The sequence below is a fragment of the Catharus ustulatus genome, chromosome Z, assembly GCF_009819885.2.
Source record: "Catharus ustulatus isolate bCatUst1 chromosome Z, bCatUst1.pri.v2, whole genome shotgun sequence".
In the NCBI taxonomy this organism is placed as follows: Eukaryota; Metazoa; Chordata; class Aves; order Passeriformes; family Turdidae; genus Catharus; species Catharus ustulatus.
Window position 1 is genome coordinate 47,596,921 of NC_046262.2, and position 72,089 is coordinate 47,669,009.

The 72,089-nt window shown below is 40.7% G+C and overlaps 1 protein-coding gene across 1 annotated transcript; it reads right to left on the minus strand.

Annotated features, from left to right (window-relative positions):
- Nucleotides 1-1,115: 1,115 nt before the first annotated feature.
- On the minus strand, nucleotides 1,116-44,055 carry RORB (RAR related orphan receptor B). The gene is made up of 9 exons (XM_033084611.1): nucleotides 43,974-44,055; nucleotides 37,856-37,997; nucleotides 34,482-34,877; nucleotides 11,887-12,008; nucleotides 10,432-10,564; nucleotides 8,095-8,202; nucleotides 6,039-6,149; nucleotides 3,797-3,909; nucleotides 1,116-3,323 (listed from the first exon to the last, which is right to left on the minus strand). The coding sequence occupies exons 2-9, from the start codon at nucleotides 37,866-37,868 to the stop codon at nucleotides 3,168-3,170; spliced, it is 1,152 nt and encodes a 383-aa protein (XP_032940502.1). The 5' UTR covers nucleotides 37,869-37,997; nucleotides 43,974-44,055; the 3' UTR covers nucleotides 1,116-3,167.
- Between the last annotated feature and the right edge of the window lie 28,034 nt (nucleotides 44,056-72,089).

Genomic DNA, 72,089 nt, shown 5'->3' on the forward strand with positions numbered 1-72,089 from the left:
TAAGTTTTGATGTACACATATTTGGAATTTGGGATCAAGAAGGGCTGCAAACAGGTAAATCACCTTATAAAGGAATGTCAGTCTAACAGTTAGATTGCTATAAAGAAGTATCAAGACCAATGCTTTATTATGCTGAAGACATTTTAAGGTAATCACTACAGAAATGTGCTCTGAATTTGGAGTAAAAAAAGGTAACTTTAGTAACTGCTGTTCTATAGGATTAAAGCAATTTTGAAGAGATGTCACATTTGCAAAAAAATTCTCACAACTAAATGTGCTGGACAGGTTTTTTTCTTTTTTTCTAAGTTGTAATGGACCTGCACAGGAACATTTATTAACTGAGAGTTTGTAACTACTTTTGCACCTGTTCTGCACTGTTAAAACAGAATAAAGAAATTGTGATATTCTCTAGACTTGATTCTGCCACAAAATACATATGCAAACTTGCAAACTGACTGATGGAAGGCAAGGGAGAGCTCCATAAAGTACAGTAATTTCACGATTATAAGCTGCACCATTTTGACTAAAATTTTGCTCCCACCCTGGAAATGCGGCTTACACTCAGAGGCGGCTAATATGAGAGAAATTTTCTGAAATTTCCAACCCCGGAAGTGCAGCCGAGGTGCTGAGCTGAGCACCTGCCAGTAAAACCCAGGATTGCGCGATTGTTACAAATTGGTTACTCTGTTGCATGGCAGGTGGAGGTGGGCTCCGTGCTGGCAGCGCGGGGTGGGGCAGGCGGGGGGCACCCTCCTTCAGGCAGCGCAGCCCAGGGCAGGGGGCGGGGGGGGGGGGGGAGGCGGGGGGCTCCAGCCCCCGTCTGCCGCCGCCACCACAGGAGCAGGCAGGCTCTGTCCCCGCCTGCTGCCACCGTTGTGGGTGTCAGCAGGCTCTGTCTCTGCCTGCCACCACGGGGCAGCGCCAGGCTGCGGCGAGTGAGCCTGGTGGCAGCAGCGGCCAGCCCCAAGCGGCCCCACCCAGCGGCAGCACCCAGCTGGGCCACCTGGCCCCTTCGGCAGCCCCAAGCAGGTCGAGCCCGCACGGCCCGAGCCGAGCCAGTAAACCCCGCCATCCCGCGATTCTGTTACTAATTGGCAACTTTGTTGCATGCGGGTCCTTGCTGCAAACAACAGAGAGGCTTATAATCAGGTGCAGCTTATGTATGGACAAAGAACAAAATGTTGCCGACATCCGGAGACGTGGCTTACAGTCAGTATGGCTTGGAATCATGAAATTACTGTACTTGAAATAGCCTATGAATTATCTTCTCATGCAGAAAAGAGAAGTTTGAGACCAGAGCTGCACAAAGCATTATCACTACAACAGACCGATTTTCTTCACCCACCCTAGAGCCCTGTGGGTTCCCTGTGAAGCTGACCCTCCAAGAGCCTGGACAATGGGCAGCTCCTTTGTGCTCCCCCCTTGCCTTGCCTCAGATTGCACTGGCTTCTGCACGGTTTGAAATAAACTGCATCTGCTTGTGATCCTGCCTTCACTTCCTTTCTTCTTCCCTGCCTGCTCCTTCTTACTTCTGCTCTATGCCCTCTGCTGGCATCCCAGGAGGAGACCGCTCTGAAAAGGTTCACAATGGGTAAAAGTGGGGGTAAAGAGAGATGCAGTAGAAACTGAATCTCTCTTTCATAGCTAAAACATCTCTGTTTAGTACTACTGGTAGAATGTAGATACATTAATAATGACTGGTGATTAAAATTAATTAATCCACAAGATTAGGTCCATGGCAGCCTTCCACTCCCCTCTGTGTTTGCCTTTGGTTTGCAAGCAAATGCACATAACAGTCAATTCAGAGACAGACAAAAAGAAAGCTCCAATCCTGTGCTCCATTCCTGAAATGCATCCAAAAAAAATCCTATATATGCATATATATATACACAGTTATATACATACATATGTGCATGTGTTTGAAACATACACAGATGTATGAGTGTAATGGAAACCATCAGTCCCATCTAGATGATGACAATTATCCTGTCCTTTGTAACCATGGACTTCACTCACTTTTGACTTTCCTCTTCCTTTTCTCCTTTCCTTCCTCTTCAGAGATAACATTTTACCCTTGCTATGGTTTTCACTGAGCCTGCTACCTATCTTTCTAATGAGTTCAGCAAAAAACAAATCAAGACTTGAAGCTACTTTTCAAAGAAGTATATATAAAACAAAATCATGTGTGAAATCAGAAAAATGTACATATGAGATTGTCTACATTTTTACTCCATGTTTCAGATACTTTACTGAGATCAGGTCCTACTATGTTCAATTTTATATGTTCTATCCCTGTAACAGTGAGAAAATAAAGAAACACCCCAATCCTATTTCTGTCTTCACTAAAACCATCCAGACAAGGCTTTTGCACCATTGGTACATTCCTGATGTTTGATTTACACACAGCACACATGCACTACATTACAGACATCTCAGAAGTGATCCTGTCGTTACACATTGGCAGCTGACAATTTAATGCTGGCAAAGCAAATCTTGATTGCCCAAAATAAATCTAATACATTACTTGGAGAGTAAGAAATACATGACAGCTGGGTTGAGTATCCTTTAAATGTAGGCATGTGATCTTAAGTTACAGCATGTATGCATATAATGCATATATACATATATACATACATACATATATATGTACATACATATGTGTGTGTGTCTTCCATATATGCACCATAATTTCCAAGAAAGCTACAAATTTCCACGTGCATTAAACTATCTAAAAACATAGAACTAGACAGTTTAATAAGTGGAATTTTCTTAAATTATATTTGAACAATGAATAGCAAGAGTAATACTGCAAAGTACTGCTCTATTATCATGTATATCTACAATAAAATTCTAGGAACAGTTGTCTCCCAAAACACATCCCCCAACAAAAGTAAATTAAAAAAAAGGTAACACCTAGTGTCCTATATTTGTATATTCATTGTCAGTTAAAAAAAAAAAAAAAAGTAAACAAAGGAGAAAAACGACATCCCCACTCAGAGTTGCATATTTACATTCTTCAAACTGTAGCGGTGAAAAATAATTCTATTAAGTGCAGGACATTCCTAGTGTTGCAGTAGTGACATTTTTAATAATTTTTTCATTAAAACATTTCTTTTTGTCTTACTGGTGATGCATTCCATGACTACATGAAAATTCTATTATCCCCTTCATTTGCAGCCAGTGGTTGAGTCTGGATTGAAAAGCTCCTTGTACAATGGAGGAAACAGTGTGTTCACTATGTCTGGATGAGATTGCTTAAATACCTGCAGTTTCTCTCCGTGCAAGTTGCAAAGTGCAGTAATTGTTGGTATCTTGGCTATTAACTGTAAGACATTGAAACAAAAAAAACAAGGAAGAAGGTGGAAGCATATTCTGTAATAAATTACACTTTCCAAAATTAACTATGATAGTGTCTTGCTGACTAACTGAAAGTGATAGTCTATGCTCCATCAAAACCCATCCAAAGATCTAGACATTGTTCTTTCTATAAGAGCCTAGAAACAACTGGCTCCAAAGTTTTAGCCAAGGGCCCAAAATGCACAGAACAGCCTCAACAAGCACATTTTAAGGCAGTTGCATTCTTTACAGGGTATGAATTTAAATTATTAAAAATTGAACAAAAAAAGGGAGTAAGAGGCAACAGGAACAAGAGTCAAACAAGTCTATCCTCTACTCATGGCAAGCACATAGTGCATTTCTTTTAGTTCACATTAATGTGGCAGCACATACAGGAATGGCTGTGGAAAGAGAAGAGTCATGCTTGAGGATTGCTTGGTATTTTGTTTAAAGAACTCACCTTTGTCAATGTCTCCTCATCGAGGTGGTTCTTCTGAATAACATGTTGAAGAGCAAAGTAAATCTTTTCCTGAAGCTTCTGGACCTTCCTTGGCTCTATTAACCAGGCTCGATCTGAGAAAAAGGAAATCAGAAGTTAAAGAGCGCACAGATGTGGGGCATGCTCATGGTGCACACAGATTATTGTGCTGGCAAGTATCCACAGGAATCATAATTCTCACGAGGAAGGACTGTGTGGTAATTAGACATGGTTTCGGAGTCAAAGTGTCTTAATCCATTAAAGGATCACCTGAGCACTTAATTAACACATACAAAATATCCAGGAACACAGTATTGGCTCTGTATCTCTTTGTTTAAAACAGGATGCAAGGTATAAAGATGGCAACAGAAATGAAACACAGCTCAACATTTTATTATTCTCTGTTGGTATAATCAGTGTTCTAATTTCATACTGGTTAGGTGATAAACATGTCGTTATCTCAATGTCTTAATACATAAATAATAAACTTACTGATCAAAACAGTTCTGTGAAAGTAAGAGAATATAATATTCAAACATTAATATATCTCATTATTTACTAGACTAACATTTTGAGACAAAATATATTCTAAATTTTAAAAAAATGGTTTTCTTCAAGAGAATCTCTTCAATAATTCAAAAGAATTGCAAGTTTTTCATTATTTAAAAATGTTCTCTTTTCAAACAACACAAAATGCAAGACTATCTGGAAGATTAACAGCTACACAGTTGTTTTAAAACCTGTATAGCTTCTACTGGACTCAAACCCCAGATGCAGGAGGTTGCCCTTATGATCTATTTTCTCTCAAGTCATGGGTTCTGGAGACAAACACACAGAAAGATGAGTAGCATGCCCCAAGACAATCCAAATCCATTAATGCAGTGTGCCTGCAGCACCATTGAACCTTCTGTATTCCTATACTGCAAACTATTTTTTTTTCCTTTAATCCAGACCAATTCTTGAGTATAGATTTTAGCTTTCATATGGGAAATGAGAAAACTTCTTTTATCACAGGCATGAATCTTCATGTACAAATTGAAAAATTTGGGAAAAACCCCTTTCACTTTTCTTTCACCCATTCCCCATCTCTAAAATAAGTCCTGGAAATGAAGTTAACAAGTTCAATGAGCACACATGCCACACAGCCTGGAACTGAGCAATATTTCAGTAGCAGTAGCAGTAGCACAATTCTGCCATTTGTCTGACTGTCTCTGGAGAGGAGAGTATGAAAAGAGTTGATTGTCAAGTACTGTGAAAAGAGACAAAAACAAACCTCAGCTATTTAACAGATTATCAGGAAAACAGTACTTTGTAAATGCTAGAGAACTGTGTTCCCGGAAAGTAAGCCAATGGATCCTGTGCCATCAGTGGCAACAGAAATAGAATTAGCTGAGAACACAATTGGGAGGTGGAAATCACTGTTTGAAGGGTTGTATGTGCAATATTTTGGTGTAACCTCATGAGGAGTCACTGGCTCAAGTATTTCACTTCTGAGCAGACAATAACAAGAACTGCTCAAAGTGAAGAAAAAGGGAGCAGAGTCCTTTCAGTAGGTGCTGTTAACTAGGAGAATGAATGTGTTGACACTATCAGTGACAGTCTAATTCTGACTCACATGATCTCCAACACAGATATGTAAAAAGCATAAGGTGACCTAGAAGAAGTCTTCAGCAGAAAAGGTTGGAAAAATAATTAATAGTGTGTATTTTTTGTAAGGCTGTGTAGAGCTATGATATATGAATACATTAAAAAGAGCATGTTGCACTTCTAGTTGCTATCTCTCATCTGGAACGAAGTTCAGACAGGACTGCACAACAATTTTTACTGCTTATGTTCTCATTCCCAAGAAAAAAACTCATCACAGTTATGGACTATATAATCTAGTCAGGGTGGTGACCTCTATGTTCCCTGAAAAAGCTAGGAGGAACACAAACTTCTTGAATAACGTTTCTCTTCATGTGGCCTGAAGGAGCCTGAATTTCTTGTCTGCACAATCCTACTCCATATCTGTTGGATCTATCCCCAATATATGTAATTTTTGATGGTATGTTTGGGTAATTCAAGTATTTTTCCACTTCTTAAATTTAATTGCTTAATATTATTTATTTATTTAAATAACATTGCTTAACACTATTATTTATTATTTATTAACACCTATTTAAGTGTGTAGAAACAGATGTGGATAAAGAGGGAAAAAAAATCAGTGTTTGGAATGAAAATTTACCTGGTGATATCAAAACAGCAGATGAAAACAAGGCTATCTCCTCCTCAGTCAGCTGTAAGGAACATAAATTCTTTGCAAAGTCAAACGCTTCATTTACCAGATCGTCAGAACCTGCAGACCAAAGGGGACAAAACCAATACTAGAAATCAGCTCTTCAACCTGCAGGGATTGTTTTGGTGTCAGAAAAAGTTATTCCTGAATTTCTGTGCTGCTAAAGCAAGTGCTTTTTCCACCTAAGCTGAAAATGGCACTAAAATGTACGCTGAAGTGAAAAAATTATCAAGAATTAGGGTCAAGTACAAAAATTGCAGACATTTTGGAAGAGAGTACTCTTTTACCAATGAGACAAGAATTGACATTTCTGATCAGATATTAAATCTAAGGAAGAGGAATGACCAGCCCTAAATAACTTTCATATATAATTTTACTAATTAACAGTACAAATGTTTATGAAAATTTGCAAAAGCATCATAAAGATAATAAATTAACCAATACACATTCATAAATTCTTTAAACTTGTAATGAAGTAATATGCTTATGATAGACTAAGAAAAAAACTATATATATGACAAATATATACATTTGAATGCAATATCCCTCTTTGAGTTTGGTCCTGAATTAATTTCTGATAATACCAGTCTCATGGATGCACAAAACACAAACATTTCACTATTAACATTTCAGGTAGCGCTCAACATTATCAGTTGAGAGACTGATGAAAAATTACAGTAATTTCACAAATACAAGCCGCACGGACTATAAGCTGCATCTCTGGGTATTGGCAAACATTTTGTTCTTTGTCCATAAATAAGCCGCAACTGAATATAAGCCGCTCTGTCGTTTGCAGCGAGGACCTGTGTGCAACAAAGTTGCCAAATAGTAACAGAATCGCGGCACGTTGGAGGGTTTACTGGCTCAAAGTAAGGCTGTGCAGGCTCGGCCCGCTCGGGGCTGCCGATGGGGCCAGGTGACCCAACTCGGTGGGGCCGCTCGGCGGGGCCGCTTGGGGCTGGCTGCTGCCTCTGGGCTTGCTCGCTCTGGCCTGGCGCTGCCCCGCGGTGGCAGGGGGGGATGGAGCACCCCCACTCCCGCCGCGGCGGACAGGGACGGAGCACCACCCGCTCCCGCTGTGGCGGCGGAGAACAGGGGCAGAGCCTGCCTGCTCCTGCCGTGGCAGGTGGGGGCAGGAGCCCCCCGCTTAACCCACGGGCCGTGGGGATGGCAGCATGGAGCCCCCGCCTCCTCCTTGAGCCGTGGGGATGTCAGCACAGAGCCCCCTGCCTCTCCCCCGCCTGAAGCAGGGAACTCCTCTGCCTCCCTCCCTCCCTCCGTGCTGCCGGCGCTGAGCTGGCCCCACCCGCCGCGCAGCACAGTAACCAATTTGTAACAATTGCGAAATCCTGGGTTTTACTGGCAGGTGCTTGGCTCGGCACCCTGGCTGGAACTTCTGGGGTTGTAAATGTCAGAAAATTATTCACATATTAGCCACTCCTGGGTATAAGTCACATTTCTGGTGTGGGAGAAAAATTTCAGTCAAAATGGTGCAGCTTGTATTCGTGAAATTACTGTAATTTTTCAGGACATTAATCTAAATGAGCTCACTTTTAGGCAAAAGGGTATTATCAGCAAGTCCTTACCTATATTTTGTACCAGTACATTATTTTAGTATCCTCATTGCTGGGACTAAAATTGCGTTCTGCAGGACACAATTAGTGGGAGGGATTTGATACATCAAGTGTAATTAAACAGTAAAACAGTAAAGATAAACAGCTTGGCTCCTGCCATAAACTCATGGTTCATCAAAACTTCAGAAGGCAAGTAATCTATTTTAAAAAACTCTCTTGCTGCTCCTTTTTTATTAGATAAAAACACCTAACATTGTTAGCAGCTAATGAAGTCACCTTTTTTTTTCTTTTTCTGTTCCAGCCTAGTCATTTGGAGGCTTGGGGATTCAATATTTACTGGACATTTCCACTGCAGGTCACTATTCTCATAAAGACAAATTTCTTGCTATGTGCCTCGATGCAATTGGTTGGAAAAAAGAAGAGCAACATACCCAAAGCTTTAAACATTTGCATCCCTCCATACTTTCCTTCAAACAGAACAGTATTGTTAAGTGGGTTGAAGGCACGGCACATTCTCACCAAAACCACTTCCAAGCAGCCTAGCAGACAGAAAAAAGAGCAAAGGTACCAGGTATTATTGGCTAACAGCAGAGTACAGGAAACCTCAAGAAGGTATGTACAAAGCCATCAATCCTTAAAAACATCAGAAGGGACAGACACTCTTTGAAGACATCTAGATTATACACCTACGAATGTGAGAAAAAGTATTTCTGTCTGCTTTGAGTATAGAAACGGGTCATTTCTGGTCCAGTCTAACCATCTTTGCTATAGATTAACTTTTCCACCCTTTGCAGAAAATTGGCAGCCTGGACTGAATCTGAATTTAGATCTCGAGCAAATAATTTCAGTTTAAAATACTTTATCCTGAAAAATAGGCATTTATCGAAACCCCTTTTTAATAATAAAACTTTTTTTTTTAATAACAAAAAGCAGCTTAATTCAAGGCATATAAAAATCCCAACTTATTTTGGCTGGAGAGGAAGAACACCACAAAGCATTTTTAGACAGAAAGTACAGGCTGAAGCGCTGCCAAGAGCACCCCTAAAACAAATTTTACTTGTTGTTTGTTTTCCTTTTTCTTTTTTACTGGTTGTTAAATAGAGAAAGAAACACTTCTTTTTTACTCCTTGTCTTTGCATATTATTTCCTAACTGCAAAAATATGCAGTCAAAAAAGTGGAAGGAAAAATTTAAGATTTGTTTACTCAATTGAGATCTCCTGTAAGACGAACTTGAATCTGAAGATTCTTCCACAGACATGCTTTTGAAAGAAAAGTCCTCATTATCTAACTCCTGGTCAGCATTAATAGCAAAAGAGAAAATAAAACTTGACATATTTTTATATGCTATAGCTTAACAGTGTTTTCCAACAGTAGAATGAAATAAATCTTTTTCCTGAAGGTGCAGTGGTGTTGTTAGTTTTGCCAGTCAAATGAAGTTTCCTAGGGGTGCACTGGTACATGCAGAATTTTCAAAATCAGTATGAGATTAAAAGAATAGTTCTTGTGCTATAACTCCCTTTTTCTAGGAGACTGCCTGTGTGCTCCCTGTGTCTCTGTCTCACTTCCCTTTGCAGTTGTGGCCACCACCAGAGTCCAGTTCCTCACCAAGACAGTCATGGTGCTGTAATGCCAAAGTCATTAGCTTGATTCCCCTATGGGTTACTTCAGAGCTCCTTCGATGATCCTTGTTGGACCCTTTCCCCCTTAGAATAGTCTCTGATTCTGGTTTTGCAACAAGCTCAGTTGGTTCGAGTATGGTGCTAATAATACCAGGGTTGTGGGTTTGATCTCTGTTCAGGCCATTCACTGAAAAACTTGATGATCCTTGTGGGTCCCTTCCAACTCAGTTTGTGATTTTTGTGTATGGTATGCTGAATCACACAGGATTTCAGCCTTAGTGAAGAAATCTCGCTTCAAATAGACGCACTTCTTAAGTTTTAACAAGCTGCATCACACAGTATCCTACCTCTTACACATGGAGGGAGCAAGAAACTGATACAACAGGGTAAATGTAGTTAATTACCAGTCGTGGCTCTTGTGGTTCACTTAGTCATGCCATTTTGTCCTCCTGGGCTTGGCAGTGTTACTGCATAGTCATGATAAATCTTGTCAGGATTCTTTCAGAGGACAGAAATTACCGAGTCCCTCAATGAGAAAGGAAAGCCCTTTTCCCCTTGCCCTTACGCACACACATGCAAACCTGGCATGCAGAGAGAGCATGGCTTGAGCACACTGTCATAATCTGCTCTCATTTACTCTGAAACCAACTGGCACCAGCAGGAATTTTCCCTCCTGTGCATTGGCTGTAGAGTATTTCTGTAGTCTGATTAAAAAGATTAAACATGACCACAGAGGCAGACCCCAGTGAGCCTGCTTTCGTTTCATTAATGACAAGTGGTGATTTTACAGGGTGGCAGATGACTGATTTGACCCGCTCAATTTACAGGCTCCTTCCACCACATGTCAGGTTGGAGACTGCAGTTTTTGCAATAGTTGTTTGTGTTGTGTGTGTGTGTGTGTGTGCGTGTGTGTGTGCGGATGTGTGTGCGCGTGTGTACTTAATAACCACAACTGACTGTAGAGGGAAGGAGATCAGAAGGCAGTAACATTATTGATGTGGAAACACACAGCAAGGTTAACATACTTAAAACAAGAGACAGATATTAGAGCTCCTTCAAAATTAAGATGATTTGCAAGAAAAGACACAAGAGCACATTTCTAGGGTGCTGAGTGCTAAACCACTCTCAAACCTCTGGTGCTTACCCACCTGACTTAAGAAGGAGAATTTGGTCATTCTGGCAGAGCTCCATGAAGCCTGTTATGCGCTTTGCAAACTCCACCACATACTGGATAGCATGAGTGATCTGAATGGCACACTGCTGCCACAGAGCTTCTCTTGTCTTCCAGGAAAACACACAAGGAAAAGCAAAGCAGTGAGCAAGCAGGTATCAGTGCAATAAGTTCTTCAGGTGGCCTTGCAGACAGCAGCACTCCCCACACTCCACCCCCCCACACAGGCAGACCTAGCAGCATCTCTTTATCTCTAGGTACCCAACACTCTCACTAGAAGGCTGTTTTCACAAGCCATTGCCTTACTCATCTGAACTGTGGTGCTGCCTCTTCAAAGGAGCAGAATGCACTCATCGGTGTTAAAATGTGGTTCTAATGTTGGCTCTTATGCAGGGCTAATAGTAGCACAAAAAATGTACACATTTCACAGCACTCTTAGGCAAGAAGTGGCACAATGCTATTAATATATATAAAAATATATATTATATTAATATATATTAATATATTATATATATTAATATATAATATATATTAATATATATATTAATATATATTATATATATATTATATATATTTTTCCTAGTTTGAAACTTAAAATATATGATTGAAGTATCTGAACATAGATTACATTACATATTACTTCCTGGTAATAGTTTTCTTTGCACACACATGTGTGTAAATGTAAACAGATGTTCTTGGTTTCATGTCACAGCTCTGCAAGATGTGGTGTGTTTTTGTTCCTGCCAATTCAGATTTCAAAGAACAAGCCTGAGTCTCTCCTGTGTCTTACATGACCAGCTGATGTGCCAACTGAAGTTTGACACGAGACTCATTGCTAATGAAGCCAGCGCAAGAGGCACAGAGGTTTCTGTTGACTAGGCAACATCGGAAGAGCTTACAGTGGAAAACAGACTGAACTTGGCCCGAGAATCACAGAAGCCAAACAAAAATTTAGTGTAATGAGATAATTCTTCCATCCAATACTTAACAGCTTCAATTTAAGGACTACTTCCAGTTTGTTATTATCTACTGTTCTAAGTGCAGGTGTTTTTTATTCACATAAAAACCAGATGTGTTTTCAAAATTATAGGGAAACAAATTTATGTTGTGTTATATTCTTAAAATTTTTACAACGGAGGATCCAATAATTATCACATTGAACTTAACTGAATTTGTGCATGAGGTTTAGATCTGTAATAACAAGCAGAAAAAACTGAATTCTATGACCACACCTACACTTTAACAAACAAACAGCCCAATATGCTTCTGCTTCTTTTTACGACAGTATTGCTTTCAGTAACCAGTAACCAGTTCCTCAAAGATACTGAAAACTGTATTTTGACCTGTACAAAACTCATTAGTGCATTCTCGCCAAATAAATTACCCTGTTAACCATTTCAAGTAGAGGAAAAAGCATATTACAGGATTGTACCTTGCTCTGGTAAACCTTTATTTCTTCATATGTGTGGGTCTGCCATGCTAGCTGATGTAATTCCTCCATTGTATACTGACACGTCTCCAAATGAGATTTAATGATATTCTGTGCAATTTGATCTGTGAAAAGGAGAGTAAAATATTGCTTGCACGAAACAGTGAACAGGAACATCTGCAACAGTAAAATGTTGAAAACATTACACTTGCTGGAAAATGCACATTTAAGAAAATTAATATTTTCTTTTAAATGCTACCTTTTTCATTTGTTTTTAATTCTGAAGTTGATTATTGCAAAATGTATCAGTATTCAACCCAAAGTTAAATGATCTTGATAAACAGTGGATCTGCAGAGGAGAATAGCAATGATTTTTGTGAAACTATACAGAATCTTTATTCTGAAAGTGATTTAATATGTTTAAACAAGTATGATTTGGAGACCCTCTTTACCCAATTTCTTTTGTCTACCCCAAACCTAAGCAGTAATTGGTAGATTCTTCTAGCCTGGAGAAGAGAAGGAACACTGCTGTTGATTATCATCCCAGCAGGGCACTTCCTGCTGTGTGTAGGTGTTTGCTTTCTTTCCTCATTGTCCATTTTTTTCTAGTTCTGTTAAAATAACTAATTTATTGAACTCAGTGGTCGGCAGGTTTCAAAGCTGCCAGGTCTCTCAGAAATTGACTGCTTGAACTTGCCATGAACATTTGGATTACTTTGGCGTGACTCATAGAAGAAGAGGAAACAGCTCTCCTTTTTCTCAAGTTAGCTTTAAGCTGGATAATTTTCTGATTGAATTCGATGAGCAAGAACATGGAGACTGGTTTTAGCAAGGGGTGAAAGCTAAAAGTAATATCCTGGGGTTTAGAAGGAGAGACGGACGACATAAATCTCACCCACAGTACTAAACTACCTTAAAGTTGTCCTGAAATTGCAGTCTTAGAAACGACTTCACAACATGGAATGCAGGATGCAAAGCAGAAAAGGAAACATTCAATGTTGCCATGGAAACCCACTGAAACTATGAGTAAACTTCTTAGACAAGTATTTTAAAGCAGAACTTTTCCCTTAAAGTCACTTGAGCGGATTAAAAAAGTTTTCACAAAAACTTCCAACATGAATTCATTAGCATTAGGAGTTGAAATTTTGTGATTAGACATGCTAATGGTGAAAACCATAAATATGAAAATGGTGATTTCCTATTTTGCAGCTCTGGGACCTACATGTCTAATGAAGCTCACTGCTTCAGCCTGAAAACTTTGCTTAAGCCAAAGGAACAACGTTGAAGCCATGGAAGTGAACTGAGGATCTTGCAGCAGAACCAGCATAGTGCAGAAAGCATTTGTCAAAAAAGGGAAAAGGACATTGACAAAGCACTAGCAAACGTGAGCATGGGAAACGGAAAGAATTAGGTGTACCCAGTGAACACTTGTTCAGATCCTCAAGTTTGCATAGAGTGCAGGGATCTGGAGCCTGGAGTTCCAAAATAAGTCTGCTTCCTTGGCCAAATACTGACTGAACTTAGAAACATCAGCAAGAAGAGAAGCTAAAAAATGAATATAGAAGTATAATCTCCCTACAACTGCTAGAAGAGTGCTATTAGAAAAACAGATGCTCGCACTACTCTCAGAGCTGATAAACTGAGACTCCATAGAAAGGTGCTACTTTGTATAGAAAGGTGCAAGTTTGTATAGGAAAAAATAAAATACACCTAATTGAATTTGTGCAGCTATCCTTTTATAGGTCAACACTATCTTTAGGCTTCCTGATGGAAGAATTGACTCCAGCCCAAAGATAACTAAGAATCTGTCTTAATGGAGTGATCCACCCACTGTTCTTTTATGGGAGGTTAGAAGGAAGTCTTAACCTTTGATGGTAAGGTATTGCATTTTATAACAAAAATCTTGGAGATAAGTGGGCATCTTCCTCACAATAAATGTCTCGCATGATTTCATATTACTGCACAGATAGATTTCTAATCAGATAAAGTGACCTAATGTCAACAGTCTGAAAACAAGGTCTTTTGATTTCACGCACTTCAAAATACATTTGATTAGCAATTCTACACTACTGCAGAGCTTCTTAGCTCTCCTCCTTTTCCTAGCATTTATGTATTTATCTGAGGAATGAAGAGCTGAGAAACTCTCCAGGGCTTTCTAGGGATGGTATCCTGTGTTTTACCCCATGCGTCTTTTCCTTACATACTTATGCTTATGTTGAGCTGACATTAAAACCAATTTAGATGTAAAAAGGCCACGGGCAATGGCAGTAAGCAGTAGCTCTGAATGCCGACATCCAAAGAGGAATCAGGTGCAAGACAGACTTGAAACTCTGGTGCCGCAGGCTGGGCAAGGCTGAGTGTGTGACAGAAAGAGTACACTGGGTCTCTGAGGAGAAGGAAACTGCTCATTCAGCAGAGGAGCAGTGCTTACATTCCATGCTGGAGTTCCTGGAAGGAGCTTTATGCAAATACAGCCTACAACCGGGTGGCAGACCTGACAAGATGCAAAAAGTAAAAGAATTATACACCTGTCTTGGCTTCTCAGATGGTCCAGCAACAGAAGATACAACACAAACTGAGCAAAGAATGACACTCTTAAAAGAGTTTCACAGACTTTTGTTTCTTCCCTGGCATTTACAGATTTTAGCATCTTTTTGCTAATGAACTTGGAGTAGTACACACCTCGCCAAATCCTAAGGAAAATGACATTCCTAAACCACTGGCAACAATATAAATGACATCTGAATGTAAACCTGTCCTATCACAAGTGCCATCCTGGACCCAAAATATATGAATTTCTGTGAGAATTGGCAGCTCTGAAATACATGGACCACAAGTTCAACAGATTAGCTATTTTAATAAAACTAGAAAGAAACTGACAATGGGGAAATCAAGAGAATATCTACACACAACAGGAAGAGAGAAAATGCCTTGATGCTGAGGCCTAAAGCCTGTGGAGGTATCCTGCAGAGCTGAAAATCTAATGGATCTGTTCCTTCTCTTCTCCAGGCTAGACGAGTCCACTAAAATTACAGTAATTTCACGAATACAAGCCGCAGAAACTTGACAAAAATTTTGGTGGAAACCCGGAAGTGAGGCTAATACTCGGGGTCAGCTAACATGTGAATAATTTTCTGGCATTTACAAACCCAGATGTGCCAGCCAGGGCGCCGAGCCAAGCACCTGCCAGTAAAAGCCAGCATTTCGCGATTGTTACAAAGTGTTACTCTGTTGCCCTGGTTCCCTGCAGGCAGCACGGGGGGCAGGGAGAGAGGCCGGAGAGCTCTCTTCTTCCCTCCTCTGCCACAGCCTGGGGGAGAGACGGGGGGGCCCGCGCCACCATTGCCGCAGCTCGGGGAGCCGACGGGGGCCCAGCGCTGCCATTGCCACGGCTCGGGGAGGAGGAGGGGGGGCTCTGCCCCCACCCTCCGCCGCTGTGGCGGGAGCAGGGGGTGCTCCGTGCCCAGCCAGCGCCGCAGGTGGAGCGGGGTGCTCTCTCCGTGCCCGGCCGGCGCCGCGGCGGGAGCGGGGCCAGGGCGAGCGAACCCAGAGGCGGCGGCCAGCCCCGAGCAGCACCACCAAGCTGGGCCACCTGGCCCCGTCAGCAGCCCCTAGTGGGCTGAGCCTGCACAGCCTTAGTTGAACCAGTAAACCCCCTGCCATGCCGCGGTTCTGTTACTATTTGGCAATTTTGTTGCACGCGGGTCCTCGCTGCGAACGACAGAGTGGCTTATATTCAGGTGCGGCTTATTTATGGACAAAGAACGAAATATTTGCCAACACCCAGAGATGCGGCTTATACTCAGTGCGGCTTGTATTCGTGAATTTACTGCATTTCACATATCAAGTCTTGACTTTCAGTTGATTTTGTTTTCAAAAATCTTGGACAATGGATTTCAAGGGTCCCCTATCTGCTTGTAACTGCATGTGCACATCTAGAAATCCTGTTTGAATGGGCTCCATGGACCACAAAAGACAATTATGTCGTTGTGACTTCAAACTCAACTGCACTTCTACTTGAAATATTGTCAGCTCCCATTTTGCGTAAGTTACAGCAGGTTTGCTATATGAAAAGGAAAACAAAAGAGATGATTCTGGCCACATGGGGGTGAAAATCAAAGTCTGCAACATTTTATTTTCTAAGGAACAACTGCTTAAACTATTGAGTGAAAATTAGTAATTCTAACAGAAAGAATTCCTGAGCCTGGATGACAGTACACAACCAGCCTGTAAACTGCAGGATTTGTAAAGCTTGTCTATCTGCCACAGTACATAAACATAAATGTAGACTAGGGCTTTATTCCTCCCCTTTTGCCTACATAGGGGGTTTATTACATTGGGGCTAAATCTCCTGTCTTAATCACTTGATACATGAAAATCACAGCATATCCTGGCAGATGGACTCTGTCTGGGAAACATAGTCCACAGAAAATAATGTTCCTAGTGTCCAGACTCTGGTATACACTGGGATGTGGAAACACTTGAATTTGGCAGCTTAATTTAAATTTGAGGTTTTCTTGGTGTTGGTACGTTAAATTTTTTCTTGAAAAATGGACATTTTTTCTACAAATGCTCTGCTTCATTAAAAAAAAAATCTAGAAAGAAGTACAGTAATTTCACGAATACAAGCCGCAGCAATTTGACAAAAATTTTGGTGGAAACCCGGAAGTGCGGCTAATACTCAGGGGTGGCTAATATGTGAATAATTTTCTGACATTTACAACCCCAGACGTGCCAGCCAGGGCGCCGAGCCAAGCACCTACCAGTAAAAACCGGCATTTCATGATTGTTACAAATTGTTACTCTGTTGCCCTGGCTCCCTGCAGGCAGCACGGGGGGTGGGGAGAGAGGCAGGAGAGCTCTCTTCTTCCCTGCTCTGCCGCAGGCCGGGGGAGAGACGGAGGGAGCCTGTGCCGCCATTGCCGCGGCTCGGGGAGCCGATGGGGGCCCCGCGCCTCCATTACCGTGGCCCAGGGAGGAGGACAGGGGCCCCACGCCGACATTGCCGTGGCTCGGGGAGGAGGTGGGGGGGCTCTGCCCCCACCCTCCGCTGCTGTGGCGGGAGCAGGGGGTGCTCCGTTCCCGGCTGGCACTGCGGCGTGAGCGGGGTACGCTCTCTGTGCCCGGCCGGTGCCGCGGCGGGAGCGGGGCCGGGGTGAGCGAACCCAGAGGCGGTGGCCAGCCCCGGGCGGCAGGGCCAGGCTGGGCCACCTGGCCCCGTCAGCAGCCCCTAGCGAGCCGAGCCTGCACAGCCTTAGTTGAGCCAGTAAACCCCCTGCCATGCCGCGGTTCTGTTACTATTTGGCAATTTTGTTGCACGCGGGTCCTCACTGTGAACGACAGAGCGGCTTATATTCAGGTGTGGCTTATTTATGGACAAAGAACGAAATATTTGCCAACACCCAGAGATGCGGCTTATACTCAGTGCAGCTTATATTCGTGAATTTACTGTACTTGTTTCCAGAGAGAGAAGCCAGAAACAACATGCTCAGTCAAGGAAACTGAGCAACAAACAATAATTTTAACCAATGGGTTACGAAAAAACAGAAACACTTGAACAAAATGTGTCATGGAGTGTCCACTTACATTTCATTACTGTCCTACATGTCTCTGACTTGCTTCCTATAATGGCCCACTATTCTAGCTGTAGAGACTCATCTGTCCTTAGGTGACAAGGAAATCCGGATGGTGTTTGTTGGGCTGGCCAGAGAGAAGAATCCTGAGAGTTTGGCCTGATCCCAACTCCACGCAGCACAGGGTGTGCTGCCCTTCCAGTAGCAGGGCCTGGTGAGGCTTTGAGAGGTGTCAGACCAAGGGGTAGATCATTTAACTGGAATTTGCAATGCAGCAGTCAAAAAAAAAAAATTTAATGTATAGTAGGAAATGTCCAGAAGCTGAAAATTGTACATCAGGAAGCTGAACAGGACCATGAGAGATCAGTGCAGTTTCAGGAAAAGAAATGGCTTCTACATTTGTCCTGGCCTACCTAAAACTGAAGACAGAACCAAGACACTTGATTCTGTGAGGATTTCCCAGTGAAGTAAGCTATGCAGTGAAGTAGTGCAACAAACCAGGATCCCTACAGACACATCAAACTTCACTTGCCACTCCCCCTCTGACCTCCCATCCTCAGTGTCTAGGTGGGCATCATGCATGGGCACAAGGGACCAGCCTGCTCAGACTGGTCATCTGCCACTGCCTTAAGGGGAAAACACTGGACTGGGTTGTGGTTTCTGCCTTTCCCTAAAGTTGTCTGTCTCTTTTGCCTACTGAGTAGCCACTTCTCCAAAACTTGTAGGAATTCAAGTGCCTGAGAATGCTGCTTCATCTCCTTGAATCTGGAGAGTAGCTAAAGGGTCATTACACAGCCCTGACAGAAGGACTGGGGAGACAGAAAGGCTGTCTATTTCATCAACAAAACAGGCCAAGCATATATTGCAAGTGAAGAGCAACAGTACACAATCTTGGGACAACAGCTCACTGTTTCCAGAATGACCCTTTCTGTTTCCAGTTTTGTTTGCTCTGACAGGATCTTCCCTCCCTCCTCTCCTTCCCTCCCCTCCCTTTCTTTCTCTCCTACTGTACTTTCTAATTTTAGATTTCAAGAGTTACCTCACAAAAGGTACTCTCCAAAGACTACAATTGCTCAAACATTCATTGCATCAGTAGAGAAGAAATTACTTAAATACAAGTACATACAGAAAACTGAACACTGCAACCTAAATAGCAATCAAAATAAGCATACTGCAGACCCACAGGGGTCTACCATCAGCTGATAAATCAGTCCTGCCTTTTTTGGGCACTTCCTTGTAATATTCAGAGATCTCCAACTACAATAGTGAGGAAAAACTCCAGCTTGAGGTCAAGTAAAATGCTGGTGGGGATGGACGTAATCCATGGAGTGCACACAATACTCACGAACTGTGAATTTGGCCTGCTAAGTGGAAATTATCCACAGCAGCATTTGTTTCCTAGAGGCTCCTTAGTTCTTCCGGTTGTCTCTCTTTTCTCAGGAGAGACTCTAGTTTTTCTTAGCATCCCCTTCTTTTGTATAGGGAAATGAAAAACTTTGAAGTCTGTCTTCTAAAACACTGATAATCTTCTTCAATTAAAATGAATAATGAATCTTCAATTTGCCACTTACACTTAGGATCCAGCTGGGTAGCTAAGAGCTTATCTCAGCTTATTTCCTAAGTTGAGCTCTTGCAGGCATCCACTTTGAATTAATGCTACAGTAACATCACAGCTTTGGCTGGCTGCTATAAGCATAACAAAACTCCAGCCAGGCATTCTAAATAAATCTCTGTTCTAGGACCTAAAGACTTGGCAAGATAGCATTGGATCAGAACTTTTTTGTACACTAATTCAAGGGTATTATGATTACAAAATGAAGATTTTTGAAAACTGAATCACTGAATTTGTTGAATTGAGATTATTCTTAAATTCTTTGATATCTGTAGAGACAGTGACACAGTCAATTAAGAAAAAAATACCTCTGTAGCTGCTGTAAAATATGAATAAATAGGTCTGCATTTTTTACACGAACTAGATGATGAAAATACTTTTTTTTTTTTTTAAGAACAGGAACAATTTTTCCTGATAGTGGTTACAAAAAAGATCATTTCATTTTTCACCTCTGTGGCATTCTCAATGCCATAATGCAAAAAGTCTTTCCCTTTTACAAACATGCTAGTTTCATAATGCCCATTTATTTAATAAATTTGTAACACTACACATTATGCAGCCTAGGAAGGTATTATGCACGAAGATATTATGCACTCATATGCGACTAGAAGTGCTAGAATTTAGTTCAGGAATAACTTCTCCTTATGTTTAAGTTACTGAATGCTTAATATCATGAACAGAGTGCACAAAGGGCAAATATTACTTGTGTGAATTCTCTGTTTCCTCTCTCTCTCCTTCCAAAGAAATCAGTGCTAAAAATGCTAATAAATTAATAGAAATGAGAGTAAAATGGAATGAAGTACTTATCTTAAGGAACCTAGAGGATGGACCCAGAATTCTGTTAAATTCTAGAGGATTTTTATAAATGCTTAATGGTCTCTACTTAGAAATACTTCTCCTGGGACTCAGCCAATTTAGCAAAAACTAGAAATAATTTAACTGGCAGCAAAAGCACTAGCCAAGGAAATAGCTAGAGTTCAAATGGACTCTAAAGACACCATATAAAATTAACACAAATTTATTGAGATGAGCTGTTTCTTAGTTTCCTCTAGCATAGGTTGCACAAATAGAACTTTATATTAAAATGAGACTGTTCTGAAGCAAGAAAGTGGTTTCAGTTTCTATAATTAAGCATATGTTACCTAAAGTAGACATTGTTCTCTATTAAACTGATAAATATATATGGAATAATTAAAATATTACTGGTTTTAAACCATGTTTGTGAGAGTTTGCCCTGCCATAGCCCGCAAAAAGCTGGGAGAGGTTTAACATATTTTAGCATTTGTTTCACTGTCACAGTTTTCAAATTAGCTTTCTATAAAGATTTTAAGTAATCTATCTACAGAAACACGTTAAAAAGTAATGACAAAACATTCTACAATGGTTCTATTTTCCTGTAGGGTGGCAAATGAGTTGGATGAAAGTGATATTAGTGTATAGTGTCAGAAAGTGGAATAATTTGGTTATTATAAGCAATGACAGAATCTTCACTGATCAAAAGAAAAGCTATCCATGCAGTCACAGGAAAAAGGAGCACAAGACAGGGCTCCACGCCTTAATATCTCATATTAACTATTCCCATTTACATGTGACTTTCATTCCTTGAAGATTATTGCACTATAAAATCTGCGTTCTGATAATCAGTTTCAGCATTTGTCTCTGAGCCCTATGTCTCGTCACATAGAATCTTTCCACCGTGCACATTTATGTTCTTCTCTCGCGCATTTCACTTGAATTCTTTCTTATAACTTTTCGCTCTTGTACAAAAGGAATAGTTGCTGTTCTGTGAAATAAAACATCAAAAGCTGAATGGACTGAAGAAAAGCATCATTACCTATGAAAGCTGGAAATGGCATCAAAAACGTAAAACAAGCAGAATTACCTTATTCTCAGGAATGAAGTGGAAAGTAGTGAAAGGCAGGAAGTGAGTGATGAAAGCTAGCAGACAGAAAGTACACAGTGTGAAAAACTGGACTGTAACCTTGGAAAGTCAAACTTAGGATGCTGCATTTGTAACCCCAAACTTCCAATTCCTTCCTTGTGCATTAGGAATAAGGAATGATCATCCAGTGTAGTCCAGGATGACAAAGAAATATAACCAGGACCCCAGGTTAAACCCTCAGAAAATACAATTACCTTGTAATTTTTGGGGCTGACTGCCTAGAAACACCAGACAAAAACACTGATGGGAAAGTTAAGCTAAGTCCATGAAGGGGTTATGCAGATGAGGACAAAAGTAACAAGTAACCACTATTTCAACTCATAGCAATTTTAGCAGATAGTATGCCATTTCCATAAATCACAGTGATTCCTAAAGTATCACTGCCTTGACCTCATGATTCTTGTCTGCAATTTGCCTCTTTGCTGGCTGTGTGTGAGTCACGACCCTGGAAGACAACACACTTTTTTCACACATCACAAGCCCTCTGTGCTCTAGCACCTGCTTCAGTCTTTCTTTTTTGAGCATTACGTGCAGAGCAAGTTTTTTTACCATTTCTTCTGCTATTGACATTGCTGCTCCAAAGCACATGACAGGGAACCAGCCAAAAGTTAATTCTTACAACTGGCAGCAACACTGTGCCTCAGTACTTACCACACCATTGAATTTACATTAATCTTTCCATGTGATTTGTAATCTGACAATATTCACAGCACAGTGCTATTCCTGAAAAGATTGCCATGATATATGGTAATGTATGGGATATATGATATGGTATTTTACATATTTTGACTGCTGCAAATGGTTGACTTCTAACTGTTTTTATTTGGAATCTCAGTAGAATTAACGTATTTAGCCAAGTTTGATCATGGAAGAAAACATTCTCGTTTTTGGAGAAATTTTACATTCTTCAAGGGATTAGAAATTTGATCTCTTTAAATAACTATATTATGATCCTTTAAAAAAGTAGGCTATAGATAAGTTTTTAACACCATTCTCTGTGTATTTTTAGTTCATTTGTAAAACAAGCTGAAGTTCTAAGTTCTGTCACATGAACTGAAACGAGTACAGAACTGAAACAAGAACGTATTCTAATTGTCATTTTTAAACAGATAACAAAGATACAGTGCCCTGACGGCATGTGTGTAAAATGCACATGGCATATTTTAAACGCTCACTAGATGGCAACATTGGTTCTTTTAAATACAGGTGCCAGGGTGTAGACAGCAGCCCTGTAAAATTTTAACCGTCATGTAGGCAGAAGGAATATTAAACCATGGCCTAGGAAAAGAAGCAGAAGAACATTACACAGGACTACAAAAACATAATTTCTGTTTCACTGCGGGGTGGGTGGTGGCTTTGTAAAGGGAACATAAACACAGATGCTTTTGCCACCTTAGGTATGGGCTTTAATTAGTGAGCTCACTGCATTTTGAATGTGGTTTGGAGCGTCCCTTTAAATAGCATCTAATTGACCAATATATATTCAGTAAGCTGTCTGTTAACACTTGATCTGGCACAGGGAAAAAACCCTGGAGACAAAGAGAAGGGTGTTAAGGAATGAGAAATGCTTATCAGATGCTTATTGGAGAAGTGCTTTTGCAAAGAGAATTGCTTATCACATGGAGAAGTGCTTCCAAAACCAAAGGTCAGTGGACTTTTTCAGATATCGGTCTGATGCTGATATATATTTATATATCGCATATCCAACACTAAGTCTTGTGGACATCTATGAACAGTATAGACATAGAGGAGTAAACTAAATTCTTCTAAAGTTAATGAGAAGATTTCTGCTGAAAGAAGAAAGATGAGGGACTGGCTTTCAAACAGATCTTCAGCAGAGGAGTTCAGAATGTTTACAGGTGAAGATCTCTCTTCAAGATGAGAGAGAGAAATAATTCCTGCTTATACAATATTGCAGCAATGGAAATTACAGAACTTTGCAGAATATGAAGTTGTTCACTGTATGAACCCAGCTAAATTATGACTAAGTTACAAAGGCACAGAATGTCATTTGTGGTCACCAAGAGGACTTTTCTTTTACATACCTATCCTGAGTAAGTTTTAAAAAAAAGGTAGAGTTTTCTTTTCCCATCATTTTTCAGTCTATGTGTCCGGGTCATACAAATAAGGCAGGTGATGCCTCCAATCCATGATGGGTATCTGTCCTAGGGACTTAGTACCCATCCTAAGATATACATATCAGGGCAGGCTTAGAAGGACTGGGGAAAGGGAAGTTCTAAACCTAATCTCACCAACCTTACTTTAATTTTGGTATAAATATAGGCTCTCTTAGCCATTGAGTACCTTCATAGAGGCCTGATGTTGAAGAGATGCCATGTAAATATATGTAAGCAACACTTTCATCTGTAATTATAGAGGCTAGGTTATGTGATCTCCTGTACACTCTAGAGGCGTCTTACGGACAACAGCTACACAGCCACAGGACACCCTTTAGTCTGACTTGCAGTGAATGCTTAACCAATCTGTTTTCTCCACCACCATGTTGGCTAATAATTTCATCTTGTCCTTAAGAAATCACAGGCTGGCAATCTCAACTGCAGGTAAGGCAGGGAAGCTTTTCCCTGCCTTTAACTATTACTGACCAAGATTGGAGCCTCATATTTACTGAGGAAAATGCAATGTTCAGCTCAGTGGCAGATAATATTATGCACATATATTTAAACAAGATAGTATTTTAATTTCACCAAGTCTAAAAATAAGCCTTTAATGCCTACTAATTTAAAACCACTCTTGGGACCAAGCACTGCCATCAAGAACTGGAGCTTCTTTCTCACTTCAGAATTTCCCACTAGTAGAGGACCTCTGTGATTTGCTGTACAAGGAGAAAGCTATTCTGCAAATGACCAATTTCTTGCTTTTGACATGGTAAGCATCATCACACCATCATTTTTGCCTTCTCAGATATGCAGATGGCACAATGGTCATGGAGAAATAGGATCACTCTGCCAAGTTCCTGGGAGCATGAGTCCTCGGCATATGGGTGTCTCCCATGCCGGCAGCATCACTGGCTGATAGAACACATCTGGATCATGACAACCATGGACAGCAGGACAGGCAGTGACAGAGCCTACCTATCTCACCTGGTCACTGCACCTCACCTATTTTGTGTTCTGACCACCCAAATCCATATGGAGTGACCAACAAGATGCTTTGAGTTAAGAACAAAAATACATCTCTTTAAAGAAAAGGAATCTGGACTGGAAATGTACTTGATGCCAAGTTGAGATTCTGCTCCTGTATATGTATTTATGAGATATGGAGTGATGTCTTTATGCTTTGAGGTTTCTTTTGTAACAGGAAGTGGAATATCGATGAGGGCTGTGCCTAATGGGGAACTAACTGATTTTGTAGAACTTCTCTCCATCATAAGCTCTGACAGTTACATGAGAAATCTGTGACTGTATCTGAAAATGTATCTGTGAATGTATCTGAAATCTCTTCCATAGGAGGCATTTCCTACCCTGCTTCTCCTAGAGATCAGATAATGTGCAGTTGTGTCTTGGTATACTTAACTAATCTGGAGAAATATAATAATACTAAGTTTGTGCAACAGAGCCCTATAATAACTTCAATCTGTCAGCATTATTTTCACCTACACCTATTTGCTAGCACAGTATATAGATAATAGTAAGCATGCAATACAAGATAAGCTATATTTTCCTTGCCATTCCATTCTAATACTATGTGTCAAAACAGTTGCTGTGTAAAAAATATTTTGCATTTCAAAACTGTAAAGTTAGACAATTTCCATTTCCACTACAAAGTCTTCTGTAGATGAATGTATGTTTGTGAAAAAGAACATTTTCACATTCAAATGAAAGCATAGAACGGTAAAAGATCAAAGTAACTCTAACCATTTAGATTAGTTTTTGGTGAAACTAGAAAATTAACATGTGAAGAAGAGTATGTAAATTATGTTATAGAGTATCTTAGAAAATATAATTTTTATAACTGAATCAAACTGACAGGGAAAGGAAGACATTTTACTTGGATTTCACAGAGAACTTACTGCTGAATAGCAAGCCACATGTAAATACTATAGTAATATATGCAATTGCACCAAGTGTTTTAGTCAGGTGCAGCAGGGGCCATTATTACTACTTCTTTTACAAGCATTTAACATTTTCATAATAATCTGAAAGAGAAGGTTCACAGCATGCTAATTAAGAGAAGTCTAAACTAAAAGAAGTCACAAAACATCAATGAAGACTGAGACATAATGTCACAGAACTGCGAAGATTAGAAAAATAACAAAGAGAAAATGAGATTCAAACTTGGAAATGTACAGTCAACTATATCTTAATAAAAAATGCCCTACACAGGAGAGAAGCAAGTTTGAAACAAGCAAAAGCATTAACACCAAAGAAGTAAGTGAATTAGACTTTGGTTGACATGTAATGCAGAAACTGCATAGACTACTTTTGTTCTGAGTGTTTGTGAAGAAGTCTGCTCCTTGGAGAGCTTACACCAACTTCTAGGAAGTCAAGGATGAAAGATGTTCCCACACATTCATTCATGAGGGGAAAAAAAGATGGTTGCACTCAAGCTCAGCCAAGTGGCAGTTGAGGTTGTGCTTATATACATGTATTTATTTGAAGAATGTAAAGGCCAGAAGAAAGCTAAGACTCGAAATTTCTCTCTGGTAGAATGTTGTAACCCACTACCCTACTGTTTTAAGAATGGTATGTCCCTTTAACCCTGTAACTCCTGCAAGACCAATGGACTGACCCCTGCGATGGGATTGGCCTGAAGCCAAGGCTGATCCCTCCCCTTTCCTGACCCATAGAAAAACCTGTGCCCGGGTTTGAAACTCTCTCTCTTTATCCTGCTCTCCCGCTCTGACCACATGGAAGCCTAAGAATAAAACAGGATACCAACCCTGGGATAAAGAACCTCTAATATCTTTCTGTTCTACACGAAACAGCATCCCAGGCCAGCTCTGCAAGGTAATTGGGGAGCAGGCGAGGCACAGGGTGCTGTTTCAGTTGGCGCTCGGAACGTGGTGCTTTTTAAATTAAAACCCACGTGAGAGGCTGTGACCCTTAGAAGGGTTAGGAAGCCGACGGGAAGTCAACTGCCCTGTGGGCGAAACTTGCTTTCTAGCAGGTCTAGCTTACAGGGGGGGAATCTACAACTCATCCAGCCCAAGGGTGAGCAGATTTCGGAACAGATTACAAAGTACAGTTTTTCAGCTCCTCGGTACTTCGCAGAGAGTGGTAAGTATAAATTTTCCTCTGTGGGGAGGGGGATTTTGAGGTGCTTTCTCTGTAGCATCGAGGTGCTGGGAGCTGGGCTGCACAGCGTTCTCCCTGGGGGTTTTGGAGCTGTATGCAGCCGGAGACGCTGGTGGGGGTAGCAAGGTAGCCTTGAAACAGTTTCTGCCGTGTGTACAGTATCACGCCAGACACCTGATTTCAAAGAGAGGCGCCGTTTTTGCTGCAGCCAGACAGTCTCTGTGGGGGAGGTGCCAGCTTTGCCGGCAGCTAGCAGCCTTCTCTTACTGTGTTTTAACTGTGCATTGTAGTGAGATATTAGAGTAACTTGCTGTGGGAATATGGGCTCCCAGCATTCTAATTTGAAAAAGAGCGTGGCTTCACAAATTAGAGAACTTTTAAAGATTGCAAATGTGAATATTACTAACAGAAAACTAGAACACTTTGCTAAGTGGCTGTCTGTAGAAAGATCTGATCTTAATTTGGAAGATATGAATTCAGTTTTATTTTGGAATGAAATTGGAGATTTATTAACTTTAAAAGTCAAAAATGGAGATAAAAAAGCCTTAATGTTCATCCCAATATTTTTGCAAATTAGAAAACTTTTACTTCAAACAGAAAATAACAACCAGCCACAGCAAACTGCTTCAGAGGCAACCAGTTCTTGTATCTGTCCCTCTACATGTGTTATTCCCTCTTCACCTAAGAAATCTGACTCCTCTGTCTCTCTAACTCAGGCTATCAGCCACGTGTCTCCTGCTGAAAGCAGACCCCAAAATGGCTCCAGCCACATGGCTCTCAACTCTTCTTCTTCCCATAATACTCCTTCTCCCCTGCTAACACCCTTAAACCCCTCCCCAAACTCATCCTGGCCCCTGGGTATTCAGGGCAATTCTCACTCTATTCAGGTTTTGCCATCCCTTCCCCCAAGCTATCAGGCTAGCACAGAGGGGGGTGGGGATGGGGGTGGGTGTGGGTGTGGGAGAACTGGTTCTACAGGTTCTACGGGACCTCCCTCTGAGATAAGGGCCTCGGCTCCGCCCATTCCTCAGGACACTGTCTCTGTAGAGGCACGTAACCAACAGATAACACAGCCCAGAGCAGAGGGAGGAATAGAGCCCATCCCTAAAACCCTGGGTCTGGAAACCCAGATACTGTCTGTGGTTCCTGTCATTTATATGGGTAGGAGAAATGGCAGGAGAACATATCAGCCACTACCATACCAAGATAAAAAGGAAATTTGTAAGATTCAAAGAGAATTTGGTAGACACAGTGAAATGTTTAAAGGATTTTTAAGAGCAACATTTAGTTCTAATGAGATGGTACCCAATGATATTAAGGATTTATTCAGATGTTTGTTATCCCCTTCTGAATTTGATTTATGGGAAAGTATTTGGAAAAGATCTTTAAGAGTGCTTTTGCAGGAACTACAACAAAGCCCAGAAAGTGCAAAAGATGAGGATAATAATGATATTACACAGGAACTTCTCTTAGGTGAGGGAGAATTTGATAACCCTGATAAACAGGCACGTTTATTAACTAAATTTGTTTTGGATAAGATCTCTCTAGCAGCAGAAAAAGCTTTCCATCAATTACCTACTGCTGAAGTTACAGGTAGTTATGCTAATATTAAACAGTTTCCTTCAGAAAGTTTCTTGCAGTTTCTGGATCGCCTCCGTGCACAGGTGGAGAGACAAGTCTCGGACCCAAAGGTGCAGGCAGAGCTATTGAAGGAGATGGCTCAGAAAAACGCTAATGAATCATGTCGCAGGGTCATACTTAGTCTTCCCCTCGACCCACCACCTAGCTTACCACAGATGATAGAAGCCTGCACCAGAAAAGCAGAACTGTTCAGTGCACCAGAGAGAAATCCAGGACCAGCACAATCAAGGTCTGCAGCAGCTATGACACCAGGACCAAGGAAGCAACTGGTACCACCACAGCAGCTGCAGCACATCACCCGCTTCCAGTGCAAGAAAACAGGACACTATGCAAGGGACTGCCCACACACCCAGAAACAGAAGAAGACCAACAAACAAAAAAACTAGGTGTACAGCGCGTACCCGCCATAAATATCATCACGCGTGAAGATATAAATACTGCGGGTTCCACACGGGAAAAAACCTCTCTCTTTAAAACTAAGGGGGAGGACGGGACAAATGGTGTGGGGATTAATGATAGCATTAATGTTAAACATTCAATTGGCAAGGGTTGGACGCCTTTTGGTCGTCTCAATCTTAAGACCACTAAAGGTGTTTATTTTATGTCAACAGAGTGGACAGCGATTAGAGTGGACCTGTCTAGCACTTCCCTGGACCTGATGCTGTTGCATTTGGAACTGTGCTGTGAGTATTTAGTTATGGGGGACACAGCACACACACCCTTGGAGATGGAATTACTTCCATTATCCAAGAAGGAAAATGTCTCAGGTTTCGTTCTCTTAGCACGCTGCTCACAACCACCTTATTACCTGAACGAGGAGCAAATCCTCGCCCAGGCCATCCCTGTTCCAAAGGAAATCACAGCAGAAGGAAAATCACCTGAAGTCTATTGGGCAGAGGTGGTGGGTGAGGAAAAACCCTCTGTGGCATGCAATCTGACCCATGGTTCAGACCATCTCCATGTGGAGGGGGTGCTGGACACAGGGGCAGATGTGACGATCATACCTGAAAGGATGTGGCCGTCACAATGGGAATTACAACCCGTGGCAGGCAAAATCCAAGGTATAGGAGGAATCAAATTGGCTAAAATATCAAAAAGCATCGTGCAAATTGAGGGGCCAGATGGAAAAATAGCTAGTGTCCGTCCATTTGTTACAGACTATAAGTGCCTCCTGTGGGGAAGAGATACCATGTCTCAGTGGGGAATGAAAATGGTAATTCCCAAAAATTCTCAGGATTTTTAAAGACGGCCACTGAGGAGCGCCCTGCCCACAAATTGACATGGTTAGATGATTCTCCAATCTGGACAGCTCAGTGGTCGACGAGTAAAGAAAAACTTAAGGCGCTGGAGGAGCTTGTAGCAGAACAATTGGCAAAAGGACACATAGAAGAAACTACAAGTCCTTGGAATTCCCCAGTATTTGTAATTAAGAAACCAGGGAAGGACAAATGGAGATTGTTACATGATCCCTGGGAAATAAACAAAATTATAGCAGACATGGGATCACTTCAACCAGGGATGCCCTCTCCAACGATGCTCCCTCAAAATTGGAAATTGGCAGTTTTAGATATTAAGGACTGTTTCTTTCAAATCCCTTTACACCCAGCAGATGCTCCACGGTTTGCCTTCTCTGTTCCTACCATCAACAGAGAAGCCCCAAGGAAGCGCTACCACTGGAAAGTGCTCCCTCAAGGAATGAAGTGTAGTCCTTTCATATGCCAGTGGTATGTGGCCTCATTGCTGTCTCCAGTGCGTGCTCAGAGAAAGGAAGCTATCATCCTACATTATGTAGATGACTTGCTTGTGTGTGCCCCCGATGACTCTATACTCCAACACACGCTTGACCTAGTGGTTAAGGTTTTAACCTCTGCTGGATTTCAATTGCAGGAGGATAAAGTCCAAAGGATGCCACCTTGGAAGTACCTGGGCCTGGAAATCACTGCAAGGACCATTGTTCCTCAGAAATTGGACATTAATTGTAATCCAAAGACCTTAGCAGATCTCCATTCCTTGTGTGGGTCTTTGAATTGGGTTAGGCCCTGGCTAGGCCTCACTAATGAGGACCTAGAACCCCTTTTCAATTTATTGAAGGGGGAGAGAGAGCTGATTTCTCCCAGGGAATTGACCCCAGAGGCAAAAGCTGCAATCGAAAAGGTACAGAAAGCTCTAGCAGAGAGGCAGGCTCATCGCTACAACCCTGAACTGCCTTTCAAATTCATAATTCTGGGAAAACTACCACACTTACACGGTTTGATATTCCAGTGGATCGAGGGGCAGAGAGATTCGCTCTTAATCATAGAGTGGGTCTTCCTCTCCCACCAAAGATCCAAAACCATCACAAAGCCACAAGAACTCATAGCTCAGCTGATTCGTAAGGCAAGGATGAGACTGTATGAGCTGGCAGGTTGTGACTTCACATGTATTCACCTTCCACTCAAACTCTCTGAGGAGGGAAGGAACTCTTCTGAGAGACTGACAAAGGAGATGTTCAAGCACTTGCTCCAGAGCAATGCCAGTCTCCAGTTGTCTCTGGACAGCTACAGTGGACAAATATCAGTCCATGCCCCGTCTCACAAGCTGTTCAATGAGGAATTCCACCTCATTCCTCGTGAGAAGAGGAGTCGGAGACCACTCAAAGCTCTCACAGTGTTCACAGATGCTTCTGGGGCTTCCCACAAGTCGGTGATGACTTGGAGAAATCCTCAGACTCAGCATTGGGAAGCTTATGTTGAGTTTGTGGAGGGTTCGCCTCAGGTAGCTGAACTGGCTGCAGTGGTAAGAGCTTTTGAGAAGTTCTCAGAGCCAATCAACTTGGTAACAGACTCAGCTTATGTAGCGGGAGTAGTGTCCAGGGCGGAGCAGGCAGTGCTCAAAGAGGTTGACAATGAGCAGCTTTTCAGGTTGCTGTCAAAACTAATCTATCTGATTTCTCATAGAGAACATCCGTTCTATGTGATGCATGTGAGGTCACACACCGATTTGCCAGGTGAGATCGCAGAAGGGAATCGTCAGGCAGACTCCCTTGCCACCCCAGCAGAACAAGCACACCTCCCAGACATCTTCCAACAGGCAAAGCTGAGCCACCAGCAATACCATCAGAATGTGCCAGGTCTGATCTGTCAGTTCAAGCTAACACAGAGTCAGGCTCGAGCCATTGTGGCCACCTGTCCCAGCTGCCAGCTCCAGGCCATGCCATCGCTAGGTGCAGGGGTTAACCCCCGAGGCCTTGGCAGCTGTGAGGTGTGGCAGACAGACATAACACACATTCCCAGTTTTGGTCGCCTCAAATATGTTCATGTAAGCATTGACACATATTCAGGTGCGGTTTATGCCTCTGCCCACGCAGGAGAAAGAGCTGTGCATGCCAAACAACACCTAGTGCAAGCTTTTTCAGTATTGGGGATCCCTAAGGAAATCAAAACAGATAATGGCCCAGCGTATGTGTCCAAGGAGTTCCTGGAATTTGTCCAGCAGTGGGGAGAGGAACATAAGACTGGCATCCCCCACTCCCCCACAGGCCAAGCTGTGATTGAGCGCGCACATCAGACGCTCAAGCACATTCTGGCTAGACAGAGCAATTCAACTGTGTGGATGTCTCCACAGCAGAAGCTGTGTAAAGCCCTGTTCACTATCAATTTCTTGAACTGTTCATTTGAAAACATGAATCCTCCTGTGGTTCGTCATTTTAACAGTGGCAAACAGTTCAAGCTGTCTGAGCATCCACCAGTTTTGATTAGGGACCCAGAAACCTGGGAAACCAAAGGTCCCTATGAGCTTGTTACCTGGGGACGTGGTTATGCGTGCGTATCCACTCCCTCAGGCCCTCGGTGGATTCCCCAGAAATGGGTGAAGCCTTATGTCCCCAAACAGCCAGCTCCAGCTGAAGAGGAAGAGAAGCAAGTCGCAGTTGCTTCGAAAAGAAGATGCCGCCGGAGAGGAGAGAGAACTGACACAGAAGACGACCTTCCGGCAGACTCAGAGACTTTTAACATGTTTTAAAATGTTTGTTTTCCTTTTAACAACCTAATACCCTTCTCTCTTCTTTTAAACAAAAAAAAGGGTGAGATGTTGTAACCCACTACCCTACTGTTTTAAGAATGGTATGTCCCTTTAACCCTGTAACTCCTGCAAGACCAATGGACTGACCCCTGCGATGGGATTGGCCTGAAGCCAAGGCTGACCCCTCCCCTTTCCTGACCCATAGAAAAACCTGTGCCCGGGTTTGAAACTCTCTCTTTTTATCCTGCTCTCCCGCTCTGACCACATGGAAGCCTAAGAATAAAACAGGATACCAACCCTGGGATAAAGAGCCTCTAATATCTTTCTGTTCTACACGAAACAGCATCCCAGGCCAGCTCTGCAAGGTAATTGGGGAGCAGGCGAGGCACAGGGTGCTGTTTCAGTAGAAAATAATCAGTGGAGAAAAGAGCTATCATGATCTGGGATACTTAGTGGTTCACTAGATCACTAGACATGTTGGTACAAAGATATTTGTATCAGCCACAAGGATCAATGCAGTACAACTTTTCTATCTCCTATATATTCTGTATGACTTCATCTAACAGTTAAAATCAGTAACATCTATTTAGCATAAGTTGAGTTTATTCCTAAATGTCACTCGAGTGAGATGTAATTCTGCAATGAAATTTAAGCACACTATTATATGAAATCAGTAAATCCCAGGACTGCAAGACTGCAGCTCTACAGATGGTCCAACAATCCACTGCATCATTAAGAGGCATTTTTTACTTCTTTTTAAACACTGGAAACATAATTTGCCTGTGCACTAATCCAAGTATTTTATGGTGCATCTATTCCAGTTGTGTCAGCTGATTTGTTATACTACATTATCTCTCTCTATAACCCTTACTCCTCTGCTGTAGGTGCCACAAATGACAGATGGCAGTACTTGTTTAAAATAACAGCAATTTAGGAGCCCTAGTTTCCATTTCGAAAGGAAGAGAGGTAAATCCCAGAGCCTCTGAATTTTGCTCTCAGCTCAGAGACAGGCCATTTGCTATGTAGCACTCCCTCTGCTCTGGATATTTTCCTTCTTTGTGTCAGAAGAAGATGAAAAAACTTGAAATGTGGGGTGGATTTAGGGCTGGATGATTTAGAGTTGGGAGAGAAAAAAATGGGTGAAAAACTAAGAATGATGCATTATTTCTAAGGGAACTTGCAAGAGATAAAACTTAAGTTAAAAAGATAAAACTTTGATTCTCTGAAGTCAAAAATATTCCTATGGCCATGAGAGCCGTGAGGGAAGTTGGAGCAAATGTTCATCTCTAATCCTACACTGAGGGTGTGTAGTGTTACTGGACAGTGGCCTAGACCAAATGCGATAAATAAACAAGTCTTAATAAACAGAGTGCCAGGGAAGTTTGACTTTCTCCTGGACAATTTGCACCTAAAGCACACAATGTGTTACAGAGCCCCCTACACATGAGCATACACGGGCAGAAAACACGTTATCAATTTTAGCTGCAACTTCACTTTTAACCAGACAGTAACTACTACATATCCCATTGCTGCAATCTGTATTGAGTGGAGGCCACATCTCCAGGGTACTCAGTAGGTCTGAGCACACGCATACATTTACATATCTTAATGCACATGCATGTACATGAGAGACAGTAAAGTTAGGCCAGAACTATAGAGATGTTTTCATTATTTGAAATGAAGTAATTTGTTAGGAGTACTCTCGAACAAGCCTTATTTTCCTTCTTCTTTCTTTTAAATTAAATTCCATTAATGAAGTGTTATCCTTTGATTAAGTTCTCAACCACAACTAATTCAGCATATTTAACTTCTTCTGGTTTATCTAGTTAGGATGCCAATCTTTGTTCATGTAACTTCTTTCTAATAGAAGTAGTACTTCCAGTGGCTTTGGTGAAATACAACTAGAAGCACTAGATGAACAGAAATCCTCCTTAGACAGAAATCACTGCTTGTCACTGCATTTCTAACAGTCTCACCTCACAGATGTCTCTGTCACTTGTCAAACCTGAAAGCAAGGGACAGGCTCTCCAAGGCCTTCAGGCAGAGAAGCAGGGATATCCACAGAAATACATTCAGAGTTTGTGCACTTCATGAATTTAGTGAACTTGCTGTGCATTGACATCCAAGCAGCCGAAGTATGAACAGGTACTTTTTTACAGTAAGTACCCTAGAATTAGCAGCTATGGTGATTCTAGGTGTTGACAAGAATACAGATGGTTGGCTGAAGAGATCATTTAGCCCTGCCAGTATTGAGCTCATTTGAAACAAGCCCCTTCCTAATTATCACTTGGTTATGATTGATTCATCATCTGCTTTGATGCTCCTATTTAATAAACAGAAATGAACTGCTGGGTTTAAGAACTGCATAATTTTTAGTAAAAACAGAGCTGCCTTAATATTATGTCAATTAGTTCCAGACTAATTTTCTTTCCTTTACTCTCTGTATGTGTGTGCACATACACGTGTGAACATGTAACTATTGCATATGGAATGCCTGTATGACATTTCAATGAAGACAGTACTGGAGCTTAGCTTATATATACACATTGCACAACAGGAATAAGAATTTTCCTTACCAATTTCACTCATGGATATCCCTGGAGCTAATTGCCCGTTGTTGAAAGAACTATAGGTAAACAAGTTTGGTACAGAGGTGAGGTCATAGATAGGTTCCTGTTTTATCTGTTTGATTCCAGTCATGTCTAACCCAGACTGGTCTGGGGAGGGCTGGGCAGAATCCACGTTGTAAAAGCTCTCAGACTTCGGCAGATCGATGACATGCCCGTTTGAGTAGGTGCTGCCAGTTTCGTTATTCAGATTGTTCAAACCATTGCTAATGCTGTAAACCCTGGCGAGGGCTTCTGCCTCACCACTCTGCTGCTGCCGCTGTTCCTGCAGTCGCTGCTGGTGCTTCTGTACTTCAGCGTACAAGCTATCCCTCTGCTTTTTGGACATTCTTCCAAATTTCACAGCTGAAAAGCAAAGCACAATGAGAACCATTGTTGTCAGAATTTTTTTCGACTCCCCTCAACCCCACCACTCTTTTGATATTAACTTTCAGGATTCATTTTGCTGTGAAAACACCTTTTTCTGTGGAAATGAGAAAGGACGCAAAGCTTTACATCACATGCATCTCATAAAGGAAAAAAATACTGCATATTTGAACTTACCAGGTGACAACAGTGACTCCTATTTGACAGGAAGGCTTCAGTCAAGCAATTCGCTTCCCATTCTGAATGTTAAAAAGACCGTGCATCCTTTTATATCTCTATGTTCACTGAACAACAACCCAGAGCTGTATGAAATGTACAGTGTGTACATTCATATCCATTTACTGAATTATGAACCTTTACACAGATTAACAAGATTAGTATTCTGGGTGAAAACAAGCCCTAAAGACTTATTATCACATCCTTTCAATGGGGTGTTATCTTCCTACTTTAAAAAAATAATCTTACAGGTTAGAACCTAGAGGAAAATAACATTTGAAGGCAAACAGCACAGATGAATGCCATCTTTTCCACTGAGCAAAGTCTTAGGGATTTATGCAAACTCCATTTTAACAATCTCCATGCACAAATCCATGCACTCCTTCTGATGAGAAAGGGAGGAAAATATAAGAGGGCAAACCATTTTCCCCAGAAACGGGTTCATTACACCAAGATTGAAATTTTCAAAGGTGATGGGCTGATTGCCCGTGGAACTAGGTGGAGCAAATTCACAGCCTGCACATACACAGCTGATCACAGCTCATTATCACTCTCCACCCTCATCTCTATAAATTCTGGTCTTTTACTAGGCTAGATCTTGGGATCTTAGGGCAGAGGCAGTTGTTGATTGCACTGTAAAACAAATGAGAGATATATTCAGCAGAGTTCATCAGAACAGGTAAGGTGACATAGCTCCAGAAGTACAGACTTCTGTGTATTATGAGATGTATTTTTCATAATGCGTATTTATAGTCCATCTGAAATTTGGATCAATCCAGAATCATATATATTATCACAGGACTCTCATTTAGCCCTTGAGAAGAGTTTGAACCTATATGTGGATACATGTGAAAATCTTCAATCAGGAAAAAGAACAGAAAAGTAGAGCGTAATATGAAAATACAGTGCCAGAACAGCAAGGTGACAGTTGCTTTTATTTATTTTCCTTTTTTTTAACAAAAAGGTTTTTTTCTTATTGCCATCCTCAGTTTAGTTGCAGCTGTACACTCAGGCTAAAAACTCAGATTGTCCCTGGAATCAGTGCATGGTATGCTGCATACTCTTACGGACAATATGCAGTGTCTGTATTTTAAATAATTTTGAATCATGTAACTGTGTATTTTCTTCAAATTTAGGGCCTCAGTAATAAAACCAAATATCCACTGTTTATCCTCATTATATAGTCATTAATTGAATCCTCCAGCTGCTGTCAATTAGCATCCTGCCTCTGCATGATAAAAATGAATTTATTACATAGCTGAGAGGTAAAAATCAAATTAAAGTTTTCCTGTCAAAATTCAAACAGCCAAATTTGAATTTGCAAGAGCTCTTAATATTCTTAATCCTAAACAATAATAAAGACCCCTATATAAACTGTGAGAGAACAAAGTGATGCTGTTGGAAGAATCACTAATTTTGTGTCTTTGCAGTGGTCTCTGAATTACTGGTTGGGAAGATGGCACTGTCAGGCACGTGAAAATGCTCCTTTGATACCTTAAATCATTGGAAGATACTACTCTAAGGAGGAAAGCATGTACTGTTAAACTGCTGAAATGTTTCTTCTTTAATCACCATGAAGAATTAGGAGGTAGGGCGTCAAGTAAACTGGGCGCTACAACCAAAAAGAATTCATGGATTAAAGGCCAGATTGCAAGGCCCTTCCCAGATTGGTAAAACTGGTAAACAAATAAATTCAGTGAGACATAAGATACACTGAGGTAGAAGAAGACCTATTATGGCCCAAATTTTAAACAAATTTATAGTGTGGGGACCATCTAAATAAATAGCTCTTTAAGTAACTTCTCCATAAATAACTTAATTTCAAAATACACATTTTGTATAAACCTTTTAAGAGGGAAAAATGTTTCCAGGAAAATGAAATTATATAAAATGCTCTTAAAAATTGCAACATTTTCTTCTAATACTTTCTCACTATATAAAACAAGTTTTTGAGCTGGAAACGCCCTGCACAAGATGTGGCACTCAGGACATGTCAGCTGTGGGCAACTGTCCCCAAACCTCCCATTGTCTGCAGTTTGGTGTGATGCGTGAAGAATGTTCTCAGCCTGCTGATCTTGGCTGATCACACCACAGTTTGGAAGGTGGACCAGAGCTCTACCACAGGATCCTGAGATGGCATAGACTGTGGAGCCTTCCTCTGGCATAGGATCCATTTTCAGTGCTAAATTAGGAAATGGTTTTCTCTAGATCCAGACAGGGACAGGAGGCAATGTGCAAGTAAAAGAAACGGGGTTTCTCCCAGTGCAAAATATTTGGTCAAGTGCTCTGAATAAAACAAACAGAAATTCCTAATACTTTGAAGATGTAAGTTTGTGCAGGGTTGTGCCTGCTTACTACCAGACCTTTAGAGATCTCAGGGAAATGGATGCTTTCACACATCAATATTTAATGTTAAGATAAATACTGATACTTAATGTAATGCTTAATATAAACCCACCTCTCCGGAGGTGACCTCTATGCTTTTGATTAGAATAACGTACTTCACTTCTGACTCTTTCTGTTCTAAACTAATACTGCCCTCCATTTTGTGATTTTCCCAACCCCCTCTACAAAAATAGCCTTCTTTGTTAACCTGATGGCAAAGACCTTCTCACAGTGCACACAGGACAAAGCACCAAGCTTCTCCTCTTTGTGCAAAAATTTACAGGGAGTTTAGGTAAGTCGGTAGTGAAGAAAAGTTTCAAAGGGCTTAGACGTGAAGCACAAATGTGACTCCTTACCATCTCGAGACATTCCCAGGGCAAGACATTTCTGCAGTCGGCAGTGTTGGCAACGATTTCTGTTGGTTCTGTCAATTAAACAGTTTCTCTGTCTTGGACAGGAGTAGGATGCATTGTTCTGCTGACTCCTCCGAAAGAATCCCTTGGGGCAAGAGATCAGGAAAGACCAAGTATTACCACAAGCATATTTATATGCATGTGCACACATGAGGGGACACACACACACACACACACACACACACACGTGCATGCAAACAACTACAGTAAACCCTTATTTAGTGCACTGCTACTGTGACTCTGCAGATATGGTGGTGGTCTGTGAAAGAACATTTAATTATAATAAAGAGAACTGCATATTATTCTGTAAAGAATATAATTCTACTTTAAAACCTAAATAATGTTACAGAATGCATTTTTATTGTGCAGTAATGACTCTGTATCATCTAATACTTGCTCCTAATAGAGGAAAAACTCGTCAGCATTTGTAAGAGATGACTTCAAAGTACTTGTTTTGACATTTCTCCCTTTAATAAAGAGACTGGTAACTGTTACTGGGTACACACAGCACAAGAAGCTGAAGTCTGCTGTTCACTTTAACTTGGCAAATGTTGATCTGATCTGGAGAGGCATATGATTCAGGAGTGAAGTAATTAAAATTCAGTCTTCACAAAAGCACTAGGATATAATGACTGTATCAAGTAAAGCCAACACACAAAGGAGAAAGCAACACTTTTAGATACTGCCATGAGAATGTAATGACATTTTCCATGGGCTGTTTGTCTAGAGATCTGAAGACTGGAGGGGAAGTACATATACCTAAGTCCCTATGAGCTTCCAGCTGCTATGAGGTGGTGCCAAGACCGGCACCAAAAGGTACTGTTATGGTAGAAGTGACATGAAGCAGCTGAGGTGACAAGAGGAATGAAACCAGGGGATGAAGAGAAACAAAAATAAATACATCTATGCTAAATACAGTAATTTCACGATTACAAGCCGCATCGTTTTGACTAAAATTTTGCTCCCACACCAGAAATGAGGCTTACACTCAGAGGCGGCTAATATGTGAATAATTTTCTGACATTTCTAACCCCGGAAGTGAAAACCGAGGTGCCGAGTCGAGCAACCTGCTAGTAAAAGCTGGGACTGTGTGATTGTTACAAATTGGTTACTCTGTTGCACTGCGGGTGGAGCCGGGCTCTGTGTAGGCAGTGCGGGGAGTGGGGAGGTGGGGGCTCTCTCCTGCTGGCCCCGTGGACCGGGGGGAAGCAGGGAGCTCCTGTCCCTGCCTGCCACCGCTGCCGTAGGAGCCAGTGGGCTCCATCCTCTCCTGCCGCTGCCGCTGTGGGTGCCGGTGGGCTCTGTGCCAGCCTGCCACTGCGGGGCAGCTCCAGGCTGGGGCGAGCGAGCCCAGCGGCAGCGGCGGCCGGCTCCGAGCGGCCCCGCCGAGCGGCAGCACTGAGCTGGGCCACCTCACGCCGTCGGCTGCCCCAAGCCCTCACGGCCCGAGCTGAGCCAGTAAATCCCGCCATGCCGCAATTCTGTTACTATTTGGCAACTTTGTTGCATGCGGGTCCTTGCTGCGAACGACAGAGTGGCTTATAATTGGGTGCGGTTTGTGTATGGACAAAGAACGAAATGTTTGCCAACACCCAGAGATGCGGCTTATAGTCAGTGCGGCTTGTAATCATTAAATTACTGAAAATAATTTAAAAAAAAAATAAAAATTTAGGAGTATCTGGAGTATCTGCGTGTCCAGAGAGAAAAAAACAAAATTGAGAAGTTCCCTAACCAATTTGGTAGCTTTAAATGCAAGCAGTTGTAGGTTGCAGTGGGAAAGCTGAAGGATAGCCTGGCCACTGCAAGAGGCTATGAGTAGTAAAACAGCAGAAATATCTGCAGTTTTGCAGAAATTATGGCAGTTACACCAGTCACCAGCAGTGACACCAAAGTACTTGCGCTTTTCTGGGGTGGCTTGCAAACACCTTGGAAAGAAGCCAGAAAGCAACAGCTGACTTCATTTATCAGGAAAAAAATATCTGCACAGGGTGATGGATGTTAATACTGAGTGATGGATGAAGTCACAAGGTGACAGTGCTACAGGTCTCAACTCATTTGCTACAACTTACACATGAATTCTCACTCAGGTCATGGCCAGCTGAGTTAGGTGGTATGGGGTGTCAGTAACAGTGGCAGTCATGGTGCTCCACCACTGTCAGTGTTAGTTCTTGAAGTCAAGCATAGAGACCCACTTGAACTGGCTATAGCTTGCTCTATCAGTGATTAAAGTGTATCTAAAATATAAATTAAATTTTATGATTTGTACTTTTAAGAGTACAGATGTCATTTGGGGGAACTCTCAGAAAAATTCTGGTGGAAACTTAACTGATCTTAGCTGACCAAAACTTTCCTGATATGATAGAGGTGTCTTTAATTGAAGACTAAATGGTTGCCAATAAGAGATGGCTTTGCCAAACTTTATAGCCAATCTTGGTTTTGACTTCTGAAGGGTTTTCTGTTTTCAGTTTTAGATTTTAGCAGCATCTATGGATTTCAGAGAACAAATTAATTCAGCAATGTTAAAAAAACCACACACAACCATTTAGCACTGATAATGGCTTCTCCTGCAGTACTTTTTTGTTCACTTTAAGGTTGATCTCATCTCAGAGGAAATAATTTCATCTTTGCCCTCCTTAGGAAAAAAAAGAGCGTATTATGTATCATGGGTTACATAAGAAAATTAATTTACAGCAGGTAATTAATTTTTCTGAGGAGAATTTTATGTTCTCATTTTTCTGCATAAGATCTAAATGTTGTTTTATAAGTAGAGATAATTCTTTCATTTTATTTTTATGGTATCTTTACATAGATTTGGCTACATTATTCTACATGAGAATAATTTCATTTTGTGTGAAGAAAGATGTATTTCATTACTGAGGAGCTAAAGAGTTAAAGACAGATTTCCCAGTACTTCCAACATGGACAACAAGTCTTTCTGCACCTTGAACAAATCACTTCACCCACCACCAACAGCCAGTCTGAGAAAAGAAAATGTTGAATGAACTACTTTCTAATTCATGACAGAACAGTGGTAGACAGTACTTTGCTTTGGGGCAGGCACAAGAAATGATAAAAGGCTTAGTGAAGAAGCAGTCGCAGAGATAGATGTGACACAAATTCATCTTCAGGTTTCACTTTTTCTGTAAGAATGGTGTGAGAGCTGCAGACTTACTCAGAGGGTCCAGCAGGCCACTGCATAGGCACACTCAGCATTAGGTAGGCATGCATGCAAACTAGAAGTAGTGTTTCAGATGACCCTTAAGCACTTACAATATGGACTTGCAGCAGCATAGATAATGCAGGGACACTGAACTAAAGGATTTTCTGTTCCTTGAAGTTTGTAGCACTGCTGCTGGCACTGTAATTCTTGGATACTATATCCTAAAATGCTGTCACTGCCTGGTGCCTGGCTCAATATGTGTGCATGATGGTGGAGTGATTCTACCCTCTTTCTTCCACACATGGCCTCCATTCTTAATCATTTCAGGTTTCCAACAAACTTAGGAAAAAAGAGCCAGAAATGACCAGTGAAAAGCTATTTAAATACTGGGCACTTAAATGGATAGCAGAGCTACACTGCCAAAAACAGTGCTTACCTTAACAGGGAGCTCTGACAGATTGAGATGCCTCCCAGTGGAACTGATGTGAAAAACGGACACCTTTTTACCACACCGGCTCACAAAACAAGATTAGATTAATTGATCTGATACAGCAAAACTGGCACAAACCCAATAGGTTTAAAACTGTTGCAAGTGGAAGAGAATCTCTATCAATAAGCAGTCTACTCACAGAGCACAGTGGTATCATCTCTTGAGGCACAAGGGCCAGCATTAACCCTAATTACAGTAAATTCACGAATACAAGCCGCACTGAGTATAAGCCGCATCTCTGGGTGTTGGCAAATATTTCGGTTTTTGTCCATAAATAAGCCACACCTGAATATAAGCCGCTCTGTCGTTCGCAGCGAGGACCCGCATGCAACAAAGTTGCCAAATACTAACAGAACTGCGGCATGGCGGGGGGTTTACTGGCTCAACTAAGGCTGTACAGGCTCGGTCCGCTAGGGGCTGCTGACGGGGCCAGGTGGCCCAGCCCGGCGCTGCCACTCGGGGCTGGCCGCCGCCTCTGGGTTCGCTCGCCCCAGCCCCACTCCCACTGCGGCACCGGCCGGGCACGGAGAGAGCGCCCCGCTCACGTCGTGGTGCTGGCCGGGCACAGAGAGAGTGCTCCGCTCACGCCGCGGCGCTGGCCGGGCACGGAGCACCCCCCCTGCTCCCGCCACGGCGGCGGAGGGCGGGGGCAGAGCACCCCCCCCCCAATCCTCCCCGAATCGCGGCAATGGCGGCGTAGGGCCCCCGTCGGCTCCCCGGGCCGCGGCAATGGCGGCGCGGCCCCCCCCCTCCTCCCCAGGCCGCGGCAATGGCAGCGCAGGGCCCCCGTCGGCTCCCCGGGCCACGGCAATGGTGGCGCGCCCCCCCCCCACCCCATCCTCCCCGAGCTGCGGCAATGACGGCACGGGGCCCCCCCGTCTCTCCCCCGGGTTGTGGCAGAGGAGGAAAGAGAGCTCTCCCGCCTCTCTCCCCACCCCCCGTGCTGCCTGCAGGGAGCCAGGGCAACAGAGTAACACTTTGTAACAATCGCGAAATGCCGGCTTTTACTGGCAGGTGCTTGGCTCGGCGCCCTGGCTGGCACGTCTGGGGTTGTAAATGTCAGAAAATTATTCACATATTAGCCGCCTCCGACTATTAGCCGCACTTCCGGGTTTCCACCAAAATTTTTGTCAAATTGCTGCGGCTTGTATTCTTGAAATTACTGTACTTCCATGGGAGACAGTCTGTGGGCTCTGAGTACTGAGAGAAGATGCTTTTTCTGCTTAACGTAATTTTCTTCCGTAACTTTTGTGCCAATTTTGAAGCATCAGATCAATTAGTTTAATCCTGTTTCATGTGATCATCGTAAGAAGATGTTTATTTCTAGTCCAGTGCCACAGTAAGACAAAGACACACTGCAAATTGTTCTGCTTACAATTGTTAACGTTCCTGAAAAAGACCCCGATCTTTACAAGCTGGTTGTCAGTGTACTGGCATTAAAATATTTCTCTTGCAAAGGGGTGTACTCAAATTTTCAGATTTTTCAGCTGTTCTAATACTTTGTAAAGTGTCAGGTACAGACTTGTGATTTCACTCTGCAAATAGGCATCTATTTTCAAATGTCCTAGTTTGCGTGTTTCCACGTACAAGAAATCAGTGATGCTGCCTCTCCATTTTGCAATTTCCTACTTACAGTTAAAACTGAAATACCAACATGTAGTATGAAACTGCATGAGTAATATGTAATTCCTTAGATAATAAAATTGCAGACAATTTAAAAAATTGAAAATTTAAGCCTTTCTTCTCTTTGCTTAGATATGACTTGAATTATTTGAACTAAAGCCTGAGATAATTGTTGGTATGTCTAAGCAGCAAGTCTATGCATCTCCACCCTCCACCCTTGTTTTAACCTCCAATTCCCAGCAATTGCCCCTGCACTAAAGCCTGAGAAGAGGAAGACAAAGGAAGAAGAAGACAAAATCCTTTTACACTGCTCATAATGTGAGGCATTCTTTCTTTTGGAGATTACAATTTGGTCTGCAGATTGTGCAAAAGAAGATAAAAACGACCAGACTCACACCTGTAAGCTTTTAAAAAGGGCTGATCAGAAGTAACATGGCAAATATAATGCTACATGGGTTGTACAGGAAACAAGATAAGAAATCCAACTCCTTCAAAGCTGATTTAAGATAGAACAGGTGTGACTTAGAGTTGTCAGCCTCTGTTGATGTCAGCACTTACACTGCATCAGATGTAATTAATTCATGTTTCAAACAAGGAGGTAGCTCTAAAGAATATTTGATGAAATGGAAAGCAACTAGGAAAATTAGGCATGAAATACATCTTTATGAGCAGTAGGCTTTACAGCCTTTGGCACCACTTGTTTGAAAGCTTGTAAGAGTGTATCATTGTACATAGGTGCCTAAGGGTAACGCAAATGGTTATGACTTCACTGTATTAAAATCTCATACCTTGCAGCCTTCACATGTGATGACTCCATAGTGTATCCCAGAGGATTTATCACCACAAATTTTGCATGGTATCACTTCAATTTGTGCTGAAAAAGAAAACAAGACAGATATTTTGAGTTTTTAATTATATTTAATTTCTTTTTTCCTCAAAAGGAGATCTTTAGAAATAGAGAGCAGATAACCAGTTGGAACCCAGCAATACAAAAATGCTTTCATTTTTCTGAGGTAGAAATACATCATGTATTTTTATACCCTTTTTAAAGCAGAGTAGAGATGATGAAGTTTTCACTTTCTTCAAATTATGTTTGGGAAATGGAGGTATTAATAGGTACTACACTAACACTGTTAGAGGTTGGCTGGTAAAAGCTTGCTTAACCTTCCTGTCTCTTGAAACTATTTGTTTTAGCATTGGGTCATTGGCAGGTTGCATACTGGGCGAGTCAGGTAATGCCTGAAAATGTTTAAATATGGATGTGCTTCAAATCCTTTTGTAAACATAGTGGTCATCTGATTCTGTGAAGGAAAACACATTTCACTGTATCTTTTTTTGTTGTTTTTTTTGCAAACACAGTGTTTGCTTCTTCAATTATTTTGAATCCTGTGTCTTTCCTTCGATGATGCTGTTAAGAGCACATATGTAAAGAACTGTGAACTGAGAAGAAATGTTAAACTTATTTTCTCTCCCTTTCATTTGTTCTTATGTGTAGGATGCATGCACCTCCCTGATCTTCTCCTCCTGCTTGGAAGCAGCACCACATTAGGAAAGTACTCCTGACTGATGTTGTTTCTCCATGCCCAGGGCAGAACAGCAACAGTTCTCTGCAACTCAAGTCACCCATCAAACCCTTGAGTAGAAAAACTTCTTTAATAGAAATAGCCCAAGCACAAGGATAGGCAGCTGTAAGTACTTTAACAAGACACATTTAACTCTAAAATGGATTGAGACAGGGAAACTAGATTATTGTCCAGGTGCTAATCCTAAGAAGAACATCTCATTTCAAACTTGTGGGCTGTTGAAAAGATTTTAAAAACTGGAAAAAACCCATGCTTAAAAATGACTGCACATTGTAAGCTAAGCACTAAATATGCTTGCACAGTGGATACAGTGAAAATATAATCATATAGCCTGGGTTATACCCCATTTCTACTCATGATTATAATTTGTCTTTTTTAGCAGGAGCTAGAAGTTTTCTTCCTACCGTGTCCTTCTTCCCACCACCTTGTAGATAAACAACCAAAACTCAGTACTATGTCCCAGCAAGCCGCCACCACACTTCCCACTGAAAGGTGCATTGCATACCCTACTCCTATTTAGTGTAGAGGGTAAACACTGGCAGGCCCTCTACTTTGGAAAGTCAATCAACTATTTCCTTGGGACAGCATATCCCAAGGGACCCAGGCAAGAGGAACTTTTATGAAGACAGCTGATGAGACTTTAGCTCCCTACTCTGAGCTCATTTTCCTGACATACTCTTTCCGATTTAGCATAAGTTTATGCATTGTTCAGGCAAGCAAACCAGTTTTAAAACTGCTCCTAATCCATGTTGTATAGAGAGAACTCTTTAACAGCGAAGCACCTGCAGTTCTTTGGAAATTTTTCAAGGTTGATCCTGCTCAAAAATTCCTAAGCCACTGGGATAATAAAAAAATTTAAACACATGTTTCTAATCACTGCTGTTTGTGAGACTGCTTTTAGCAACTGCTCACAGGTCTCTGTTTGAGAGTCATGTGGATGGAAAAAGTCTCAGCTCTGGGACCATGTGGTGCTTTATGCTTCAAAGACGTATGTCAATGTCAGAGGCAGGAACTACAATGAGAATAGAAAGAAATTTTCAGGAAAAGACAAGACAGAGAAAAAAAAACCACACACAAAAATCAAGATACTTTTAATGTGACTTCAATATAGCATTTGTAAATCTGATAGGAAGAGAGAGAGAAGAATTGATCCTGTGACACTGATTGCAATTAGCACAGTACTTTTTACTGTAAGCAAACAATAATTACATGCATGAGTTTCAATTATAAGCTCTACATTCATGGTATTTGTGGATCAAGTCCCTAAATGCTAAGGCTTGGGGTTTCAGTTAATATGTAAAAAATATTTTAGACTTGCAACTCTTCAGTTAATTCAAACCTTTGTTTGAAAATAATTATTCTGTAAATTAGTAAACACAGGTTTGTCTAGGAAGTTGCTACCATTTCACCTTAAGGGAACTCACAGAAAATACATCCTTAGGACACAGAAGGCACTTGAATAAGTTTGGAAAACTGCTTTTAGCTACTGTCCCCAGACATTTTTTGTTTCATTAAATAGCAGAACAATTTCAGGATTCCTAACAGAAATCTTGATTGTACAGGCCAGATAAAAAAGAAACCACTGTATTCCCAGAACGGCTTTGAGACACTGTAATGAATATAGAGTGTACTATGTTTCTTTTGCAGACATAATCACAGGTCACAGATTGCAAAATATTTTTGAAAGGGACTCACAAGAATCAGCTCTTAAATGAATGGCCTTATGGAGTTTGAACACACAGCTTTGGTGTTATTAGTTGACAGGGTACTACACTTTTTGCACAGGGTATTACACTTTTTGTTTTTATTTGTCCACCTATGATTTTATGTTGTTTTTTTTACCCCTTCACCCATTAGACCAACAAACAGTTCAGAGAGCTGTATATCTGACTCTCTTTACAGCTTATTATAAAATAAGCAGTTTTCTTCTGAACTCCTTAAAATACAAAATGCATTGACCAAGTGCCACTTACTAAATATTGAGGCAAAAATTGAATGAACAAATAGTGGATTTGCCACAATGATAACTTTCACCAGCACAGGAATTGAGCTTATTTTCTCCCAATGTAGTAAACATGAGGAAGGAAGTAGAGCAAAACTACTCAGCGCTACTTTGAAAGTCTTTCCACTTGCCTTCTCACCCATTTTTTCTTTGGTACTATGAGCAAGAAAAATGGCTCCCACCTCTTTTCAAGCAAACCTCAAACTGAGCCCTCTTGTCCAATTTTTCAGTAAACACATTGAGATGTACCACTCAATAAAACCCTGCAAAGCCACTGATCACACTGATATCTAAGAAAACATTTCTAATGTTTGGATATATGCTGCATTGTGACTGTCCTCTACCACCAGTTGTAGTGTCTTTCCTCAGGACCACAGGGTCATATCTCTGCAGTATTCATCTCTTATTTTATACTTAAGTTGAAAGTTCTTTAGGACAGGAAACTGCCTCCAGTTTTATGGCACATTGTGGCACATTGTAATGCCACAATGGAAGTTAATTCTACATGACTAGTAATTATAATCCACACATGATGCAATAACCACCTGGAACCTAATTCATTCTCTCATGACAACAGAGAGAGGGATTCTATCAAGGAAGCAAATCCAAAATTGTTTCACATATTTGAAACGAGCACTTACACATAAACAAGTAGATAATTAGAAACATCTCCAAACAAAACATTAGCTCAAATGTGCCCCATGAAAAATCGTAAGTACTGCCTTTTTTTTTTTTTTTTTTTTTTTTAACCAATAGAACACTTACACATGGGCACAATGTTCATCATCCCAAAGGCAGAAAAATAATCAGGTTTCAAAAGTTGTTATATGGGTGAAATTAGGAACGAATCTGTAATGGGAGACAGTTAATTTTGTGAATTCCTCTTGAAAGAAAGATAAGGGTCAACAAGGTAGCTAATATGTCTGTCGTGTATTTGTGGGGATTGTCACTCACATCCATATGATGCCTATATAATTTTTATTATATTTTATATAATTTCAATTTAATATGTGAAAAACTTCACTTGGGAAAAACAGGATTATAATCTCACATACCTGTAGGTTTAGTTTAAGGGGGAAAAAAAAGATTTGAGCTTTCAATATTTAGTTCTAGATTAAAAGATGATAATAAAGCATGCCAGGCACAAACTTTGAAAAGCAAGTTCTTTCTCTAATTTGTTTATCCACAAAGGGTTGCATTTGGAAACATCAAGGCTAATCAGAGAACTCAGTGAGAAAACCCAGTTGCTTCACCTTGCAAGAATTCCCATCATGCTTTTGTTGGAGTTCCTTGAAAATTGCTATTTCACCATGGCCTAGTTCACTTTCATGTTTCTATTCCTAACTGATTTCAAATTAAGTATATTCAGCCTTTTTATCACTTGCCAACTCTATCTTTTTTATCCTGACCTTTGTGAGCAAGAAATGCATTTTTTCCTTGCATATTACTGTCAGTAGAAGTTTCCATGGTAAGTTAGGCTGCCAACAAGATCTTTGCATCCCCTTTGCTACTGGAATAGATGTTCTCTATCTTCTCAGCAAGACTTCAGGTGCTTTGCATTTAATAATCTGAAAATATACAGCTGAGAATACTCCTTATGTTTGCAGCCTCATGCAGCAAGATCCATATAGTTACTAGTATCCCAGCAAGTTAATTAATACCAGATAATGTTAATTAATGTCTGTAGATACATCAGCTGTCAATCATACCCCAAATGAACCATTAGACTAAATCGAGATCATGAAGTTCACCCAAAAAAGTAATGCTTTCATAAAACCTTATCACTTTTGCACAGAGATACATTAAACTCTGTGCCCTGGATTTGTTACAGCAACAAACTCTTTTCCCTAGTAACTTAAATTCATGGAAATCATGTGTGTGACTTCAAGGGATGGTACTAGAATAACACAAGTTATTGCACAACAAAAACATGTTGCCAAACTGATGATCTGGGCTCGTGTGAGTTAAATCAAAGTTATTTAGCTAAATGATCAAGGCTTTATCCTGGGCTCCTTAAAGAGCTCAGAAACTTGCCCTATTCATACAGAAAGATATAAGTATATAATATATGCTGAATTATTACTGTACAGTTACTGCTTCCCTCGAAGACCGAAACAATGGTTCTGCTGGAACTCCACACTTTCCTAAAGAGATTATTATACTAATCCAAGTATTATACTAACCAAGCTATCCTATATTTGACCTCATCAGATTCAATGTTCTGCAAATAATCTCTAGTAGCTTTAGCTAATGTTTATATAAGTTGGTCAGGATGACTGAGTAGTAGTGACCATGTTTTCTTTGCAACACTCAAACAGTGAAAGTTTTCTCGGTCAAAAAATAGCAGCCTATACAGAAAACACACTGCATATGCAAAAGCCTTTCCTATAGAATTATACTTAGTATTTATTGTTTGCCATGGTTTTTGGATGTTTCACTTAAAATAGTTTACAATATATCAGACACTTAGCCGGACATATTATTTTCCCTCCTTACTTCTTACTCAGAAAGCTACTTAGAGTGTGTCAGATATTTCTATTGTTTCCTGAAGACAACAATCCATGGCTACATTCTTTTCCCTTTGGAATAAATGTAATAATGAACTCTGTAAAGCAAGAGCTCAGATACCATGATAAATATTTACAGTCCATTTTGCCTGTTGAAGCTGGCTGAAATGGTCATTTAGTAGTCAAGACCTTAAAGTTAATTCTTTGTGTTAGATATGCACAAATCTCTGCTGTACATTTACAAAGCTGAGTAACAGAGAGAGAGAGAGAGATGTTGCAGGAACATGCTGTGAAGACCTATTTTCCAGGCTGTGGGATCATACATAACCTTATCTTTCCTCACGCCTAGCCAAGTGTTACTGCTTGCTGGAGTGGGATCAAAATGAACTTAAAACTTAATTCATCTCTTAGTGAAAGGAGGGTGTAGTGGTTATTCTTAGCTCTGTCTGTAGCAGCACCTTCTTCTCCAGTTCTTTGCTACTGGACTGCAGCTGCAGCACACTGACAGTCTTTGCTACCCTTCTCTCCTCCCCTCTTTACCTGCCCAGACTCATTTGAATGTTCACATATCCCTATACTTTCAGTAACACTTAAATCCAGAAGTCTACACCATGCAAAATCTTCAAGGGAAATGAGAATTGTTGCACTGTTATATTATAGCACTGCAGCAAAATGAGGGTCTAACTTGCATTATCTGGGACTTTGTGTGTCTGCTATCACAGTCAAGGGAACAATTTCCAATCCAATTCCATCTTTCCTGGACCACTTTTCTTGCAATACCTTACTTTAGACACAATATAACTACTACAAGGCAAAATTATGAGAGACACAGACAATAAAAAACAAATAATAGTGATTTCAACCTGAAATCATTCAGATTTTGCCTTTTTAAAACTTTCTGAACTTCTTCATATTTTTTCATATTTTTGATTATCACTCTGGATTTTCACTTTTGCACATTCCTATTTAAATCTTCGCTCCATCTTTTGAAAAGCATTTAAATCAGCTGGGGATATTCTTGGATTTGCATCTGTTGCTGTTTGAAAAAATGTTGTACTTACCAGCTGTCTACTTACCAATTTAATCTGCCATCTTTTAAAGATGGTAGGAAGAATTAACATTAGTAAAACTCCAAGTACAGTTGTCTCAAGGGTAGACTGTACAATATGTTTAATATTTCCCTCTTTATTTTTCACTATAATGTCCCATATTGTTAAGGAAGTGAAGAATAAAAATATTTCAACTCACCAGTTGCATCAGTTTTTATTTTGGTTTGAATATCACACATTTTGTTTCAAACAAATAAGACTTCCAGGAGCAGAACAGTAGTCTTCCTACTAGCCTACTTATTCACAGTTACACCCGTGCTGTTGCAAAAGTGGAGTCTTAACAGACTGCATTAACAAGATTAAATGGAAGAAGTTCCATTTCATTAAAGAAGGGAAGAAGAGTGCTGGAGGCACTAAGTAAGGAAACAATATTTTCTTTTGATACTCTATTAATGTATGCATTTTCCTATTTCAGTCCGATGATTTTATTTTTTTTCCCGTGGAAATTCTGAATAAATTTCAGCTTTCCTTTGTCATCAGTTTTTGTTTCAGATATACATAAGACATGGAAGATTACAGTAGCAGATATAAGATGTCAAATTATTACAGATAAAATCCCCACGTTGTGAAATGTCACGTACATCTTGTCTACTTTCAGCCAGAGCTAAAAAGAAAGTTTTCTTCCAGTGTTTTTAGATGTCATGTGACAGATCTGTCTGAATTGCCCTGTTAACATCCATTACATTAAAGGAATATTAACTGAATCCTACTTGCCCTTAGATTGTACAGAAAAGGGGAACTTAGGGGTAAGCTCTCAGTATGAATCTCTATCAGGGCTGCTCAGAGTCTGGAACTACTATATTTTTCCCCCTTAGGCTTCCATAACGGCTAGAATTGCATCCTGTTTCAAAGGTTACACTTGAGAAGGCATGCAGTGGCAGTTATGCACCGAACGTGGTGCAGCTGAACACAAAGCAAGATTTGCACAGACCTTCTGTCAAAAATAAAGCAGAACAGTACGTAAGAAGAGAGCAAGTCTACAAGACACCTAATGAATTGCATGCATTGTCTCCTACTAATTCACTTTTCCTTTTTGAGTCTTTGTGGATTTCCTGTGCTTTGAAAGAATTCCTCTCACCTCCCTGTTACATATTCCCAGACTTTTCTGTGGCACTGTTACTTCACTTCCACATAACCTTTCCTTTTCAATCCATTTTCTCATGCCCTAAACTTTTCCATAAAGAAGCTGTTGAAATAAGAGATGATTCAGATTCTAACAGTTCTGTCTTGCTAACCCCGCATATTAATTTCCTTGAAATTCATGCCAAAGATAAAACAGAGAGAACTTAACTTTCAAGATTCAGTTAGCCTGATACATACAGAAGACTGTTAATCATACATAGTATTAGGAAAAAAAAAATCATTCAAAATTGCCATCTCAGCCATCTTTGCTTTGAATGCTTTCTTTGTTTAGATAAAACAGTTGCGGAATTTTCAAATAAAGAAACTAATGCAAGAGGAAATAATAGGGGAGAGTTCCAAAGTTTATGAAAATAAACAGAGTTATTGGAGATTGGTAAAATTACAGAAAACAAACAAATACATGACCTGGAATAGTCAGGCTGAAAATGTATTTTCCCAGTAATGCATTATTTGAAGGATAAGGATGAGTTAATTATTTGCAACAATCTATTTAAATTTGCATAAGCATTATACAGCTATTTTTTTCATGTCTGATCCTAGAACCAGTCACATATAGACACATATGTGTCTTGCTCTGGGTTTATAATCTGAAATACAGTCTCAAACTCTTGGCCTGTGGCATTTTGATGCATAAACATTTCCTGGCTTGGTAAAAACCAGTTCACTCTCTATTATTTCATTAATTGAAGCCCTTTGATGTTATGGAGCATAATTTTTCCTGACTGGGTAAATAATTGGTGTATAATTGTCCTTCTGTTGCAACAGTGTTTCATTCTGCTGAAGTACTGATTGCCTAAGAAGATCTTTATGTCTCACTGTTTCATGCAATATTTCAGTTTCCCATTAGACACACTACTTTCCTCTGAGATAAAAAACACGGATCAAAGAAACGGCCGAAAGAAATGAACAATATTTAAGTGGGTTTTTTCCTCCTCTTTTCCCTCTGTAATTTGTGTAACAGAAAATTAGTTCCGCATGAATCAGAAAGAAATCAATAGATTGCTGCCAAATACTGCATATCCTTCTGAGGCCTGATTTAGTATCAAACTGGTACTGAGCAATGACTTCAGACACACCAGCTTTCAAACCAAGAACTATCATCGACTAGTAGCCTAATAAATCCCACTGTAAGTCCTGCTGGATATGCTCTTCCTCCACATGGATTAGGGTGTAGGGACTTCAAGAGCACAGTGAACTGCCTCAAACACTGTCAAAGAAGGAAGTTCTCGTAAGATAAGCCACTACAACAGGAACTTAAGAAAAGCACAGATGGCAGATAGGGAGGCATTAATACTGGACCTAAATGGAGGAGAAGGTTTGGGATTAGCACATTGGATAAATTCCACTGTGCAAACTGTGGGAAGAGTGCAGATGGAAACAACTGGAAGATGCCAGGTCTGGTGAGGCACGTCCACCATGGCAAACTGTCAGAAAGGAAATGGCTCCTCACACACATGCCATTCCAAGTCATGGGAACAGCATCTATGCCTCATGGATAAGTGAGAACCTGGACCTGGAAAAGAGGTACCTCCAGAAGAACATTTTGGGACCCTCAGCACCAAGTGAACCAGTGTGAAGAAGAACAAGCAGGATTCCAGAAAAATCCATGTGGTGGTATCTTTTGCTGAATCTCTCACTCTCTTTGTCTTCTCCCTCTTCCTCCTATTCCTATTTCTGCCCCTATCTCACATTTACAATTAAATAAAATCTGTTGCGGTTGGTGGTGTCTCTGGAGCCTGAGCCAACCACCTGTGTTGTTTTAGATTCTCTGTGCTCCAGCCCACGCACCGGAGAAAGAGTCGGGAGACTTTTCCTGCTGTTTCCAGAGGTGGTTTATTTTATCGAATCTAAAAGTTGTTTCCCTGACTAGCCGAGCTCCGTTCAGCAAGTCAGTCCCAGGCACACTGCCTGCCCCTGGGACGGCATTATCTTTTTATACTATAAACTACGTAAACATTATTTACAATTATCTTCCAATACCTATCACTTTTATTGTACAGTCTGGTTCTACTCTAAACCAGTCTAAAAATGCCAACATCACCTAAAAGATGGATGCTAGGAAGAAGGAGAAAGAAGGACAGAACATGCCCAAATTCCTCCATCTTGACCCCAGACCCTTATTATAAACAATATTAAAAACCTACTTTTCCACCTTGTAATAATCTAACTTATACTCTACTTATTTTTTTGTGACTTGTAATTCTTCATGTAAGGGTGGTAATTTTTCCCAGGGAGAGAAATCAAAGGTACAGGGGTTCTGGGCACTGTGCCAAGGTTCCTGAGCCCCCTACCTGGGTCTCAAACCGTCCAGGAAGCCAGAGGGATGTCTTGGGTTCCCACAATCTGTACTGTTGATTTTGGTGTATGGTCTTGTTTGCATCTTAATTCAGGCAGAGGCATCTCCTAACAATCAATCCCTAACACAGAGCAGGCAGAACTTGGATGTAGAAATCTATGCAATATTTTTTAAATATTTTTGAATACTTTTTGAAATAAGAGCTGAGCTCCAGAGGAAAATGGAAGTACAGTAATTTCACGAATACAAGCCGCACCAATTTGACTAAGATTTTGCTCCTAAACCGGAAATGTGGCTAATACTCAGGAGCGGCTAATATGTGAATAATTTTCTGACATTTACAACCTCAGAAGTGCCAACCAGAGTGCCAAGCCGAGCAGCTGCAAAGTCGGCATTTTGCGATTGTTACAAATTGTTACTCTGTTGCACCGTGGGTGGTGCCTGGCTGCCTGCAGGCAGCATGGGGGGTGGGGAGAGAGGAGGGAGAGCTCTTTCCTTTCCTCCTCTGCCACAGCCCAGGGAAGAGACGGGGGGGCACCCGCGCCGCCATTGCTGCGGCCCGGGGAGGAGGGGGGAGACCCGGGTCGCCACTGCCGAGGCTCAGGGAGGCGGCGGGGGGCTCTGTCCCCGCCCGCCACCGCAGGAGTTGGGGGGACTCCGTCCCTGCCTGCCACCACAGGGCAGCACCAGGCTGTGGTGACCAAGCCCAGTGGCAGCGGCGGCTGGCCCCCAGTGGTCAGCCCCGAGTGGCAGCGCCAGGCTGGGCTACCTGGCCCCGTCGGCAGCCCCTAGCGGGCCGAGCCTGCACAGCCCGAACCGGGCCAGTAAACCCCGCCCTGTTGCGGTTCTGTTACTATTTGGCAACTTTGTTGCACGCGGGTCCTCGCTGCGAACGACAGAGTGGCTTATACTCGGGTGCGGCTTATTTATGGACAAAAAACGAAATATTTGCCAAAACCCAGAGATGCGGCTTATACTCAGTGCGGCTTGTATTCGTGAATTTACTGTATTTTAACTCTTACAGAAATACAATGATCCAACATAATTTTCAGTTTTTATTTCTAGAAATGTACCCCACAGACTCTCAACTGAAAAAACCCTATACTGAAAAATAATTTCAAGAACCAAACAAATACAAAATGAATACTCCCCTCATTTATAGCACAGGTTACAGCAGGCTCTGAAGTGCATGCCTTAAAAACTCTCTTTTAACCATGAAGCAGTCCTATGAGCTGGCTTAGTAGCCTGAACCAACAATCTCAATAAAAGGCATCACTATGCACTTAGCATTCTTGTTAACTGTTTGAACACAAAGAGATCATAAAATCATAGAATAGTTTGGGTTGGAAGGGATCTTCAAAGGTCATATCATTACAGCCTTCCTGCAATGACCACAGAAAAGTCATATTTGCACATTCATGACAAAATATTGCCCAACCGTGATCAACAGGAGATTTTTTATATGCTAAATATTTTTGAGGTAAGGGGTTATAGAGAAATGGGGTAGAGTTTGTGGTACTGTTTAATTCTATACCACCCATATTGTGGTAGGGGTATGGTTTCAGGAGGGAGCCAGGGCCAGCAGCAGCAGGGTTGCCATCTTTTCATGGGCTCAAGAGAGGAGGCATTCAAGTTTCTGGGATCAGCCTGGCACAGCCAGCCCCTCTCCCCTCCTCTTCTGGTTTGGTGCTAAACCATGCAAAAGAAAGAGAGTAGCAGCAATGTGGAGTGCAGCCCAGCCCAGCTGCATTGGGTCTAAGTTGCAGGCACAGCAGCTGCAGCCAGAACTGCTCCCACAGAGTCAGGCCCAGCAGAAAGGTCCCCTGACATGCTTCAGAGCCCTCTCAGGTCCCACGAGGCTTTATCTTGTCCCCGTTCTTCCAGTGTTTTTGTGCTGGGGGGGAAGTTAAGCTGTGACTCTCCCTGACAATATACTGCCTTTATTTTCCCAATGACCATGTTCTCCAGCACAGCACCAGTCACTGTTTTTGCCTTTGCCTCGGAAAATCACATTGGGCACTGTCTTTGGGCAATTTTTTTTTTTTTTCTTGGTGCAAAACACTCTCTCTTTTCTATGCGCTTTTATTATATTTTTGTGGTTATTGTGATTTTTTCATTAAAGTGTGACTCCAGACTCCAGTTCATAATCTTTCCTCCACTGTCAGAAGAAGGTGGGGGAAAGGGAGTAGCTTGAGTGGGTTTAATTTTTCTGCTGTGTTTTAAACTATCACATTAAGAAAGGAAGGAATTTGACACTACTGAACATTTTGTAATATAGCCTTATTCCTAAATGAGTTAATTCTCTCATCAGTCTAATTTGCTGAGCAGTTAATGGCATCTTATAACACCCACAATCACAGAATGAACTCTGGAAATGAGGAATGTAAACAATTTATTCCAGTAATTCAGGGAAAAAAATAAACTATAGAAATTTTTGCAAAGAAATCGATTATCAAAGCACAGTAAAAAAACTCCCACAAAACGAATAGCATTCTCCTGAAAGACAAATATATTAAAATTCAAAAACTGATTGGGTATTACCTTTCTGGTAAAAACTACAAATACTCAACAACATGGTCTGCTGAAGCCACCCTGTGCAATTCTATAGCTCAGCGAGCCCTTCATCTTTTTGTGGATAAAAATCTGGTTTGGTTGATAGCTGAGGTAAAAATTATTTCGCTAAAGCAAAGAAAACCTGGCCATCTGTGGAGAGCATGATGGAGGTACAGGGGAATTCACTTCCACCAACCTTACTCTTGTTAAGAGCAGGTACAAGATGCACCCTTGGTTCTGGGCAGATTGTGAATTTTTTCAATAGAAGAGAGGGGCCATGGGTAGGATGTGGAGGTTATTCTCTACCAACTCACTGGTGGCAACTACTGTTGCTGGGGGAGGAGGAAAGGGAGTCTCATCTGGGAAGAAGGGGCTTCTTCGGTTGAGTAAGTGCAGCAGAAAGAGCAGTCAGGTAATGCTGGCTTTAAGCTGGAGTGTGCAATTTGGAACACTATTTCCAAGCAATCACATGTGATTCCTTTGCCTATCTTGTACACTTTGTTATTAATATTGATCTCATTTCTCTTTCCAGTAAATTGCCCTTATCCCACTCTGCTCTGCACTGAGGCAGCCTCACTCTAAGCATTATGTGCAGTTTTGGGCATTAAGCTCTTAGAGAGCATCCAAAGAAGGGCACAGGGATGGTGAAGGGCTTGAGAGCAAGCTGGATGAGGAGCAGCTGAGGTGCCTTGCCTCATGGCAGTCTTCAACATCCCTATGAGAATTGGAGGGGTAGGCTCTGATGTCTTCACTCTTGTAGCCAGTGAGAGGACTCAGGGAAACAGCATTTAGCTAAGACAGTGGAGATTTAAGTTCAATATAAGGAAAAGATGACAGTATTGAATGGCTATATCATATTCCTTATCATACACCAGCCTCTGAGAAAGTTGAAAAATGAAATGAACTGCTAAAAAGCACATTGAAAGCAATGGGTGGGGGGACCTTCACACTCTGAGACCTTCATTTAGTGAATGCCAACTGGTTAGTTACCACTAGAGGCTCCATCAATTGAGTTAAACTGGTCCTGTCCAATCAAAATCTTCTCAGATTATAGAAGGGATAAAGTCCCTGTGTAGTTCATCTGATGAATGTGTTAGGGAAGATAGTTTGGATTAGTCCTCCTTTAAGCAAAGGCAAACCCATCTGTGGGACTGTTTTTGTTTAAGGACCTGGGTGCACTTGCTGCATAATGCATTTGGATGGGGAAACGCAATGTGTACATGAAAGGGTTTTGATTTTTAGGTGAAAGCACTCTGTAATGTTTTGTTGTATAGTATTAGTAGCTGAATGACCCTGCCACTGTGTGCCATAACTACTATGCGCAGTAAGCATGGACTGCTCCCAAATACACCAGTCATGAGTTCGTGATGCAGCCTGCACCCACCCGACAACATAATACTCCTCCTGCCCAGGAAGACATCTAGGACAGACAGAACTAAAAGCCACAGACTCAGTGAACTCAAAACATATCTTGAAGGGACAGAAACTGACTATGGAAATTGTGCCTGTGTATATTATTTCTACATATACGTATACAGTTGGAAGGTGTAGTGTCAAGGCACAATATTGATGGTATAGGATAAGGGCTGGATAATGTCTTACTTGCACTAAGGACAGGGTTCATTATTTGCAGTAGCCAGGAGGGGCCGTGGCTAGGATTCAGAAAGTTATTCTATTCCACCTCAAGTAATGCCACGGGCAGGAGTAAAGAAGTCTCTTCTGAGGAAATGTGTTCCAGTCAGGTAAATGCGGTAGAGGGTATGGCTCTGTAACTCTGGATCTGAGGCTGAGAACTGTTGGGTAACGTGCATTCTGAGTAATCATGTATGAATTAAAAGCCTGCCTTTAGCACTTTGTTTTTATTATTGTTGCTCTCACTGTTCATTTCCTTATCACATTACTGTTTCCAGTAAATAGTTCTTATCTCAAGCTGCGATCTTTACTTTTTGTGCTTTCAATTACTTTTTGTGCCTTCAATTCTCCTCTCCATCCTGCAATGGGAGAGTGACTGGCACATGCAGAGTTTCAGTGGGAGCACTAAACTGGGGAGTACATTCCTAAACTATGTCACACCTATAGATAGAACTCTTTTTTTTTCTGCTGTTCTTGGTAGTTTTATCAAAAAGTATCCAGCTGTCTGGATAGCTGTCTGGGGAGTGAGAGAAATAAAAAGAAAAAAATAAAAAAAATTTAAAAAAATTAAAAAGTGTTTTTATCTGTGCACAGGCAAGATTACTGGTTCAGAACCTTATTTGGTATGGACTGATGCAGGGCTGCTAAAGTTAGTGAAGCTGTACCAAATTATATTAATTACACTGACTGTGAGTCAGCGCCTCTTTTTGTTTATTCTGATACCACACAATTGTTGAAAAATAGAGTGTTAAAAAAAGCCTCTAAGTAATTGTATCATTCTCCTTCTGAAAGCTGCCTATGATATATCCCTTCAGTCTTATCTGCCAGAACTGTAGAAAATGGAGCAGCAGCTTCTAGATTGTGGTCCTGTACAATTATAAAGAAGGTGCTTCTGTTCATTTATTTTAGGAAGTAGGTATTGTCCTCGGGGAATGTGATCATATGAACCTTGCTCTTTCTTTTGCTTTGTATATTTTTCAGCCATGTAAGCTCTGATCAACCTTGCCAAATGCCCTTTTGGATGCTGGTATTCCTCCTTTGCAGATACAGAACAAAAAGAAAAGTCTTACCGTATCCTGAAATCCTTGTGATCTGTAAATCTAAGTCTCTGCAGCCCTAGGGACATTTCAACAATGTGAATCAAGTTCTATTCCACTTACGAGCTAAAGATACAAAAATGGTGATGCTACTTTCTAGTTTAAAGAAAAATCAATAGAAACTTATCAAGAACGCTGGTGCTTTAATCAGAGGTACTAAGTATGATAGAATATGGATGGCATAATATATATGTGGGTCCCCAACCACAGCAAAAGGATCAGCATGAGAAATTGGTAGCAGGATTTTCTGTCAGCTCTTTTTTTTACTCTATTTTATGTTTTCTGGTGAAAAGTGATCCCAGAAGACTGCATGAAGGGGAGCCATGAATAAAAGAGAGCATGCTCTAAAGGTCTATTAGACCTCTGCGCAGTACATTTTAAGTTAAAAGACTTCAGAGGCCATACCTCTATGTACAGAAAATAAGTATCTTTGGACAACCTTATAACATTGAAGTGACAGGTTTCCTCTGTTGATATGAATGGTTTAGGTCTTTGAAAAACACCGAATGAGTGTTAAGAACTAGGGACCAGAGCACACTCCATGGAAAAACTGGAAAAGAAATTATGGACATGTACAAAAGGATATCTTTGAATGGCAGTGGAAGTGGTAAGCTAATAATAGGGTGGTCTAATAGCATACTTCCCCATTTAAACTTGCAAGATTTATGTGACTTGTTTTGACTGACTTCGTCTCACCACTTGCTTATCGTTTTACCTCCCAAGGAGTGACTGACCACTCTTAATAAAAAAGTCTCTTCCCTAAAAAGGATGTAACATGCCCCTCACATGTGTAAAGAGAAATTCACAGCTAAATACATTCAGGAGCAAATCAGGAATTTTAGTCTCCTACAGTCCAGATGTTCACACATCACCTAATCAGGCTACCAAACTTTTGCAGTAGGAAACCACTGATTTTCCAGAAAAAATTGTTGTTGTTTTCATTATTTCAAAACTCATGTGTCACATGTTGTGTGTGCCAGTATCTTGCTACTGGATAACAGTATTGGAGGAAATTATTTGCAATGGGCTATTGCCTGGGAAACTATTGATTATTTCTGTAGGTCAGTTTAGTTTTTTCTAGTGGCCAATATGCTATGCTCCAATCTTCAATAGTTGCCCAATTTATTGATATTTTTACTGTAATTTAAAGAGCCAGTACACTTTTAAATTGCGAGTCACCTTTTGAAAAAAATATTTTGATAGTTGCTTCCAAGTTGAAAGCACTGATCTATATGATACACTTGCTGTTTGATAGTCTAAATATGAATGCCATAGTTTGGACACATAGAAGTACATTTATTTGCCTGCACAGGATAAATAGCTACATGCTCCAAATGTTGAACATTAAGGGGAATTATTTTGATACAGCTTTTTTCTTTCCTGTATCGACAAATATCAGCTTTCTGCAAGAGAACCTTTGTGTCCTGTTAAGGAAAGCTTATATTAAGAGAACAAGAGAAGCAGAGATAAATCTATGATGGCATTTTTGTTTCCTTTAAGCAAGAGTAAATGGCATTAAATATTTTTTTATAAACCAGAAAAATCAGCAACCTGAACATTTTTCTATACTTACTGAAGTGATCTATCAAGAAGCATAGTGGCTACACATTGAAAATAAAAACCAAACTGGAAAGATTTGTACAAGTTAGGTAATTAAATAAATTATATTAAATAGAAGCTTTTGCAGGATTTTTCTATTATCTAAATGTAAACCTTACTGATTTATAGTTTAACCAAATAAATACATAAATAATATTAAATTGAAGCTTTAGCAGGATTTTTCTATTATCTAAATTTAAGCCTTACTGATTTATAGTTTAACCAAAGTATGAAATGAAGCATCTTTATTTAGGTTTTGTTTATATAAACTGCTGTAACTACACTCTGTTTCCTATAATGAGTTCCAATTTAAACTCTAGACTCCCTGTAACCATAATGTCTTGTTGGAAACCTAATAAAGTGATACAATTTATCTGCCAATGATGACAATCACTGTGCATAATTCAGTGTGAGACCTCTGTATTTCCATTTTACTGTAAGGAAACAATAAATTCTTTCTGGGATCTCTTCATTATATGCATTAGCAAATGGTATTTGATTGGCAGCAATGCTGCTGCTGCTTCTGAAATGTACCCATATCATGTCCCTTCAGTCTGCCAAACCCGAACACTGGAAATGCAGAAGTGAATTGACAAACACATCAGAAATATTTCAGCGGGAATCCTGAACCTAGTGAATTTCTGCTTCATCTAGTTGGGAGGAGAATGGGGATGTTGTGTCTTATGTAAAACTCAGGTAGTTTTCACAAGCAAGAACACTGCCTGCCATATCATAAGGTCAGTCACAAAGAAAGCATCATTGCTGGGTTTCTAATCATGAATCTCATGCTCATTAGTAATACACAAAAGAACATAAAAACCCTATAGAACAACAAGCCCAGAGCTTTGCTGTAACACCTCTGCCGGCACTTCTCCTCTGCACTCCTGAAGACACATGTTGTGCTTTTGAGAGAAAGAGTGAGTGCTTTTAAGTCACTCTTCTAAATGCTACCACAGGCTTGTTTCCAAGCACAGCATGTGAATAATAGAGGCAAAATTTAACAAATTTTAAAATTATTTTTAAAAAAATTATTAACTAAAGATCTCATTGCAGGCAGAAGACAAGTGATAGAGTGAGCATGAGAAACTCAATGTACTGTGCTGCTTTTAGTTATTGTGTTCAACAGAATCTTCAAGTGTATGACAAAGCTTGTGGCATTGTCCTTCAAAGTCCTCCATGAAGGTATAAAATGGAGAGACATGAAAAAGATCATCATCCACATTGAGATACATTAGGGTCAGAACAAAAAACTAAAAACCAAAGAAAAGAGACCCCTAAGAATTCAGTACTCAGACACCTGCCTCTTGAGACACTTAGAGAGGGATTAGTAAATCTCTATGTGATTAAATGTTTCTGCAGGGTACAGGCAGTCCCGTGATTTGCCATTGGGTCTAGGTTTGGGAACTGCTAACACACAAATGCTGGAGAAGAAAAGATGGTATCTTAGGTGCCTTGGGCAACATATCTAGGGATGTATTTAATTTTGAAAATTTGCCTAATTTCCTTCTTAACAGCAACTAACTAATAAAACTGTACTAGTGACATTAGAATATAGGGGAAGTACTGAATGAGCTACTTTTATACAACCATTTGCTTACAGTGTTGTTTTTTGCCCCTATGCCTGAAGTGCCTGACATTTTTTTTCTGACAAACCTTTAATGAGCATAGCTGTAACTTCATTAAGGCTAAATGGAATACAGCTTTGTCATCATAACTGTATAAAACGTACTGTGGTGGTTTTGTTTGTTTTGGTTTTTTGTTTGTTTGTTTATTTTTTAAAATTTGTTTTCTTATTACTACAGGACAGAGAATGACCTGTCTGTAAGCCCATACCTATCAGCTTCTGGGATGTTGCCACATCTCAGGCAAACCACTATGGCCTGTAGTTCTCAAACAGTGATGCAGAACAAGAAGTGTAAAGTGCTTGAGCCACACGGAACTTTGGGAACATTTAGTAATTAGGCAAATGTGTACTGGTGCACTAGGAGCAATGTATCAGAATACTTTCACAAGACGTGGTGAGAGGCCTCAGTAAGAGCCTCCTTTTCATCAACTGATACAGCCTATCACTCGCTATAGAACAGAGGGAAGGAGTAATATCAAATGAATCACAAATACAGCTTCCTGCCATGCTAGTGAAATAATACATTCTTGTCAGAAGCCTTTCATCCAGACATTTTAAAAGAAACAAGAACAAGCTGTAAGAAGAGAAGAGACCACTAGAAAACTAGATCACTAGACCACTGTTACTTTTTATGGATGACACACTACGCCCTCATTATATTGGGTATACTTTTCTGGCTTCCAGGAGCTGCCAATGAATTTAGAGAAGTGAAATATAAACTTAATATATCTACCTCTTAGGTTCAAAAAAACCCTCAAAATAACCAAACCTGAGGACAAAATCTAGTTGACTAGCAGTGTTAGTCATCTTCATAAACACAAAAGTGTACAGTAGAAGGATTCTGATTCATGGTTTCCTAGGCCATGAAATACAACCCCTTTTCAGTGGTTTATATCAATTGCTCTTGGAAACAATACAGGTTATAACTTCCTAATGAGGTAGAGTAGCTGATGAAATCTAAGAAACCAGTGACAAAAAAGGACAACAAAAACAATTTTATTGGTATTTTTTATTCTGATATGCATCCAGAAAAGACATATCTACTTGAGGGTGAAAGATTTCCCACTCTCTGTTGAGATGGAGAACTTAATTTGCTTAAAAAAGTTAAATGAACGGTACAGCAGAACAATCATATTTATCCATGTTACATACTACAATACTGTATGTTGCAATCTTAAAAATGGAAGCACAGTTGTATTACAGATGCCAAAAATGGAATTGGCATTAAAAATGCCTTAATGGTACCGTATGCTCAGGTCTGCCCATAATCACCTTTCTGCCCATTTTCCATCTCCCCACAAATGCTATCTATGGGGAAAGAAAAGCATGATGCTTCTACCCCTCTGCACAGGTGTCATGCACAATGTAACTCTCATGATTTTCTGCACCTTAAAAGTGCAGCAATTTCCCATAAATACACACAGGAAGAAAATGACCCTAACTCAAATTACTGTACAAGAGACAGTCCTTACTAATACAGCTCTCATTACTTAAGATGACATTGAATAACTATGGATAGCATTAGTATTTTCAATTCAGGTGGTTCTACACTCAATTATTAAGCAACTCTACCTCATGTTCCCTTGGACACTAATTCCTTCTGATCATATGACTCAGGAAATCTGAGCAAAACTGTAGTATTGGTCCCACTGAGAATTACCTACTTAGGTAATGGGGGAAACAATAAACCAGGGATACATGCCATATGTGCAGCCCCTGTTAACATCTTACTCACTCTAGCTTTAGTTGTTAGAGTCAAGATGCCAAAAGAAATAAAGTTCTGCAGTATTTGGAGGTTTACCTCATACTGTCTTAGCAAGCATTACTAAGCAATTTTGGCATTCAAACTAAAATGTACTGCTTTGCAGAAAAACGATGAAAAAACATTACGAAAAATCTCATGAAGAATGTTTTATCTGGTAAAAATCAGAAACATTAAAAAAAACAAGAAAAGTAATTCAAACATGTCCACATGAACCATTCTGTAACAAATTTCTCCCTCCACATCATAGATCTAAAGCATTAATTGGCAAACAGTAAAGTCCAATGGGAAAATATCAGTCTTTTAAATACCTAGGAAGGAAAAGCAAATGGAGTTATCACAGTGTAAATGCAAGTAATTATACAATGCCAATCCTGTTTTACACAGTTCAGTCTTTAAACAACATGTCTAGGAGAGAATATGAATCTCCTTTCTTCAAGTGATTAATGCTCTTTTCCCAAAAAGTAGTCAGGGCTATCACATGTAACAACAGGCTCTTTGCTTAAGCGTTTCTCACATGTGAATGATGCGAACAGTTAATATGGAACTATGTACAACTTCCTCTCATCAAATCCAAGTATCAGTAACTGGCTATGAGAGAACAAGTCTTCAATAGGCAAATTTCAAAATTATCTTTTCTGCAGAAAGAATTTCTACAATCTCTGAGAAAATGTCCCCACAAGGAGACATAAAAGACTGATTGAAGTCTTAACAATATTTACTATGCAACTGCATATTTTCATTGATACATGTAATATTCTTCTGAAATGTAACTAGATCTGTGAAAAGAAACAAAAAAAGGAGTTTGAGATGGCTTGTGTCACAGTTCCTGACTGGTATAATTTCCTAATTTCCCACATCTGCTGTTTTTGTAGCACCACTTGTCCTTATAACATCTACACTACTTCAGCTGCATGTCACCTCACAGACTCAACATCAGAGAATGCTTCCACAGAGAGGACAAGACAGGAAACCAGAACTTTTCCTCTACAGCTCCCTGACAAGACACTGTAGTCAGGTGCAAGTCAGCCTCCTCCCCAGGCAGCCACTGAAGGGAGGAGAGGACAAGGTGCACTTGGGCTGGACATCTGGAGGAATTTCTTTATGCAAAGGGTTGTTAAATTAATTATTAGAACAGATTCTTCTGGGAGTGGGTGGAGTCAGCATCCATAGAAATGTTCAAGAAATGACTGTACGTAGCACTTAGTGCCGTGGTCTAGTTGACAAAGTGGTGATCATTTAAAGGCTGACTTAATGACCTCAGAAGTTGACCTCAGAAGTATTTAAAAATCTAAGTGATTCTGTAGCTCAGTGTCACATAACAGATAATTTTTCTAGGTAAGATGGTCATGTGACACTGTAAGCATTCTAAGAAATATTACCTATTAATTTAACTTTGACTAATTTGCACTTACAAACTTTTACCTTATATCATCCCAGGTGCAAAAATTACCCAACAGCAAACACTCACCCCCATTCTGTGTAAGAAAGACAGTTGATCCTGGTCCACAGTGGTACATTTACTTGAGCAAATTCAGATAATCTGTGAAGACATGGCATCCGAGTCCTTCACGTAAGTAATGCACCAAAATATATTCTTGGTAGGATCACAGAGACTGAGCTCATAAAACAATTAATTGAGAACAGCTATTATGAGTATTGTTATCTTTGGTTACAGGCCTCCAGTCTTACCCCTAGCAGGGCGCATGTATTTACATTATAATATACTGAGTATTACAAAACATGATAACCTTTGACCTGACTTCTCCAGAAAGGGATGGATTACATATTTCTCCAGTCTAGGTTGATGGTGAATTTGAATCTTTTCTTCTGTCAGGGTACCTACAAGCACCTGGAAAACAGCATTTGGGGCTTCTTTTGCTTTTTCTTTCTCCTCTTCAGAAGAAGTGAAATCAGCATTGTTGCTTGGTGTTCATTCTCCTTTCCCACAAACTGGGTAAGATATCCCCCTGGTAGCCCCCCAACACTTTAACTACCTATCTTATGCTCAAATCCTACTTGCTAACTTCTTTCCTGAAAGTACTCACGGATTTTTATGCAGCCATTTTATATAACAGAGTTGCCCTCTGCTTTCCAAAAGAAGTTGCATGCATGAATTCTTTCTTTCAATTTCCTCTTTCCTCCCTAGAGCGAGAATAAACAAATAAGAGGCTATCTCTGTTTGCCTTGTTACTGCCACCTCTGGCTCCACATACAATGAACAGTTTAGAAAGTAGATGGTAGGTTTTTTATTGCAAGGATCACCTGACTGTCTATCCACCACTGTGCCAAAGACTCATTCACCTGCCTTATGCACTGGTCACTCATTGCACGTATGCTACATCGTGCACTGGGATTTTTTCTGTACTTTTTCCTCAAGTGTTTCAAAAAGTTCTGCAAGTTCTAATATTTATCTGTGCACAGCAAATAACCACAGTATCAGGGCCCAGATTTTGCCATGCGGAACTGGCAAAAAAAGAGTCCTTGGTAAATATTTTCAAATGAGAGTTACCCAGCCACAGCCAGTTAGAAGAAAAACAAAAGGTTATTGGAAGATGTCAGAATTGCAAAATTATTAGCATCCACCCATTTTGCTTTAGTACTCAAAATATATTACAGATGCTTGTAATAAAACCCTCCATAACAGATTGCTTCAGACTTCAAACACAATTTATTTTAAATAAAAAGTACAGTAATTTCACGATTAGAAGCCGCACGGACTATAAGCTGCATCTCCGGGTGTTGGCAAACTTTTCGCTCTTTGTCCATAAATTAGTCGCACCTGAGTATAAGCCACTCTGTAGCTCGCAGTGAGGATCTGCGTGTAACAAATTTGCCAAATAGTAACAGAATCGTGAGATCGCGGGATTTACTGGCTCAGCTCGGGCTGTACAGGCTTGGCCCGCTCGGGGCTGCCGATGAGGCCAGGTGGCCCAGTTTGGTGGGGCCGCTCAGCGGAGCCGCTCAGGGCTGGCCGCCGCTGCCACCAGGCTCGCTTGCCCGCCGCGGCGCTGCCCCGTGGTGGCAGGTAGGGACAGAGCCCGCCGGCACCCAAGGCGGCAGTGGCAGGAGGGGAAGGAGCCCCCCTGCTCCCACAGCGGTGGTGGCAGGAGGGGAAGGAGCGCTCCTGCTCCCGTAGGCAGGGGCGAAGCCTGCCTGCTCCTGCTGTGGCAGGTGGGGGCAGGAGCCCCCCGCTTACCCCATGGGTCGCGGGGATGGCAGCACGGAGCCCCCTGCCTCTCCCCCGCCTGAAGGAGGGAGCTCCCCTGCCTCCCTCCTGCCCAGGTGCTGCCAGCACTGAGCTGCCCCATCCGCCATGCAACACAGTAACCAATTTGTAACAATGCAAAATCCTGGGTTTTACTGGCAGGTGCTTGGCTCGGCACCCTGGCTGGCACTTCCAGGGTTGTAAATGTCAGAAAATATTCACATATTAGCCACTCCTGAGTGTAAGCCACATTTCCGGGGTGGGAGTAAAATTTTAGTCAAAATGGTGCGGGTTGTAATCGTGAAATTACTGTAATAATGAAAATCACATTAAGTGCAAAAAAGGCATAAATGTCGTGTTGTGAAAGACAATTTTCACCAATCACCTGGAAGCGAGTATCTTGTTACACAGATCAAATGAAGAATTAACTAGGGATTCTGAAGCAGCAATCGTATTACATTTGACAATTATGTTTTTGTAGACTGTAAGTACCTAAAAATATTTCTTCTCTAAAACTAATACATTAGTTATAGCTTTTCTTTAAAGAAACTTCAAAACAATGCAAATCAATTAACTTTTAGAACAGAACTATATTTATGTGGTATTTAAGTAGTAGTTACTGACATATTCAAGAAAAGTATCCTGACTCATGAGTACCTGAACTGTCATGTAATCACTCTAATTTCAACTCTGTGTGTGTCCAGAGTTCCTGAAGTGTGTTGATGTAATGTAAGATATGCGTGTTTCTTCTGATAAAAGACATTTGGACTGTAGAAAAGCAAACCTGTTACAGACAGGAGTGTACTGAGATCTAAAGAGTTTGCAGTTTAGACAACTTTCCCTGGTACACAATCAAAACCGTATTATTAGGAGTACTAGCCTTTCATTAAATGGACAAAATGTAATCTATTCTACTCCAGGGTTCTTGTTTACTTGATGTTTGTTTACTACAAGAAACCTGTTCTAGAACTATATCAGTTAGGAAAAACTGTTTATCAGAAAGTAAAAGAATCAGAAAGGAAATGGAGATGCTTACACCTCCTTTTAGCCAACAGATCAGTTAATGACTGTGGCACGCTAAGTATTTCTTGTTACCTAAGGGATTTGAAGGCACATCTCTTTTGTAAACTACTCAAAATGCCTCAGCGAAGTCTAAAATGGGATTTCACTCAGAACTCAAGTGTATAAATTCTGGAGCAGAAAAAGCTTTCTTCTATTCCAGGACCTGGGAATTTTACAGTAGATGAGAGGTTTCACATGGCCAAAAACACCAGCTGTGGGAACAGTCATTCACTTGTATCTTTTGTAAGGAGATTTCAGTTCAGAAGACGCCAAGTACACAATCTAGTATAACAGACTGCCCTTGCATGCAGAGTGCCTTTAATGAGTCAGTCAGTGTGGGTACAGAGGAATCATGTGCCTGAGTCACTCCTACCTGCACTCCATATGCTAAAAGACTTCAAGAAGTTGCAATCAGAGTTCAGACAATGCTTCAGTTTTGAACATTTAGGGAAAGAACCTTTTCTTTTGAAAAAGACATTGCTAGGTTTAGTGATTTTGAGGTTAACAAAGAACCAGCTCATTCAAGGATCTCAGCAAATCAGTCCAAATTGTTACTGTTGTCATTGAAACGGGGAGATAGAGAAAGGGAACAAGACTGAGTTCTTTCTGACATGAGTATTCAGAATGAAGTAAAGAGGTATAAGATCCCTGAAGAGTAGAAAGGTGGTATCTGGTAGAAGAAGGACTTTATATTTTTGGGATGATGCTAATACACAAGAATAAACATTTCTCTTGAGAAAATATCTTATTCAAGCATACTTTTCCATTTAATTCTTCTGGATGACATTGCCATTAATCTCCACATGAAGCAATAGATTCAGCTTTTTCTTTAACATGTACTCCATTAACAGAGGCTTCTATGAACTTTCTGATATACAGGTAAGATTATCAGGTGCTATAGCTCTGTGTGAGATCTATCTCTCCTTTGCTGGCCATGGCTCACCGGGAAGCTTAGCACAGCAAGTAGCAAGAACCATGAAAAACCCTTCTGTGGGATTAATGGAAAAATATTATTTGTGGCTTCAAACCTATGTTACATATCTGTACAGGTCCTGACCAGAAAGATAAGTCCTTAGATCTGTTGCTACTATTTCTATTTATTTTACTACAGAGGATGACTTTAGAAAGGCAACAGACTTGTGAACCGTAAATGAAAAGGAAATAGTCAGAAATAGTGTAATATTCCAAGCTGTGTCCCATCCAATTGAATGTAGGAGGGGGGACTAGTAGGATGTTGGGAATTAAAAGAGCTTTATGAAACTGTAGGAAAGCCCACAAACCCTGCATTAAAAATTCCTTCTTTCCTTTTCCATTGCAGATGAACTTTTGTTTCCATTTCTTCTAATTGTAGGTCCTAAAATCACAGCACCTGAGAATCCAGCAGATTCTTTTTTATTCCACAAACAGTAAACAGTTTATCTAGAAAAATAACCTATATTTCTGGCTTCTCTGTCTTGTGGTTAGTCTTTGGTGACATAGAAAGTTCAAGCTCCTTACCTGAGTGGCCGTAACTATTTGAAATTTAACAATCAACCTGCTGAAACACAAAAACAAGTAGAACATAGTTAACTCCCTCTCACTTGGTTTTGGAACTTACAAGTCCAGGAAAAGTATAAAGGTTGAGAATATTTCAACTAAACACTCCTTTTGGACTAAAGTTGCTATAAAATTTGAATACATGAATTTCAGTCCAAAGTTTTCATAACAGAGGCTCCAGTATAATGATATTATAAACAGACAAAAAAATTATAATGAAGAATTTATTAAAATAAGGAGAAATAAAAACTTGGAACACAAATAGGTACCTCTCAAAACTGTAAAAAGTTTACCTAGCTTCATACATTACCTAGATTTATTCTATTCTCTTTTTATCTACAGTGAACCAAAGGTAAATTTTCTCTGGATTTAGCCTGACGAGTAAACCGATTGTCTGTTTCAATCTTGATACAACTACAAAATAATTTATACAACCACAATTTTAAAAACGTGTTTTCTGTTTCAGGTGCAAGTTGATCTTTCTAAAATGCACTGCTTAGAAGTAGCAAATCCCAGGTTAATGTCTTTGTTTTCTTAACATATATCTCTCCCGTAACACTGATTAACTGTGGTGAAAAGCACTGATGATTATTTTGATCATGAGTAGCTGATGTCAGTCCAACAGTGGGCTTTTCTGCAGTTTAATTGTGCTGTTCCTTCACCCAGAGAAGGATTCAAGATCTGTTTAAGTTCCTGAGTCACACAACAAGCCCAAACTTCATTTGAGCAACACAACCCTGGTAACAGTTTGTACATGTCACTTCAGGCAATACAACTAAAAGTTTGCATTAGCCAATCAGATACCAGTGATGTGCAAGGCTGGACAGGTAAGTTTTTCACCACTGTTTCCTCTTCTCTGGTTTCTAAAGTTCTAGTGGGAGGTGTTGCTGTCCATGGCAGAGGGAATTGGGACTAGTTATCTTTACAGCCCTTCCAACCCCTTAACATTCTGTGATTCTCTATGCAAAACAGGCCCAGTTGCTGCAGTCCCTCCTCACAGAAGAGATACTCCAGATCTCTCAACATCTTTGTAGCCTCCTCCTGGACCCTGTTCAGTAACTTCTTGTCTCCTCATCTCCCTACCTACTGAAGAGCCCAGAACTGGACTCCAGATGTGCAGTGGCCCAGATGTGGCCTCACTAGGGCTGAGAGGGAGGATCATCTCCCTCAACATGCTGGCCACACTCTTCCCAATGCACCTTCAGGTACCACTGGCCCTCGTGGCTGCAAAGCACACTGTTGGCTCACAGGCAACTTGGCATCCAAGACCACCTGTCATCCTCCGAAACTCCCTGGTCTTTTTGTACAGGGCTGCTCTCTAATAATGCTCTCCCTGATCTGTACTGGTACTTGGGGTTATTGAACCTTGTTCAAGGTTCAACTTGTTCAACTTGCCCTTGTTTATCCCCACTTGCTCTTGTTTAAGCTTATTATGTTTCTCTCCAGATAATTTTCCAGCCTATCGAGGTCCTGCTGAGTGGCAGCACAGCCTTCAGGTGTATCAGCCACTCCTCCTGGCTTTGTATCAGCAGACTGTATGCAACTTTCATCCACTGAGGAGACCTACATACAAAATTCAATGTTCCAAGATATAATGTGATTTGTGAGTGTCCAAAGTTCTTCAGACCCATAAATGGACGAATGTTGTATGTTCACATCTGTAAGCAGTTTACCATCCTTGACATACATAGAAGGGCAACTTTAAAGAGGTAATTCAAGCAGTGTCCAATGTGGGTAACTTACTTAAATTAGAAACTTTACAAATGGAAAATTTCAGCTTCTGATGTACCTTTTATTTTGCATCAACAGCTACACCTTACATCTCTCTGGACATCCTAAGTGTAAAATTCTCAATTAGACAGAACATCAAGATTATACATTGTCATTTTTGAGAATACTCACAAAAAAACACAAGCAATGAAGGTGAAACAAGTATTGTATCTTTTGCAGGTTGTGGTGTCACACTAAAATAACATACTTCTACTTGATTTACATATTCACTTTGCTAATATTTATCAGCCCTGTAAGATGAACTGAAATAACATTCAGCTTAAAGGCTGTTTGCACAAGCTGACAACAAATAATAATTATATTCGTAGGATGATTTTTCATCTCTATGCACCTGAACAGTTATGTTTTTCTTCCAAGCATTTTGAAATAAACACCTAGTGCATTTGGACAATAACTTGTG

Excerpts from the sequence above, each read along its gene's own strand:
- RORB (XM_033084611.1), bottom strand. Across the intron at positions 12,009-34,481 it reads GATATCCATGAGTGAAATTG|ATCAAATTGCACAGAATATC; the intron begins GTAAGGAAAATT and ends TCCTTTTCACAG. Across the intron at positions 3,324-3,796 it reads ATGAGGAGACATTGACAAAG|TTAATAGCCAAGATACCAAC; the intron begins GTGAGTTCTTTA and ends AATGTCTTACAG.